The 65155-nt window shown below is 40.0% G+C and overlaps 2 protein-coding genes across 2 annotated transcripts in view; both read right to left on the minus strand.

Moving 5' to 3' along the window:
• LOC143723703 (uncharacterized) overlaps positions 1-6925 on the minus strand; it is a 17897-nt gene extending 10972 nt beyond the window's left edge. The window contains exons 1-3 of the mRNA XM_077216428.1: positions 6890-6925; positions 6049-6090; positions 5763-5876 (exon numbers count right to left, since the gene is read on the minus strand). Coding sequence (XP_077072543.1) covers positions 5763-5876; positions 6049-6090; positions 6890-6899 — 166 coding nt within the window. The 5' untranslated portion in view covers positions 6900-6925. The remainder of the gene's footprint in view (positions 1-5762; positions 5877-6048; positions 6091-6889) is intronic.
• Positions 6926-45454: 38529 nt separating this feature from the next.
• On the minus strand, positions 45455-47016 carry LOC143723642 (sterile alpha motif domain-containing protein 3-like). Its single transcript, XM_077216311.1, has 4 exons — positions 46801-47016; positions 46483-46650; positions 46155-46250; positions 45455-45976 (listed from the first exon to the last, which is right to left on the minus strand). Exons 1-4 carry the CDS (start codon positions 47014-47016, stop codon positions 45665-45667), a joined length of 792 nt encoding a protein of 263 aa, XP_077072426.1. The 3' UTR covers positions 45455-45664.
• Between the last annotated feature and the right edge of the window lie 18139 nt (positions 47017-65155).

Consider the following 65155-nt stretch of genomic DNA (forward strand, 5'->3'; position numbering starts at 1 on the left):
CTAATCTTTCCTTCTTTCTTTCTTTCTAACTAATCTTTCTTCTTTCTTTCTAACTAATCTTTCTTCTTTCTTTCTTTCTTTCTTTCTTTCTTTCTTTCTTTTTTACTTTTTCTTTCTTTCTAACTAATCTTTCTTCTTTCTTTCTTTCTTTCTTTCTAACTAATCTTTCTTCTTTCTTTCTTTCTAACTAATCTTTCTTTTCTTTCTTTCTTTCTTTCTTTCTTTCTTTCTTTCTTTCTTTCTAACTAATCTTTCTTCTTTCTTTCTTTCTTTCTTTCTTTCTAACTAATCTTTCTTTCTAACTAATTCTTTCTTTCTTTCTTTCTAACTAATCTTTCTTCTTTCTTTCTTTCTAACTAATATTTCTTCTTTCTTTCTTTCTTTCTAACTAATCTTTCTTTCTAACTAATTCTTTCTTTCTTTCTTTCTAACTAATCTTTCTTCTTTCTTTCTTTCTTTCTAACTAATATTTCTTCTTTCTTTCTTTCTTTCTTTCTTTCTTTCTTTCTTTCTTTCTAACTAATCTTTCTTCTTTCTTTCTTTCTTTCTTTCTTTCTTTCTTTCTTTCTTTCTTTCTTTCTTTCTTTCTTTCTTTCTAACTAATATTTCTTTCTTTCTTTCTTTCTTTCTTTCTTTCTAACTGATATTTCTTCTTTCTTTCTTTCTAACTAATCTTTCTTTCTTTCTTTCTTTCTAACTAATCTTTCTTCTTTCTTTCTAACTAATCTTTCTTCTTTCTTTCTTTCTTTCTTTCTTTCTTTCTTTCTTTTTTACTTTTTCTTTCTTTCTTTCTAACTAATCTTTCTTCTTTCTTTCTTTCTTTCTTTCTAACTAATCTTTCTTCTTTCTTTCTTTCTAACTAATCTTTCTTCTTTCTTTCTTTCTTTCTTTCTTTCTTTCTAACTAATCTTTCTTTCTAACTAATTCTTTCTTTCTTTCTTTCTAACTAATCTTTCTTCTTTCTTTCTTTCTAACTAATATTTCTTCTTTCTTTCTTTGTTTCTAACTAATCTTTCTTTCTAACTAATTCTTTCTTTCTTTCTTTCTAACTAATCTTTCTTCTTTCTTTCTTTCTTTCTAACTAATATTTCTTCTTTCTTTCTTTCTTTCTTTCTTTCTTTCTTTCTTTCTTTCTTTCTTTCTTTCTTTCTTTCTAACTAATCTTTCTTCTTTCTTTCTTTCTTTCTTTCTTTCTTTCTAACTAATATTTCTTCTTTCTTTATTTCTTTCTTTCTTTCTAACTAATCTTTCTTCTTTCTTTCTTTCTTTCTTTCTAACTAATCTTTCTTCTTTCTTTCTTTCTTTCTTTCTTTCTAACTATTCTTTCTTCTTTCTTTCTTTCTTTCTTTCTTTCTAACTAATCTTTCTTATTTCTTTCTAACTAATCTTTCTTTCTTTCTTTCTAACTTATCTTTCTTCTTTCTTTCTTTCTAACTAATCTTTCTTCTTTCTTTCTTTCTTTCTTTCTTTCTTTCTTTCTAACTAATCTTTCTTCTTTCTTTCTTTCTTTCTAACTAATCTTTCTTCTTTCTTTCTTTCTTTCTAACTAATCTTTATTCTTTCTTTCTTTCTTTCTTTCTTTCTTTCTTTTTCTTTCTTTCTTTTTCTTTCTTTCTAACTAATCTTTCTTCTTTCTTTCTTTCTTTCTTTCTTTCTAACTAATCTTTCTTCTTTCTTTCTTTCTTTCTTTCTTTCTTTCTTTCTAACTAATCTTTCTTCTTTCTTTCTTTCTTTCTTTCTAACTAATCTTTCTTTCTTTCTTTCTAACTAATCTTTCTTCTTTCTTTCTTTCTAACTAATCTTTCTTCTTTCTTTCTTTCTTTTTTTCTTTCTTTCTAACTAATCTTTCTTCTTTCTTTCTAACTAATCTTTCTTCTTTCTTTCTAACTAATCTTTCTTCTTTCTAACTAATCTTTCTTCTTTCTTTCTTTCTTTCTTTCTTTCTTTCTTTCTTTCTTTCTTTCTTTTTCTTTCTTTCTAACTAATCTTTCTTCTTTCTTTCTTTCTTTCTAACTAATCTTTCTTCTTTCTTTCTTTCTTTCTAACTAATCTTTCTTCTTTCTTTCTTTCTAACTATTCTTTCTTCTTTCTTTCTTTCCTTCTTTCTTTTTTTCTTTCTTTCTTTCTTTCTTTCTAACTAATCTTTCTTTCTAACTAATTCTTTCTTTCTTTCTTTCTAACTAATCTTTCTTCTTTCTTTCTTTCTTTCTAACTAATCTTTCTTCTTTCTTTCTTTCTTTCTAACTAATCTTTCTTCTTTCTTTCTTTCTTTCTAACTAATCTTTCTTCTTTCTTTCTTTCTTTCTTTCTTTCTTTCTTTCTTTCTTTCTTTCTTTCTTTCTTTTTCTTTCTTTCTTTTTCTTTCTTTCTTTCTAACTAATCTTTCTTCTTTCTTTCTTTCTTTCTAACTAATCTTTCTTCTTTCTTTCTTTCTTTCTAACTAATCTTTCTTTCTTTCTTTCTAACTAATCTTTCTTCTTTCTTTCTTTCTAACTAATCTTTCTTCTTTCTTTCTTTCTTTCTTTCTTTCTAACTAATCTTTCTTCTTTCTTTCTAACTAATCTTTCTTCTTTCTTTCTAACTAATCTTTCTTCTTTCTTTCTTTCTTTCTTTCTTTCTTTCTTTCTTTCTTTCTTTCTTTCTTTCTTTCTTTCTTTCTTTCTTTCTAACTAATCTTTCTTCTTTCTTTCTTTCTTTCTTTCTTTTTCTTTCTTTCTAACTAATCTTTCTTCTTTCTTTCTTTCTTTCTAACTAATATTTCTTCTTTCTTTCTTTCTTTCTTTCTAACTAATATTTCTTCTTTCTTTCTAACCAATATTTCTTCTTTCTTTCTTTCTAACTAATCTTTCTTCTTTCTTTCTTTCTAACTAATCTTTCTTCTTTCTTTCTTTCTAACTAATCTTTCTTCTTTCTTTCTTTCTTTCTTTCTTTTTTACTTTTTCTTTCTTTCTTTCTAACTAATCTTTCTTCTTTCTTTCTTTCTTTCTTTCTTTCTTTCTTTCTAACTAATCTTTCTTTCTTTCTTTCTTTCTAACTAATCTTTCTTCTTTCTTTCTAACTAATCTTTCTTCTTTCTTTCTTTCTTTCTTTCTTTTTTACTTTTTCTTTCTTTCTTTCTAACTAATCTTTCTTCTTTCTTTCTTTCTTTCTTTCTAACTAATCTTTCTTCTTTCTTTCTTTCTAACTAATCTTTCTTCTTTCTTTCTTTCTTTCTTTCTTTCTTTCTTTCTTTCTAACTAATCTTTCTTCTTTCTTTCTTTCTTTCTTTCTTTCTAACTAATCTTTCTTTCTAACTAATTCTTTCTTTCTTTCTTTCTAACTAATCTTTCTTCTTTCTTTCTTTCTTTCTTTCTAACTAATATTTCTTCTTTCTTTCTTTCTTTCTTTCTTTCTAACTCATCTTTCTTTCTAACTAATTCTTTCTTTCTTTCTTTCTAACTAATCTTTCTTCTTTCTTTCTTTCTTTCTAACTAATATTTCTTCTTTCTTTCTTTCTTTCTTTCTAACTAATCTTTCTTCTTTCTTTCTTTCTTTCTTTCTAACTAATATTTCTTCTTTCTTTCTTTCTAACTAATATTTCTTCTTTCTTTATTTCTTTCTTTCTAACTAATCTTTCTTCTTTCTTTCTTTCTTTCTTTCTTTCTTTCTAACTAATCTTTCTTTCTTTCTTTCTTTCTTTCTTTCTAACTAATCTTTCTTTCTAACTAATTCTTTCTTTCTTTCTAACTAATCTTTCTTCTTTCTTTCTTTCTTTCTTTCTAACTAATCTTTCTTCTTTCTTTCTTTCTAACTAATCTTTCTTTCTAACTAATTCTTTCTTTCTTTCTTTCTAACTAATCTTTCTTCTTTCTTTCTTTCTTTCTTTCTTTCTAACTAATCTTTCTTATTTAATTCTTTCTTTCTTTCTTTCTAACTAATCTTTCTTCTTTCTTTCTTTCTAGCTAATCTTTCTTCTTTCTTTCTAACTAATCTTTCTTCTTTCTTTCTTTCTTTCTAACTAATCTTTCTTCTTTCTTTCTTTCTTTCTTTCTTTCTTTCTAACTCATCTTTCTTTCTTTCTAACTCATCTTTCTTTCTTTCTTTCTTTTTCTTTCTTTCTTTCTAACTAATCTTTTTTCTTTCTTTCTTTCTTTCTTTCTAACTAATCTTTCTTCTTTCTTTCTTTCTTTCTAACTAATCTTTCTTTCCAACTAATCTTTCTTTCTAACTAATTCTTTCTTTCTTTCTAACTAATCTTTCTTCTTTCTTCTTTATTTCTTTCTTTCTTTCTAACTAATCTTTCTTTCTTTCTTTCTAACTAATCTTTCTTATTTCTTTCTTTCTTTCTAGCTAATCTTTCTTCTTTCTTTCTAACTAATCTTTCTTCTTTCTTTCTTCTTTCTTTCTTTCTAACTAATCTTTCTTTCTAACTAATTCTTTCTTTCTTTCTTTCTAACTAATCTTTCTTCTTTCTTTCTTTCTTTCTTTCTAACTAATCTTTCTTTCTTTCTTTCTTTCTAACTAATCTTTCTTCTTTCTTTCTTTCTTTCTAGCTAATCTTTCTTCTTTCTTTCTAACTAATCTTTCTTCTTTCTTTCTTTCTTTCTAACTAATCTTTCTTATTTCTTTCTTTCTTTCTTTCTTTCTAACTAATCTTTCTTCTTTCTTTCTTTCTTTCTTTCTTTCTAACTAATCTTTCTTCTTTCTTTCTTTCTTTCTTTCTTTCTTTCTTTCTTTCTTTCTTTCTTTCTTTCTTTCTTTACAACACCATAGCAACCACCCAGAACACCCAAGCAACCACCCAAAATACCTTAAAACACCCTAGCAACACCATAGCAACCACCCAAAATACCCTAGAACACCCTAGCAACTGCCTAGCAACCACCCAGAACACCCTAACAACCACCCAAAATACCTTAAAACACCCTAGCAACACCATAGCAACCACCCAAAATACCCTAGAACACCCTAGCAACTGCCTAGCAACTCCCAGAACACCCTAGCAACTGCCTAGCAACCACCCAGAACACCCTAACAACCACCCAAAATACCTTAAATCACCCTAGCAACACCATAGCAACCACCCAAAATACCCTAGAACACCCTAGCAACACCCTAGCAATCACCAGAACACCCTAGCAACTGCCTAGCAACCACCCAGAACACCCTAACAACCACCCAAAATACCTTAAATCACCCTAGCAACACCATAGCAACCACCCAAAATACCCTAGAACACCCTAGCAACACCATAGCAACCACCCAGAACACCCTAGCAACCACCCAAAATACCTTAAAATACCCTAGCAACACCATAGCAACCACCCAAAATACCTTAAAACACCCTAGCAACACCATAGCAACCACCCAGAACACCCTAGCAACCACCCAGAACACCCTAGCAACTAATATAAACTTCAAACTACTTTAAAATTCAAACTAAATTTAAACTTTAAACTAATTTAAACTATAAACTAATTTAAACTTCAATCTACTTTAAACTTTAAACTAATTTAAACTTCTAACTACTTTTAACTTTAAATTAGTTTAAACTTTAAATGTTTAAATTAGTTTAAACTATAAACTAATTTAAACTTCAAACTACTTTAAACTTCACACTAATTTACATTTTAAACTAATTTAAACTATAAAGTACTTTAAACTTCTTAAAACTTCCTGGTGCAAACTTTCTCAAGCCAACTTAAAGTTTGTCTACAAACTTTTTAATCTAGTTAAGATTAATGTAGTACATTACATAGACAAAACTGTTTTATTACACTTACAATTTGCCGGTACATTTGATTTGGCAGAAGTCATGTTGATCTCAAAGGAGGAGCCAGTTAAACCAGTTATGATAGGCAAAAACACATGGCCACCATCAGATGAAGAGATTTTGCCTGTTTACATAAAATATCTGTCAGTTCATCTGTCAATTGTTCATTATACACCCAATAGAGTACCTGTCCCCTTTTTCACAGTCGCTGGTTACCGGAAGTGTTTTTACTTCCACAAAACGCCTGTTGCACACTATAAAGTTTCTCATTAAAAATAAATATAAACCACACTAACATGTTACTTGGATGCCCGATTGTTCTGCAGTGTTTGCTGTCTCTAGAGAGAGAGAAAAGGAAAGACCATGTTATTTTAAATGGAAAAAATCATGCAATCATCCTATAGGCAGTAACGCAGTGCATTACAGTACATTGATGAAGTTTACAGTTCTTTTCCATTCAAGGGAGCATAATATCATAAACATTGAACCATCTGAAAGAAGACGCTGGACGGTGCCCAGCGTCAGAATGTACAACTAATTTATGAGAATGTGTATTATGAAAAACGCTAGGCTATATAAATAGCTTTCACTTAACTTTTATATATTTTGGTTATTACATTGTGCCATTCATATTTATAGCTTACATTTTAAACAATTTTATCATGCAAAGTGCTAAAAATCAAAGACAAAGTAAAAGAAGAATTAAAAAGTAGCCTACCGAAATTTAAAAAGTAAGTAACTGAAGAGGAATAAAATACAGATTAAATAATTAAATAGGCCTATGCACATATAACCAGGTCTGACTAAAATAATCTTAATAAGATTTAAAACTGAATAAAAAACCAAAACATTTATTTTAAAGTCCTTCATGGAAATCCCGCAGCGGCCAACTACAGTAAACTGTGATTGGATGGGGGAAATATATATATAATTTTTTTCTGAAACATATATGACGCCAAAAACATTTGATTTAGAACATATAACAATGTGTAAGAGCAACAAAGCATGCTAGAGGGTAAGCTAAACAGCATAGGCACGTTTAAAACACTAATGAATTATACTGTCTTTTCCTTATGTATAAGCAATCTTTTTAAATAAAACACCGTAGCATAAATGAATTATATAGACAATACTCACTTTTAGACATGTCTTTTGATGAGGTGGTAAGAGGAGTGAGGGTGCAAAAGTTTTTTGTCCAGAAATGATTTGTCTTGGCTATTTATACAGAAGAGGCTGGGCAAAATACTCTTGGAAAACATCAGAGCTGTGTGTGCACAATGTTCTTTCAGTATGGAGTCCTCTCACAGCCGTTGCCATGAGGTCCATGTTGACATTTTTTAATCACCTCTTGTTTTTTTCAGGTTACACATGGCAATAAATTACTATATAAATTACTATACGCTTAAGGACTAAGTTGAAGGGTCTTTAACAAAAAAGCCTCCAAAATGGAGGAGGTCAAAGGACATGTTTCCTGCTATATAATATCATCAGCTCTCCCAAAGGCTGTTCATGCAGCCTACAGACAAACTGTCGCATCAACAAATGATAACATTTTAAAATTCTACATATATTTTGAGTAAATAACCGATAGTATACTCTCAGTAAAGGGGTTCACCCTGTGTGTTTCCACAATGAATAAGGATAGTTTGGGAGATACAAGAAAAGTAAAAATTATCTTATACGTACAATAGATCATAGCTACCTGTTACGAATTTGCGTGGAAGCAAAGGCAGTAGGCGGATCTAAATGCAGCAGTAGACTTTAATTACAGATACAGACAAGATACTCGTGGTACGCACATTAAAACATACATTCAATAACTGACCACAAACAAAAGAGCAGACAGGATTTAAATACACAGACAGGATGAGGGAACAAGACACAGCTGGGGCAAATCAGAACACCGAGCGGGACCATACAACCTAACAAGACAACACACCTGAAACAAGGGACCTAATAATGACATGACTAGGATAACAGACTACAATTAACAAGGCACAACCTGAATAAAAGACCAAAGACAGAGAAACCACAAACCAGAAACATGACAAAATGAATAAACACCGTAACATTATCCCCCCCTTCCATAAGGCGCGACCCCGCGCCGAATGAACATCAAATAGGGGCGGGAGGGTGGGCGCCCTGGAGGCTGACGAGGGCGTGGCTTGCCCGGAACAGGAAGCCTCCAGGGCGGAGCAGGACGTGACGGCGGCCAGGGCGGAGCAGGATGAGGCGAAGGCCAGGGCAGAGCAGGACGAGGCGAAGGCCAGGAAGGAGCATGGCGTGGCAAAGGCCAGGGCGGAGCACGATGAGATGGTGGCCAGGTCGGAGCAGACTCAGACGAGGATGAGGACCATGTCGACGTCGTCTCCATGGCCCTCACGGAGTACCTTCTGCCCCCCCCCCAAAAAATACTTGGGGAAATCCTCGGGAGGAACCTCCAGGTGGTAGATGGGTTCCGGGCAGGCCTCCCGGAGCTTGAAGGGCGCAGGCAGGACGAGGCGCAGAGGCGGGGCCGGCAGGGCGAGGCGCAGAGGCGGGGCCGGCAGGGCGAGGCGCAGAGGCGGGGCCGGCAGGGCGAGGCGCAGAGGCGGGGCCGGCAGGGCGAGGCGCAGAGGCGGGGCCGGCAGGGCGAGGCGCAGAGGCGGGGCCGGCAGGGCGAGGCGCAGAGGCGGGGCCGGCAGGGCGAGGCGTCTGGGAACGCCCTCCGTAGCCTGGCGAAGCAAACGAGTCGTCCTCCTCCTTCTGCGACGACGCTTCACTGGGCTTGATTCACTACTGGACGTACTTGACTCGCTTGACTCGGCAGACTCGCTTGACTCGGTAGACTCAACCGACTCGGCACTTGACTCGGCACTTGACTCGGCACTTGACTCGGCACTTGACTCGGCACTTGACTCGGCACTTGACTCGGCACTTGACTCGGCACTTGACTCGGCACTTGACTCGGCACTTGACTCGGCACTTGACTCGGCACTTGACTCGGCACTTGACTCGGCACTTGACTCGGCACTTGACTCGGCACTTGACTCGGCACTTGACTCGGCACTTGACTCGGCACTTGACTCGGCACTTGACTCGGCACTTGACTCGGCACTTGACTCGGCACTTGACTCGGCACTTGACTCGGAACTTGACTCGGCACTTGACTCGGAACTTGACTCGGAACTTGACTCGGAACTTGACTCGGAACTTGACTCGGAACTTGACTCGGAACTTGACTCGGAACTTGACTCGGAACTTGACTCGGAACTTGACTCGGAACTTGACTCGGAACTTGACTCGGAACTTGACTCGGAACTTGACTCGGAACTTGACTCGGAACTTGACTCGGAACTTGACTCGGAACTTGACTCGGAACTTGACTCGGAACTTGACTCGGAACTTGACTCGGAACTTGACTCGGAACTTGACTCACTTGACTCACTTGACTCACTTGACTCACTTGACTCACTTGACTCACTTGACTCGGAACTTGACTCGGAACTTGATTCACTTGACTCGGAACTTGATTCACTTGACTCGGAACTTGATTCACTTGACTCGGAACTTGATTCACTTGACTCGGAACTTGATTCACTTGACTCGGAACTTGATTCACTTGACTCGGAACTTGATTCACTTGACCAGGCGGCGCTTGACTCACTTGACTCGGCGGCGCTTGACTCACTTGACTCGGCGGCGCTTGACTCACTTGACTCGGCGGCGCTTGACTCACTTGACTCGGGTTCGTCGAGGCTGAAGCGACGTGCGGGTTCGGAAGACAGAAGCTCAGCCTCAGGCATGTCGATCTCGGCAGGAAGAAGCTCAGGCATGTCGGTCTCGGCAGGAAGAAGCTCAGGCATGTCGTGGAAAGCGGGCTCGACTCGGTTCACGTGAAGCGCAGGCTCGTGGAGCGTGGTCTCGGCTGAGCAGCTGAAGTGAAGCGCGGGCGCGACCGGGCTGACGTTAAGCGCAGGCTCTCGCAGCTTCTCCTCCACGCCCACAGTAAACGGGGAACCGCTCCACAACAGGGCCAGGTCAACGTACCATTCTAAAGATCCGTGAGGACCAGGTTCGGGCATCAGAGACCGGAGTGGTTCCGATAATCCTCCGCGGAAGAAGATCTTCAAGCCGTGGGTGTTCATTTGCGCGAGATATGCCAGCTCGAGGAATTCTGCGACATAATCCTCGATGGCGCGATTCTCCTGGCGAAGACGGAGGATCTGGACATCAGGACTCCAGGTAGGCATGGCTGCTAGATCCTAGGGGGTCAGTTATTCTGTTACGAATTTGCGTGGAAGCAAAGGCAGTAGGCGGATCTAAATGCAGCAGTAGACTTTAATTACAGATACAGACAAGATACTCGTGGTACGCACATTAAAACATACATTCATTCAATAACTGACCACGAACAAAAGAGCAGACAGGATTTAAATACACAGACAGGATGAGGGAACAAGACACAGCTGGGGCAAATCAGAACACCGAGCTGGACCATACAACCTAACAAGACAACACACCTGAAACAAAGGGACCTAATAATGACATGACTAGGATAACAGACTACAATTAACAAGGCACAACCTGAATAAAAGACCAAAGACAGAGAAACCACAAACCAGAAACATGACAAAATGAATAAACACCGTAACACTACCGTAGAAAAAGTAAGATCATGCTTTGAATTAAGACGAGTAAAATTAAATATTCGCTCAAGACAAACTTTACTTATGCAGCGTCATTGACCACAGAGGCACATCGCGTCTCTGAACATGTGTGGTGATTTTCTAAATGATACAACTTAATCTAAATAAGAGCAATGTAGAGTCCTGGGATTTCTTTTAAAACAACAAAAACATTGTGACAACATGTTTCATGTCGCATGGACAAAAATAATGTTTGAAATAAGATCTAAGACGCCAAAGCACAGTTCTTGATTTAAAAAAAATGTATTTTATTTTTTGAACAAACGTTGTTTAGTAAAAATAATACCTTAGGTTAAATTTATGAAATCATTTATATCATACAGAAGTAGAAGATAAATAGAAGATACGATTTTGATAAAACTTTACAGATTTGATTTAAACGGCCTTTTAATTCGAAAAGATCTCATTTAAAATGTTAAGATTATGCTTTTAAATGAGTTGAATATGAATAAAACAGTGGAAAGCAGACTAACTTTGCATATGCTGGGGCATTGTGACCCCAGAGGCTCATCTGGCCTGTCACTCCTCTCGTCTCTGTGAGGGTGTGAAGCTTCATCTCACCCTGTAGTTTATCCCTGAAGGATCTGGGAGGGTTTTTGTTTATGACATCTTAAACTATTTGTTTTTTTATTGTTAGTTTCTACTACTTCTTCAGTTCTATGAAAATGTAAGGAGTTTTTATATTTTATATTTATATATATATATATATATATATATATATATATATATATATATATATATATATATATATATATATATATATATATTAATTTAGCTAAAACTAAGGTTAAATTGTTTGAATACATTTTGTCATTATACATTGAGTTATATACTTTATTTGATTTTATGGAACCAACTTAGTGTGTGAGAGCGCAAAACAGTATGTAAAAAACAATGTAAAAATACAGTTTTCTGTGATGGTCGTGTTTAGGTGTACGGGGTAGAATATGCTGTTACAGTACAAAAATCATTATGGCTATATTAATAACAATTATACTTTAGGACACCATTAAACAAAAAATCATTACAGGAATCTTCTAAAAGATATGAATGTATTAAAACTGTAAAGATTTAATTTAAACAATCTTTTCATTTTTAAAAGATCATATTTAAACTTTTACGATTATGCTTTGAAATAAATTCAGTACGAACAAAACTTTGGCTCTGGAAAGACGTTAGCAGACTAACATTACATGATGCACAGAGGCTGATCTGCTCTGTCACCCTATATCCTCAAGCTAACATTATTGTAAAGTAACGTATTTCTCTGAAGATGTGCTGGTGATCGGAAGGAGCTTATAAGTCTCATTCTGATCACTGAACACACCCCTCTGACTGTCAAACGCTGGTGTGAGAGAGAGAAAGAGAGAAATACTCTGGGGTTCTTTTCAACTTTAAATGGTCAATATGGAGATTTTATTTTTATCTAAATCTAACATAATTGGTACAGTAAATTTGTAAAATATTTATTTTAAATGAACAGAGTGCTTTTCAACTTCAGTAATTTATTAAGATTTTAAATGAACAACATGCTTTTCAACTTTAGTTAAATTAGTAAACTATTTATTTTATATATGATATATTTTAATTTATACACTTTTAAAGGAACACAATGCTTTTCAACTGTTGTGTAAGATGTTTCTCAATGGGCTCAGGAACGTGTCACAAAAACAGATACCAGGCCAGCCACACGCTGGTGTGACAGAGAGAAAAGACTTCACGGGAAACACTTGTGGGTTTTTTTCAGCCATCGTGAAACAGTAAGATGATTTTATTTTTGTTTAATTTATATACTTTTAATTGAACAGCATGGTTTTTCGACTTGAGTCAGTGTCAAATATTTGTGAATGACTAACTGTAAATTTTATAACTATTTAATTTAAATGAACATAATGCTTTTTCAACTTCTGTGTGAGATAAACTTCCAACGTCCTCAGCAATGTGGAGGGAGGGAAATTCCTGCTTTTACACACACACACACACACACACACACACACACATACATAGACGCGCGCTCCCTATGTTTTGAGTCAGTGTGAGATCATTCATACATTGCATTGTTTTTTTTTTGTTTTTTTCTTCAACTCTCTGATACATTTTTAACTGTTTGCAATTTTTTGTGGCTCCATTTTATTTAAACTTTTTGTGTGAGGTTTTACATAAGCTGTATGTTTTTTTTCTTCAACTCTCTAATACATTTTTAACTGTTTGGAATATTTTTGTGGCTCCATTTTATTTAAACTGAAATTCTTGTTTCAGTGAATAGTTCTACATTTATTTAAACTTTTTGTGTGAGGTTTTATTTTATATTCTTTTTACAGAACAGATAAACTTCCAAAAATTGTTCTTATCACTTTCACAGCTGACCATGATAAGCTCAGGGATATGTAGGGGATGCGGTGACAAAACACCAACTTCAAACGATCAAACTAACTGTCATCATCAAAGCCAATACATCTCAAACTAACTGTCATCATCAAAGCCAATACATCTCAAACTATCTGTCACACATCCTATTCCCATTTTTTCTTGATCAAACTAACTGTCACACATCCTATACCCCCTTTTCCTTAATCAAACTAACTTCAAACGATCAAACTAACTGTCACACATCCTATACGCCCCTTTTTCTTGATCAAACTAACGTCAAACGATCAAACTAACTGTCACCATCCATTTTGACAGAAAGTTTAACAGGAAGGGGTGGAACTAGGTCAAAGGTAACAGGAAGGGGCGGAACTAGGTCAAAGGTAACATGAAGGGGCGGAACCGGAAGGGGCGGGGCAAGGGGCAGGGCCGGAAGGGACAGGGCCAGAAGGGGAGGTACAAGCTCAAAGGATAGGCACGCCCATCTGTCAATCAATCATTTTTGACAGGAGGTTTATGGTATTACTACTCCTGTAGATAAACAAGCATGTAGATAAACAATACATAAAAGCTCTAATCAAAGAATAATTAACACTAATTCCAAGTTCCCTGTTGAGATTTAAAAAAGTTTGTAACGTTAGGTTTGAATGAGTATTTAACAAGCTGGTTTGCAGAGCCAAACAGCGTTGTCATTTGTTTACTTCCTTGCTGCAACGTACAATTAACAATACAAACTATAGCAGGAAAACACATCGACGAAAAATAAATCATACTTACAGGTTGTGGCCCGTAAACAACAGCTTCTGTTCTTAAAGTTGGAACTGCTCCATCTTTCAGGACAAGCCGTTTGAATCCTGCATTGAACTCGCGAAGATTGTGGAAGCTTTCCTCCGTGTGCAGCACAGAGAGCGAGATTTGGGAAATAATCATGAGGGACCTTGTTAAAAATACATTTTAACCATTGATCCCTAACTCCCCCGACCCTAGGAAGGCTGAACAAAGTGAACCTGCAATCCGGATAAAAATAAAAGCGTTTCGACGGTATTGTGGCAACAACAGCCTAACGTATACCACAACAACTCTTCTCCAAAAATGCAAGCAAAAATGGCCTCGCCCTTATTTATTATTCTGGGAGGAGGGGTTTATGTAAATATTGGGGTTACTGACGTCAGCAACTCTGGAGGAATATTGTGTAGTCCCTACCGGCCGTTTGCTGTAGTCCTTAGAAATTGATTTCTTTAAAAGCAAATATCTCCCTTTGTTTTGAACTTTGAGTGCTGTAACTTTGCAGATGTTGTTTATGCTCAAACAGCAACATTACACACTAGCTAAAGTTAGAAAAGTGAAATCGAGTTTTACCACCCCTTTAAATAAGCTACCATTGTTCAGAGTTTATGAAATGAACACCGCCATCCCGCGGTAATTTGTGAGCTATTGTGCAGTGGCGTGCGAACTCGTCTTGAAAACGAATGCCTTTGCCTGCCTTAGACACAGTTAACCAATTTAAACCTCGCTTGCAGGGATATACATTTTATTACATTTTGTAGAACAGACGGAGATCCATCAATCTGCATTTGATCGTTGTTTGTGTTCAGTTGTTCAGTAGCGGTCATGAGCTTGAGCACATGTGAATAGTTTTAACTCTTTCTTCTCTGTGTCAATGTTTCCCTTTACATGCCTTTGAATGCAAAACTCTGCAGATTTACTTTATTTCGACATTGATTAATAATCATATGTAGTTGTATAAGTTACTATTATACAAACAGAAAATAATTTTCAGGCTACAGATGCCAGAAATAATTCTTGTCTCTTTTGTTTTTGTGGTAAAGATAGCCTAAATGATTATAGTCATTTAAATAAAAACAAAATCTAAATAATAATATGTTTTATATATATATATATATATATATATATATACTACAGGGCTGTTGAATGCTTGATTCTGATTTGTTTAGAACGTTCTAAGGTGTGCAATTATTTTCAAGGAAACGCACGGCTAAAGTAGTTCCAGGCAGGTCTTGACCGCACTACTGTTCCATATCACTTCACGTAGTAAACTGTAATAACGGAAAATAGGATACAATTCATTTCAAGAAAAAATAATGACAGACAATTTTGATAGATCATGTCTGTCACAGGGCACAAGTGTGAAACAAGCCTGAGAAGCTACTGGGTACCTTCTGCTAATGAAAGAAAGAAATGGAGCTTGATCCTCTCAGGAAACAAAAGTACAAACGAAAATCAAGCCAAGGATCACCAGGAAAAAAAAAAACTCTGCTAACATGAAGCCCCATTTGCTTGTCTGCCATTTTCGATGTCTAATTTCACAATCAATGGAAATGTGCAGTTTAATTTTAACAAATAAAGTATATAGTCCTATCTTTAATTAATAGATAATTAAACTGAATATACATAAATAGATAGTCCTGCTGCAAGGGTATTTGTTATTAGCCTAAGTAATAGGCCTGTAACAAATAAATAAATAGCCTAATAAATAAATAAAATAATATTGACGCACATGCTGTTCTGTCTCATTTTTGCAACCTCTCTCTGTTTCTCTAATAATTGCACCAATAACTGCATTAATAACTGCATTAGTCTGCTATCAGTAGCGCAAACCTCCGTTACTAACTCTAACTCTGGAATTAGCAACAGAGACATGGGATAAGATGAGTAAGAAATTAGTCCTACATACACAAGCGTTTTAATGAAAAAAACTTGACAAACGTCTTGAAATGCATCATCTGAACAATGTTTTGAGGTGTGGTAACTGTAGTATAAGGGAAATAATTGACTTCAGGGCGTTGTATTATTCGAAAAATAATGCACACCCGAGGTGTAAAAAATAGTTTGAATGCTTCGCTTTCCCTTTTTAAACGCTTCGCTTCGTGACCGCATAACCACCTCGGGTGTGCATTATTTTTCGAATAATTCAACAGCCTGTCGTCAATTATTCCTTACATATAGGCCTATTATGATAAGTAACTAGCTACTTGAGTAGTTTTTTCATTGGATACTTTTTTACTCTTACTCAAGTAACTATTAAGTTTATTACTTTTAATTTTACGTTGAGTAAATATTTATATAAGTACTTGTACTTTTATTTGAGTACAGTTTTTGGATACTCTACCCACCTCTGAGTTTTGTTACTGAATGATTCAGATGCGCTATACTTTAACTATTTAGAAAGTGACAAATATTTTATTATGTAACTGTTAGATTGATTTCTCCTTTCTGAACTGTTGCTCAAGCGCGTTCTCTCAACACCAGTGCTGCGTGAATATGACATTTCACAACACTACGGAGACCGAGGCATGTACTGAGAGTCACCTACCTGATTCTTACTAGGACTGGTTGTTAAAGATCCCTAACTTTCAGCACAACAATTGAATGGGGATGTCATCTTGGGTGGGGTGAACATTGGCACAGAACTCACGGTGCCACCAGTGTGACACATCCTCAGTTGTGTGTCCGACCTCATTGGGTGTTTCGGCCACTTATCACAAGACACCCTCCGCCGGGGTTGGCCCACCACGGGTTGATCAGACCCGGGTGTGTGTCACACGGTGGTGACACCATGCGATCATTTGGCAGCCCATGTTGCGTCCCTACGTTTCAGCCACAGCCAGTGACTGCTCCGTTCCGCTGCAGTGGCAAGTTCTTTGATTGCCCTCCGTTGGGGCTGCCCTCTGATCCCTACTTCCTTTAGGAGCCTTGTGGTAGAGCTGGCTACAAAACCCCTGCATCCCACCTCCACTGGCCACACCTTCACGTTCCAGCCCCGCCCCTCTGCTTCAGCTGCTAAGTTGGCATATCGCAGCCTCTTCCGTTCGAATGCCTTATCAATGGCATCTTCCCATGGGACTGTCATTTCAACAATGAAGACACGCCGGCAGGACTTAGACCTAGAACAGATCAACATGGTGGAGCTCTATCTTCCACCAAATAATTATAAATCCAGTGTTTGGAAACACTTTTTTTGTGTAAACTGCAATTTGTAAAATATGTCGCACCGCTATAAAATATACAGGCAGTAGGCTAGGCCTACTACTAATTTAACAAAACACTTGAAGCGCCGACACAGCGTGAGTGCAGCAGAGCATATTGTTGTCCTACTGTTACTTTCACTGCTTCTATTGTTCTCATAAAAGTTTCTGCTAAATTAATAAATGTAAATGTTTTTTTTTAATATATATATTTTTTTACAGTTCATACAGTATGTCCTTCGGCCCAAATGGACCCGAAACATTTAAATCTTTTTTTTTTTAAATCATAGCTTCATCGGAATGGTCTGAAATTTGGTGACTTTGTTGGTACTTGGTATATGACAACCCAAAAAAATTGGGGACAGGATTTGATTAATCTAAGTGGTTGTAAAAAAAATTGTCACACTCAGGACCTTCGGGTCCAAATGGACCCACATAGGAAATGAATGGCAAATTGGCAAAAATACCGAGTTTTTTTGTGCGTACAATCTACAAATCAGCCACGATCCAGAAAAAAAGCACACAACAGTGAAGGGGTGAATCTATAAAACTATAAATCTATAAAAGAATCTATAAATCAAGAGTGCAAAACAGACATATCCACACACACACACACACACACACACACACACACACACACACACACACACACACACACACACACAAACACACTTTTATACATAAACAAACTAATACATTCAGATTTCATGTGTGTTTTGCATTTTTAAAATGCTCAGTTTGTCCACCAGATGGCATCCATCTCATTTCAAAAATTGCTTTCATGAGGTCTAGGCCTGACTCTAAAATGAAATACAGCTTTAAAAAAAAAAATTAATTTTTTTTTTAAATAATTTTCTATTGTATTCAATGGGGGGAAAATTGGGGGAAAATGGGTCATATTTATTCCATAAATATTAATTATAAATCATAAAATTATCTTTAATTTAATTAAATTAATTAAAACACCAAAAAAGAAAAGAAAAAATATTATAAAAAACAAGTAAAAAAAAAAATGATGATTTTCTTTTAATAAATATGAATCCCACCCTTCCGGCCCATTTGGATCCGAAGGTCCTGAGTGTGATTCTGAAATGAAGGACCCCAGAGGGTTATGAAAGACCTTTTTGTGAAAAGTTTTTTTTTATTTATTTATTATTGTTTATTTTAAAACAGCACCTGCTTTCTGCTCAAGGAGTTAGCCTACCTGCTGAAATCACATTAGCCTGCTGGCAAGTTATGGAACATTTATTCATTGTTTATCAGCATCCTTACATTTTTTCACTGTTAAATGTGTGAGCTGTTAAAAGTGTAACTGCAGACAGGAAAGGAAAAGAATGTCTGTTTTTATTTAATCCTTTGGTTTTGTGAAAACCAAATCTTTTGTTTGTGAAAGAGCCATGCGTTAAAAGTCAGATGGCACTTAAGCTACTTTATGATTTGCTGTATGTCTGAACAAAAGAAATAAAAGTTAACTACCAATACCATATTGAATTGCATAGCATCATATTTTTCTCCATTGCATTGTATGTATTACATTGAATAGCATCGCGTTGAATCGAATTGAAATCGGATCGCACCACATCGTAATAGTAGTGAATCGTATTGCATCGCATCGGTACCTGCTTATATGTATCTTTAATGTATCGTATCGTTGGATATGCATCGAGATGCATATCGCATCGGCCCCAGTTATGGAGATGCACATCCCTACTATATATACTCTTTATTATATACAGAAATGCACCATAATGAACATATTTAGATAGTTTGTGAAGCCTGTTTTGTTTTCAGACATTTTAATTTAACTTTTTTAAAAAGTCAGTACACATGTTACTGTCACTCATCAACGGCAGGCAGAACAGCCCTCCGTAGGCTGGACCGTAGGCTGAAGCATTTAACAATGCTTGGTTGACCTTCACGGACTTTGAAGGATGTAGCCTCTGAAGTCTGAGTCCTACGGAGGATGCAGCCTCTGAATTGGGACACAGCTAATGAGGTTCATTCTCGCGTGTTACGCCAAAATGTTTGAGCTTCTGCAAGGACACATGAGGTTTTTTCTCGCATGTCAAGCAACTACGGTTGAGCTCCTGTTAATGTTCGTTTATCAATTTTGATATTTGAATAAACGCCTACATTTTATCTGTTCATCACATTAAGTGAACATGGGAGAATAGACTTTCAGTGAAGGGACAGAAATCTCTTAGATTTCATTAATAGACCTTATTCAGAGCAGCGCCGTGACGGATATGAAAACGAGGCTCTGAGGGACAGACATAGACTTACCATATTTTCAATGGCATCCTCTGTAAAAAGCTGTATAAAACGTCTCAGGTTACGTATGTAACCCTGGTACCCTGAGAGGGAACGAGACGCTGCGATGAGACGCCTAGGGAACGCTCTGCGTGATTGCGTTGTGTAGCACGTGTATAATCAGTCCAATGGAAGAGTGAGACGTCATAGGCGGGTGATGTCATAGACCAGGAAGCTATAAAGCACGACAGCTTCTGATAAGCCTGAAGCAAGTCGATCAGGGCATGCAGGAAGTATGGCAGGAGTATGCAGCGTCTCGTTCCCTCTCAGGGAACCAGGGTTACATACGTAACCTGAGACGTTCCCTTTCAAGAAAACTCGAGCTGCGTTGAGACGTGGTGGGAACCCCATACCCACTACGCCATAATAAGAAATGCCCATTCTGTGTGAAGTCCTTGTGCACACTAAGAAGCAAGCGACCTAGCCCCGGAAATGGAGAGGTCTAAGTCGTAGAATCAGACAAATGTATGTGGTGAGGACCAGCCTGCCGCATTACAAATATCCTGAAGGGAAACACCTGAAATTAAAGCCTTAGAGGCAGCCATACTCCTTGTAGAATGGGCCCGTACAGCAATAGGTGAAGGCTGTCCGGCCGCTTCATAAGCAAGTGAGATAGCCTCAACTACCCACTTGCTCATTACCTCTCTCGATGCAGAGCAACCTTTCTTGGTTGAACCGAAGCAGACAAATAACTGCTCTGATCTAAGCCACAGGGCAGCTCTGTGAACGTAGGCATCCAAAGCCCTAACGGGACATAACAGATTGAGACTTTCCTGATCTGGGGTATTAAAAGGTGGAGGGCAAAAAGCCTGCAGCACAATAGGGCCCGCCACATTAGTGGGGACCTTAGGAATGTAACCCGGCCTAGGGTGTAAAAATGCTTTCACTATACCAGGTGCAAATTCCAAACATGAAGGAGCCACCGACAGGGCTTGCAGATATCCAATTCTCTTGATAGAAGAAATAGCAAGTAAAAATGTACCACGGAGAAAAGGAATAATAAAAGGATCTCTCCCAAGAGAAGAAGCCCCCAGAGGGGTGCGATAAGCAGATATAGCCGCTACGTACACCTTTAAGGTGGAGGGAGATAATCCAGCAGAGAAACGGTATTGTAGGAAATCGAGAACTGTATCAACCTTGCAGTTAACAGGATTTAAAAAACGTTCTCCACACCATTTAGAGAACAGTTTCCATTTCAATGTATATAGTTTTCTCATGGAAGGAGCTCTGGATTGAAGGATGGTCTCAACGGCCTCAGTCGAGAGACCGGATTCTATGAGCTGGGCCCCCTCAGAGGCCAAGCCCACAGTTTCCACAACTCTTGGTGAGGGTGAAATAGCGTGCCCCCCGCTTGGGATAGCAAGTCCCTTCTGATAGGAATCTCCATAGGAGAGCCGTCCAGAGGGGACACTATGTCCGAGAACCACACTCGGGCCGGCCAGTGCGGGGCTACTGATAATAGATGAGCCCTTTCCTGGCGAACCCTCTCCAGAACTCCCGGAAGCATTGATATCGGGGGGGGATGCGTACAGGTGCAGCCTCGGCCACACCTGCACCATAGCGTCCAGTCCGAGAGGAGCTGGATATGTGAGGAAGGACCATGGCGGACAATGGGTTGTATCGTATGATGCGAAAAGATCGACCTGAGCTTGACCAAAGTTCTCCCATAGGAGCTCCACCACCTCGGGGTGAAGTCTCCATTCCCCGGGTCTCAGCCCCTGCCTCAACAGGATATCTGCTCTGATATACGAGACCATCAATGTATTGTCCGGACCCTCCGCCGAGCGGCCACTCATGATCACCCCTGACTTGTGAGGGAAGCATCCATCGATGGCATTATGCGTCGTCAAGAAGCCCCCAACACTTGGCCTGGGCGAGGAACCAAGGTTCTTCCACATGACCGAGGCACGTAGGCATAGCCGCGTGACCTTGATCATGTGAAAACGGATTTCCCCTCGGAGAAAAACCCTTGGTCCTGAGCTACCACTGCAGGGGTCTGATGTACAGAAGGTAGAAATCTGGGCGGACGAGAACCGAACTGAATTCTGAACCCTTTTCTATAGTGTGCAGGACCCACTGAGAAATATGTGGCAGTAGTTTCCACGCTGCCAGAAATTCTACTAGGGGAAACAGTCTACGTCACTACGGTGCCCTAAAGCGGCAAACCGGCAGGGAACAACCGAACTGGTAGCGCTGCGACCCTCCTCAGAGAGTCGCACCCCAGAGGGCACCGAGGAGAAACGATTTCTCAAAACCGTCCCTGCCCCGGAGGAGCCCTCAGAAGCCTGATAGCCTCGTTTTTTTGCGACAGGACTTCTTGTCTAAGCTTTATTAGAGATGACGACAGTCCTCAGATCTTGCCTACCTCTAACTAGCTTAGTTCCTACTACCCTCCTCGGAGGATCGTAGGAAAAAGCAGGCAACTCGGCACCCTGAAACGGCGAACCGGCAGGGAGAACGAACTGACTGCTCTACGACCCTCCTCGGAGGATCTTTTGGGGACACTGACACGTTGGTGCCCTGAACGGCGAACCGGCAGGAAAATCGAACTGGCAGCGTTGCGACCCTCCTCAGAGAGTCGCAGCCCAGAGGGCGCCGAGGAGAAACGATTTCTCAAAACCGTCCCTACCCCGGAGGGGACCACCCTTAGAAGCCTGATCGCCTCGGCATCAGTTCTTCTTCTTTGCACACCGTGCTGCGAGGAGCTTAGTAGGACGAGACTGCTCCCGCCCAGTAGTCTCAGGAACATTAGATTGGTGAGGAAGAAACCTCTGGAATGCCGCTGAAAGGTTTATTTCTTATTTTTCTTGAAAGCGGAGCGTCCAGAAGAACAGACATTTATTTTTCTTTATTTTTATATCATTTTATATATATATATATATCACTCCGTGGCCACCAGCAGGAAAACAACCAAACTGGCAGCGCTGCGACCCTCATCAGAGAGTCGCCCCCCAGAGGAGAAACGATTTCTCAAAACCGTCCCTCCCCGGTATAGTTTATCTGTCTTTGCACGACACGATTCTCGAATAGCGTCAGTGCTGACATCCTCACATTCATCCATCTCCTTATATACTTTACCCACCAGCACTGCCTAATAAAATTTATTTATTATTAAAGATGGCTGCTGGGTAACGTCGGGGTTAAAAATTATGATGCTGACTCGGGAGAGAGAAAGCTCGCAAGCGTCTCTTTGACCCAAGCCACTTGTCACGGATACACCAGTTTCAGTGCCAGTCTTCTACACTCCGCCCACTCGTTCAGCCTCACCCGAATTCTAATCATCCGCACCTGTCATCACCACCTGTCTGTAATCCACATTCACTTCACCCACTGCTCAAAAGCCACACCAGTTCACCTTCCCAGTTGTCTGGTCTCGTCTATTCACACGACAAACCTGACTCTCTATCAAGTCACTCTTCCAACCTGCTGTTTACCTACCTGCTGTGATACTTACCCGTCAGCTACCTCGATCCAGTACTCCTCTCCAGTCCGGTCCTTCTTCAGCCAGTCCTCCATCAGTCTTCGACCAGATCTTCTACTACCTGCATCAGATAAGAGACTTAATCAACCATATCGCTACCATCTATATATTCATCTGACTTCAAACCTGCTACTCACCTGCCGTATCTGTCCCCGAGTACATTCAAATTAACCTCTTGTTACTTTACCTGTTTGTGTCATTCTGATTTGTGACAGAAGACCAGACCACTATGCACAAACCGGCAGATCACGGTGGATAGGAAGATTAACCCCCGATAACAGTCCCGGATACTTCGCGGGACGTTCATCACAACCCATCACCATCCATCACCAGTTCCTCTTCATCTGCCTCTGTATGTCCTCAGGCGAGGAGGGGGAGTGCAGCGGATTTCTGTTGCAGTGCAAGCTGTTCATGGAAATGAATCCATCTCAATTCCCCACCGAAAGAGCTAAAGTGGCGTTTGTCATTTCCCTCCTCACTGGTCGAGCCCTTCTCTGGGCACATGCTCTGTGGGAGGATCACGGCCCCGTTATGCGATCTTTCTCCACCTTCACAGGACACTTCCGGGTAGTGTTTTCCCAAGCCACCAACGCTCTCTCAGTGCAGGATCAACTGTTCCGGTTAAGACAAGGTAAATCTATTGTTTCATCATATGCCTTACAGTTTCGCACCCTGGCGGCCGCCGGCGGATGGAATGAGTCGGCGCTTATAACAGCTTACCGCCATGGATTAAATCCAGAGATTCGTTTACAGCTGGCCATTTATGACGATGTCATCGGGCTTGAGAGTCTCATCCAGCGCTCCATTCGCATGGATCAACGACGCACTGCCTGCCAGCTCGACAGCACTGCACTGCCTCCTCCTCGTCCTGCGCCTACGCTCAGCCCTTCAGCACCAGAACCCATGGACGTCGGCTCCACCCATCTGTCTGTCGCTGAACGCCAACGTCGCATCACCAGCAGTTTGTGTCTGTACTTTGGATCCTCCGGTCATCAACTCATTTTCTGCCCAGTTTGTCCCCCACGACCGGCGGTGAGTACAGTCCGTCTCCACTGTTCCATTTCACCAATGAAATACACTCCAGTTATACTCACTTACCAACAACGATCTCTTCCAGCGCAAGCGCTAGTTAATTCCGATTCCGCGGCCAACTTTGTTTCCCTATCGACTCTGCAAAGACTTCAGACCTGTAAGAAACCCATTCCTCAGACTCTCCATGTGCAATCCATCCTGGGGAAACCACTCGGTCGTGGGCAGATCGGTCATAGCAGTCCCCTCGTTTCCATGAAGATCGGCTGTCTACATGAGGAGGACATTCAGTTTCTGGTGCTGGAGGGCTCTACTGCAGAGATCATCCTGGGACGCCCGTGTCTGGAACTCCACTCTCCGAACATCCACTGGTCCTCAGGTGAGATATTGCAATGGGGAGATGACTGCTTCAATCGCTGCCTGCACTCTGTCAAGAAGGTTCCTCGTTCATCATCCACTTCGGCTCCTGATATCTCCATTGGCTCCACTTCTATCGAAAGTCCGCCTACCGACAAACTCCCTGAGGTACCAGTCCCTTACTGGGCGTTCCAAGATGTCTTCGACAAGCACCTGGCGACCAAGCTTCCACCTCATCGGCCATGGGACTGTGCGATCGACCTGCTGCCTGGGGCGGTGCTCCCGCGTGGTAAAATTTATCCACTGTCCATCCCGGAGCAGAAGGCCATGGAGGAGTACATCGAGGAGGCACTCCGTCAAGATTACATCCGGCCTTCCACGTCCCCTGCCGCTTCCAGCTTCTTCTTCGTTGGAAAAAGGACGGAGGCTTGCGCCCCTGTATTGATTACCGGACACTCAACAATTCCACTGTCAAATTCCGTTATCCCCTTCCTCTGGTCCCAGCCGCTTTGGAACAACTCTGTCGTGCTCGCGTCTTCACAAAACTTGACCTTCGCAGTGCCTACAATTTAATTTGAATCAGAAAAGGTGATGAATGGAAGACGGCGTTCATTACCCCAGCAGGCCACTATGAATATAGGGTTATGCCCTTCGGACTGTCCAACGCTCCCGCGGTCTTCCAAGGGTTCATGAACGAGATATTCCGTGATTACCTACATCAATTCGTCATCGTCTACATCGATGATATTCTCATATACTCAGCCAACCTATCCAAGCACCACCACCATGCCCAGTCTGTGCTCCAGCGTCTACGAGATCATCAACTCTACCTGAAGTTAGAGAAGTGTGAGTTTCATCAGGAAACCATCCACTTCCTTGGTTATGTGATCACACCACATGGCATCACCATGGACCAGAGGAAGGTGGAAGCTGTCTCCAACTGGCCACAACCCACCAACATTAAAGAGTTACAACGTTTCCTGGGCTTCGCAAACTTTTATCGCCGTTTCATCAAAGGATTCAGTCAAATCAGTGCACCTATCACTTCACTTTTAAAGAAATGGGCCAAGTCTCTGTCCTGGACCACTGAAGCCACCCTCGCCTTCGAGAAGCTCAAAGCCTCCTTCAGTTCCGCTCCTACCCTAGTCCATCCCAATCGTGATCCACCGTTTCTCGTCGAGGTGGACGCCTCCACCACCGGGGTAGGAGCGGTTCTCTCGGAGCGGCAGGGGACACAACTCCGACTCCAACCATGTGCCTTCTTCTCCAAAAAGCTGTCGCCGGCGAGGCAGAACTATGACATCGGCAACCGAGAACTGCTGGCTATTAAACTCGCCCTGGAGGAGTGGAGACACTGGCTGGAGGGAGCAAAACATCCATTTGACGTCATCACCGATCACCGCAATCTAGAATACCTCCGAGATGCAAAGAGACTCAACACCCGTTAAGCCCGCTGGTCACTATTCTTCACCCGATTCAATTTCAAGGTTATCTACCGGCCAGGAGACAAGAACATCAAGGCCGACTCTCTTTCCCACCTATACCAACCTGATACCATCACCTCCAACCCGGAACCCATTCTCCCTCCAGCCTTGGTTGTCAGTCCCATACAGTGGAGCCTTGATGACCACATCGCCGATGCCACACGATCAGAACCTGCTCCGCTGGGAGGTCCTGAGGGACGGACCTACGTTCCCACTCGTCTGCGTCTGGCCCTCATGGACTCAGTCCATACATCTCCGGGCTCTGGACACCCAGGCAGCCAACAAACCCTCTCGCTCATCCAACAACGCTACTGGTGGCCCGATATGACCCAGGATGTCTCCCGGTACGTAAGGGGCTGCTCAGTCTGTGCCATGGCCAAGGTTCCTCGTCGCCTACCGGAGGGAAAACTAGTATCACTTCCAGTGCCCACAAGGCCTTGGTCTCATCTCGGCGTGGACTTCGTAACCGACTTACCTTCTTCAGATTCCCATACATGCATCCTGGTTGTAATTGATCGATTCTCCAAAGCCTGTAAACTCATCCCTCTACCTGGTCTACCCACTGCCTTCGAAACTGCTGAGTCACTCTTCAATCAAATATTCTGTCACTTCGGGATGCCTGAAGACATTGTGTCTGAACGTGGACCTCAGTTCATTTCCCGTGTCTGGAAGGCCTTCTTCAACCTCTTGGGGGTTTCAGTCAGTTTAACCTCTGGTTACCAACCACAGTCCAACGGCCAGACTCAGTGGAAAATACAGGAGATCGGGAGATACCTGTGGTCATATTGTCACGATCATCAGGACTGCTGGAGCCGTTACCTTTCCTGGGCCGAGTATGCACAAAACTCTCTCCAGCAATCCACCACAGGACTCACGCCCGTCCAGTGCATACTCGGCTTCCAGCCGCCCCTGTTTCCCTGGTCAGGAGAGCCTTCCGACGTTCCAGCAGTCCACCACTGGTTCCAGATGAGCGAGAGGGTCTGGGACTCAGCACATGTCCATCTGCAAAGGGCTGTTCGGAGACACAAGAGCCAGGCCGACACAAGACGATCTGCTACGCCCCTATACCAACCGGGACAAATGGTCTGGCTCTCCACCAAGGACATTCGTCTCTGACAGCCCTGTCGTAAGCTGAGTCCCAGGTATATTTGCCGTTTGCCATACAGAGGCAGATCAACGAGGTCACCTACCGGTTGTCACTCCCTGCTCACTACCGTATCTCACCTTCATTTCACGTGTCCCTACTCAAACCCTACACTAATCCTCTCACTCCTTCTTCCCCAGGGTCTGGTGCTGAGAACGTACCTCCTCCTCCTCCCGTGGACCCTGAGAATGAAAACATCTACCGGGTTCACGACATCCTAGACTCCCGACGACGGTGCGGCCACCTGGAATACCTCGTTGATTGGGAGGGATTCGGTCCTGAAGAAAGGTGCTGGGTTCACCGAGAGGATATTCTGGACCCCACTCTCCTACAGGAGTTCCACTCTGAACATCCCAATCGTCCTGCGCCTAGAGGTCGTGGTCGTCCTCATCATCGGACCCTTCCGCCATCAGGAGCTGGCCGTTGAAGGGGGGGGGGGATAGTTACTGTCACGGACACACCAGTTTCAGCGCCAGACTTCTACACTCCGCCCACTCGTTCAGCCTCACCCGAATTCTAATCATCCGCACCTGTCATCACCACCTGTCTGCAATCCAGATTCACTTCACCCACTGCTCAAATGCCACACCAGTTCACCTTCCCAGTTGTCTGGTCTCGTTTATCCACACGACAAACCTGACTCTCTATCAAGAATCCCTTCCAACCTGCTGTTTACCTACCTGCTGTGATACTTACCCGTCTGCTACCTCGATCCAGTACTTCTCTCCAGTCCAGTCCTTCTTCAGCCAGTCCTCCATCAGTCTTCGACCAGATCTTCTACTACCTGCATCAGATAAGAGACTTAATCAACCATATCGCTACCATCCATATATTCATCTGACTTCAAACCTGCTACTCACCTGCCGTATCTGTCCCCGAGTGCATTCAAATTTACCTCTTGTCAACTTTACCTGTTTGTGTCATTCTGATTTGTGACACCACTGTCATACCATGATCCTTAATACCCATAACATTACTATAGTTAGACGTTTGGGCATTAAACACATAAAATAGAAACCGGTTTATTCCACGATCTCGACACCTCAGTGAGGAGATATGGAAAAAACGGCAGCCCCCGACAAGGAGGCTGAGATTCAGAGTTTTCCTTTTTTTTTTGTTTTTTTTAGATATATTTAATCTAATAAACTCTTTTTTATTTTCACTCTCATAATGTTCAGCTGTCCAGTAAATATTTAACTAGCAACAGTACTAGATAAAACCTCCTTTTAAAAGCACCTCTTTATTCAACAGAGTTATGAGCTGACTTATTTATTGTAAACTCAAACATCTGCCTTTTTCTTAATATTTGTATTAGTTTTGTTCACTTTTTCTTAACAAAATACTAACAATACCAATTCCTCGGAACTGGAAATCGCAGCACACTGGATCTCTACGAACTTGACGTACGGTGACATGTATGCGCATGAATCACTGTCACACACACGCTCAGAGCAAATATTGTAAGTTAATGCATAAGAATAATAATGCATCACAATACACATAGTCTCAAGGTTAGTTATGTCTTTTAACTTATATAGTATTTCAAAGGGCAAAAACATTAATTTTAACTATTGGCTTTAAGCCTAACGTTACTTCTTCAAGTCAGCCGTCACTTTAGCGCGAGGCAAGTAGCACAGTATCTCATTTTTGCCTGTTGAGCTAGGCGGGCATAGTTTCAGCATCCAGGTACCTCAACTCCACCCAGGTCCCGCCTTTTTGCCCATTTTCATTTATCCGGGAGTGACACGCTTCCAAGATGGCGACGGCCGACTCCGCCCACTTTAGTCTTCCAAAAAGCTGTTCAGAAACATACAGGCGACGTCACGCATTTTTATCTAATCTAAATGTCTCTTGATTTCTTTTTGTCCCATTATTTTTTCTCATTTTAATGCTCTTATCAACATGGAAAAGTGGATCGGCTTGCTTTGTGCAAATGTTTTTTATTGAAAACAACATTGGCATATATTGTGTTCAATTTCACACTAAAACATTCTTACTTGGAGCAAATAATCTCTCACACAATGTAACACTGTCCATCAATAAAAGGGTGAAAGAAATACTGACGAGGTCCTGATATTGACGAGGGGGCGGAGAATTCGCATCAGCTGTGTGTGTGTGTGTGTGTGTGTGTGTGGGTTTGGCCATCATCAAGTGGTATTTCAGACTGGACGTGCTGCGATGATGATAGCTCAGTTCACAACGACAAAACACACAGATCACTTTGGTCTCGTCAATGGAACCATTTGGCAACTTTTTAAAAGTAAACGTTCCATTCAGAATCTTATTGGCATCCATTTCGGTGTCTCGCGCTCGTCATCCACTCAAAACTGGACGTTTTGAACGTTCCTATAACATTCAGAAATAACGTTTTTATAACTTAATGGGAACGTTATGAAAACGTTCTTATAACCTAAAATTGTTAGCTGGGGAAGAGGAGAGATTCGCGATTGCACTGAACACGTTTTAAGTGCAGGCACATATTGTCTGAGCGAGCCCAGAGAAAATTCTAACAAGAGCAGCGTGTATCTGAGAGCGCGCGACTCGAGCAGAGAGATTCGTGCTCGGCACATTACATTCCACGCGCGAGCAGAGAGATTCGTGCTCGCGCATCCGGATCGCAAGCCCAAACAAGTGTGTGCGGCGTGCCTGTTATTTTGTTTCCGGTCTAGCTAGATCCGCTTGCGCTTTCAAAACGTCCATGCCGCGTCCTATTGCAAAAGCATGTGAAAAAAAACTACAAAGTTTGCTAGGCCAAAAAGACCGTTAATCGCGCGATAAAAAAATTAACGCCGTTAAAATGGGTTTGCGTTAACGCCGTTAATAACGCGTTTAACTGACAGCCCTAATATATATATATTGAACTTGACAGACAACAATAAATATGACAGGAACAGAATACACAGATCGCTTGCTGAAGGCGCAGAAGCTGTCGCGGTCTGTTTTCAGGGGTGCTTTATAGCTTCCTGGTCTATGACGTCACCCGCCTATGACGTCTCGCTGTTTCATTGGACTCATTATACACGTGCTTCACGACGCAATCACGCAGAGCGTTCCCACCGCGTCTCAACGCAGCTCGAGTTCCCTTGAAAGGGAACTCATAGATCACTTATAACTTTCCACAGCTCATATTGTCGGGAGTTTTTTGTCTACTGAAATTTATTGGAAAGATATTTTTGCAGTCTTTCATCACACAATCCAAAAACACATTAAATAATAGTACAACCCACTGAAGTTATGTATGTGTCTATCCCTCAGCCTTGCCTTCATTTCTTTTGAAAACCAAAGATGGCACTGCTGTGAATAAGGTCTATAATATCTTCATTCGTTTTCTAAAGATGAATGAAAGTCTTATAGGTTTGGAATGACTCAATGGTGAGAATTGATATGGAGCAGGGGTGCCCAACCCTGCTCCTGCCGATCGACTGTCCTGCACAGTTTATCTCCAACCCTAATTAAACACACCTGCCTTTAATTTTCAAGTGATCCTGAAGACCTTAATTGGTTGCTTCAGATCCTGAAGACCTTAATTGGTTGCTTCAGGTGTGTTTGATTAGGGTTGGAGATGAATTGTGCAGGACAGTCGATCGGCAGGAGCAGGCTTGGGCACACCTGATATAAAGGATATTCTTTTTATTATTATGTATTCATGAAAGGTCCTAATAATTTGAGATCATGTTCCTGAAACCTGTCGGGTGCTGATGTGCTGCACAGATGGCTGTTATGGCAACAGGTGACAGAGTTGACATCATGAGAGGAATGCTGATGAGCCGTCATGGTAACATCAATTCTATCATGACTGTCGGTATAATAAGTTTAGCTAACTATCAGTACCTTTTACATTTTATGCCTCTTTGCTCTTTTGTAATGTTCTATGTCTTATTTGTGTGGCTTTTAATACAAGATGAAAAGTAACTGACATCCAGAGATCTGACAACCAGATGTAAACAGCCTTACAGGATCAACCAAAATTAAAAGCAGAGATGGAATGAAATTAAAATTCTTTACAATATCAATCGAATCAATGTTATGGCTAATAACAGATGCTAACTGCTAATATTAAAATGCTATTTTATTTGTCTGAATACATTACTAAAATTACATTTGTAATATTAATTTTGGGATTTACATTTAACAGTATTAATACCGTTTAAGAAAAAGATTTAAGATATAAAGGGAACAATCCCTCTAACTGTATGTGAGCATTATGACGACAAAGGTAATCTAAATGTAATGTAAAATAAATAAAAGATAAATGAACATGCACAATTAAATATCAAGTATCGAGTTATACCAATCATTTTTTCAACAATTACTAATATGGGCTATATCATGTATCCCTAATTAAAATCAAGTTAAATTCCAACATAACGGTTTATTGTCTGTAGAAAATTATTCATTTGTTTAGAAAATTATGATGACTTTTTGCTCTCAATACCTGCTAGTAAAAGAATGTCTGTTAATTAAAGATTGAATAATTATATTCCTCTACCTCACCAACTGTGAAAATTAAGAATTTTACTCACTGACACACATCTAATTCAGGGAATACAAAATATGTCAGATCCCACTGTGTAAAACCACAAGAGACAAATATTTACATTTTGCACTCCCTTTTTAAGCTTTTAGAATAAATATCTACATTAAAAGATGTTTAAATAAGTCACATCATTGGCCTCCCTTGTTTGCTTGCAGTTCTGACTCTTTAAATCTAACGCTTTAACACAGTCCTTCTCCTTTTGTCACCCTTTAGAAAGTGTTGAAGCCCTAGTCACTCCATATTTTGTGTTTGGCCATGCATGACAGGTGAGATGACAGGGCTTTGGCTTTCGGAGTAATCAGAGGCTTCACTTTCACCAGGGTGCCCTCAGCACGGAAGCCCTGGGCTTAGAAAGCATTACAGGGTGGTCATTTCACGATAAATGCTTCACTGCTATAACTGTCATTTACATAATAATTGTACTGGATGGAAATGTACAACATGCACTGGTTTAGAGCAGTGTTTCCCAACCCTGTTCCTGGAGGCACACCAACAGTGCACATTTTGGATGTCTGATCTATCCATTTCTGGGCTTGGAGTCTCTACTGAGCTGAGGAGTTGAATTTGATTAGAAAGAGTTCTAAAATGTGTAGTGTTAGGCTGAGTTCAAAAACTTAAGGCAGCTGACTTATTGCCTCGCTGCCTTATCAGGCAACGATGTAGTAAGCAGCGTTTGCGCACAAAGGAACCTCAACAAACTGATTCTGGACAGACTTCTGATGTAGCGTAATGGTTTAATGATTACTACAATAGTAATTTCTCACTAGAAAAGACATCAGAAGTGGAAAACGTTGGTCAAAAATGTACATTTACACACAAACTGATGACCAACACAACTTTAAGACACCATCTTTATTTTTTAGCTCAACTTTCACAGAATGGAAAGCACAGGATACATCTAAGCTGCCTTCAAAAATCTATGAGATGAAGGTATCTCAGGCGACAGGAAGTGAAACTAACATTGGATTCGGATGTGCCTTGATACCTTCCTACCTTGAATGCATCCGAAGGCAGCATTTTTAAGCTTTCGGACGCAGCCTTGGTGTGCCTCCAGGATCAGGGTTAGGAAACACTATGGCCGGTTGCATGAACGGCTTATACTAGTCTTACAAGTTAGTCATCTATTTTTTTTTTCTTTAAGACTGGTCATAACTAATTTTAAGTCAGTTACATAAAAATTTAGATTTGAATCTCAAAAGTAAGACTGATTTGCTCTAACTAATTGCTAATTGGTCCGACTGGTTCTTAAAGGGATATTTCACCGCTGGACAGATTAATGTGTATTGAAATTGGGTCATTTATGTAGAAGAAATGTGAAATTATTTTAGAAGTTGGTGCCTTCTAGACTGAGAAAAAACAGAAAATGTTTTTTTGGCTCATGTGGATGAAAGACAACAACTCCCAGAATGCACTTGCTTCGCTGCCCTACAAGGCCACTCCCAAGCCAAGCCTACCGGTTACAGTAGGCTACTAGTTGACTCGGAACTGATAGATAGATAGATAGATAGATAGATAGATAGATAGATAGATAGATAGATAGATAGATAGATAGATAGATCCACAGAGCAAGAGTCTGTTAGCTTAGCTTAAAAAAAAGATGGCTGACAATATTTGTACATTCTGTGAGTGAGATCCAACCCCCTATGGGCGAGTTGAAAACATGCGGAACTAGCTCCTACTACTGGCTGTAGTCTCTAGCCTCTGGCAAAAAAAGCCTCCGGTGACGCTAAATAACGTTTTTTTTTTTTTTTTCAGACACACAATACAGAAATCTCTCGTCTCAGGGGGACATGAGGGAGGGAAGCACGGTCATTTGAAAATACTTCCGGGTTTCTACTGATATAAAGCTTAATGCTAATCGGTGAAGTATCCCTTTAAGACACAGTCTTAATAGCCTAACTTAGTCTTAACTATGTTTAAGTTTTAAAGTTTAAGTAACTAAGCTTTTCCTTATAAATAAAAAATAAACTAAAATAATAAAATAACATTGTTTAAAAAAAGAAAAAAAAGATAGTAACCTTTTCCTGCACGGTCTAAAACATTCCATGTCCTTTTGCATGGGCCATTAAAGGGTCCCGTTCTTCATGTTTTTTTGAAGCTTTGATTGTGTTTTCAGTGTGCAATATAACATGTGTTCATGTTTCGCGTGTAAAAAAACACAGTATTTTTCACACAATTTACTTATCTGTGTACCGCTGTTTTCACTGTCCAAAAAACGGGCCGATGACTTCCTTGTTCTATGAAGTCCCTCCTTCAGAAATACGTGACGAGTTCTGATTGTACCAGCGGTTCCTGTGTTGTGATTCGAGAGCAGCTTATCGCACGTTGCCCGGAAAGGTCATGACTCTTATCATAAATTGGAGATGCATTCGCTGATTGTTATTGTAAAAATGTCAAACATTTTACCATATCAATTTGAGCCTGAATCAGACCCAGAGAACATATAGATGAAGAGAATCGATTAGAACCTGTTCAAACACGACTTTTGCAGGATGTTTCACAGTGGTAAGCTGTTTATTTAGTAGTTGTCATACTTTTAATTGGTTAAAATGTAATGTTAAATGTTACAAACTGTTATAAAAGCTTGTTGTATATGTTTTTTTTTCCGTCTGTCGAATTAACGATGGTGTTGTTGAATTGTTAAATAAGTCCATTGTTTATTCCTACCTTAGTTACACGTGTGCACGAGTTTTGATTAGTAAAAGGTTTGTTGGATTAGTTTCAATTCCCATCTAGTTAACAAAGCTAAACAGCGTTGCACTTTGTGTAATTAGTTACAGAAACGGTTAAACGCACCAACTTAAATAATAAAATACACTTACCGGTTGTGGTCCATAAACAAAGCCTTTTCCAGACAAAGAAGGAACTGCTCCATCTTTCAAGAACAATCTTTGTGCGAATCCAGCATTAAACTGATAGAGATTGAGGAAGCTGTCCTCTGCAAAATGTGCTGCACATAGTTTTAAATGAGGATTATATTTTTCGGGAACCGAGTTAAACATAAATTGTAACCATTGATCTCTAAGCACAGCGTCCCTGGGAAGGCCAAACAAAGGTGAATTGACTCCGGCATGAAAATAACAGCGTCTCGACGAGATGGCGACAAACACGCTCTACAAACGATACTCTTCCTGTTCTCCGTGGGAGCTCAACAAGACCACGCCCCCTTTTTGGTGTATTCCTGTGGGCGGAGATTAGTCAAAAAACTGTTCTTATTACGTCATTAAATAAGGAAGTAGAGGGATGTAGTCCAAACCGGACGTTCGCTGTAGGCTTTGAAAGGGGATTTCTGTTAAATAAAATATCTCGCTAGGCATTGAACTTTGAGCTTTATAATTTTACAGGTATTATTTATGCTCTAACAGCAACATTACACACTAAGTAAAGTTTGAAAAATGGATTCGCGAAGAACGGGACCTTTAACTTTGAACTGTTATGAATAACAGTATTCATCAGAATATGAATGGAAAGACATGCTAATATGCACTTGCATCAAAACAGGGATCAGTGAGTAAGATACAGCTACAGTTACAATATATATTTCTGTCTGAATCATTATTTCAAAGATCAACACCTGCTCTCGGACTGTGTTCAGCAGGGGGCTGCATGTGTTTTGACTCCTGTCGCTGCATCCTTTCTTTCAGTTCCCACACTCTGCCCAGGTCATTGCACTTCATAGTCAGTCAACAGCCTGCATATACACACACACACACTTTTTTACCATCTTGTAATCCTCCTCCTCCTCAATGTGACATTGAGTAGCCTCTTCTCTCTGCCTGAGACCAGCCCTCTCTGCAGCCATCTTTCTTCACACCATGGAAATTGTGCTCATGCCAATGGAGTTTCAGAGACGCACGTGCGGCCTGGGCTTCACACGAAGTATGTGGCACGAGATGTCTACTGTGGCGTCATTAAGAGCGCTTCATTTGCCATAAATCCTAAAGAAAGACCTGCTAATCCCTGCCGACAAAGAAAAGGGGAGCGTGCGACAGGCTGTGGATCAGCACGCTGTAAAAGTCATCACTTTTCACAGCCTTCGTGGCACAGGAGTTTTCTCACTCCACACCAAGCCATTAACTCCTCTTTATGGGCCACTATGGGGCCACAACTGTGGCCCATAATCCTCACTGCCACCTTCACTTGCCCTTCTTAGCATCCACAGGCAGATCACAGGACCTACTGTGCACTCTAAAAGTGCAATTTTTCTATAAATCAAGTCTATATGTGTTGCATCTTTTTGTTTTTGTTCCTGATGATTATGACCTTACATCCGGTGGAGTGAAGTCACTGAAGGCCTCACCAGGCCTGTTCATCTAAAGTATATAATGCAGAAGGTAAAAATCAAAACATCCTTAAAGGTTTTTTTAAAGCAAATTTGTGTAAGATATTAAGACTTGTTTTAAGATAATATTCTGTATTTTTAATTATACACTTCAAAATGTACAAACTTTCTTAAATTGGCAAAGCTGAAGCCATTACTCCAGTCTTCAGTGTCACATGATCCAGAAATCATTCTTAAATGCTGATTTGCTGCTCAAGAAACATTTCTTACTATCAACACAAACAGTTGTGCTGCTTAATATTTTTGAGGAAAAATGTATTTTTACTGTGGCTTTTGATCAATATAATGAATCTTTACTGTGTTACGGTTCGTGTCTCTTGTTTCCCTCTACTTGTCGATGACGTCATGACTCTGTGTTTCTTTTGTGTGTCTGAGTTTACTGATGGGTCTGCACCTGTGTATCATTATACACCTGAGCCTCGTTGGAGTCGTTTCTGATCCACTATAATAAGGACGCTGAAGCGGACTATGGCAGGAGAGAGGAGAACCAGCAAACAAGCTTTTTCTTTTGTTCATTTCTTTTATTTAAATTACTTGGTTGATCGTCTGGTTAATATTTGTTGCCTTCATTCTATCTGAAGTTTATTATTTTTATGTATTTGTGATACGTGTTTCTTGAGTTTTTGCATGTTTGTGAGTAATAAATGTCAATGCAGCACACTCGAGTTTTCACGTGTCCTTCTTTGTTGTGAAACCTTTACATAGCCACTTTTAACAAAAAGGGTTCGTAACAACTGAATACAAGTATTTCTTTCTTTTTTTTAATCATACTGACTCCAGACTTTTTACAGTATACTCCAAATAAGAGGCATAAAAAAAGAGTAACAACTGTAATCTTGCGCATTTATCTTATACATTTTTGCTTCACATCATAAAATGGCTGACAATGGATTTGTTTGTTGATGACTCGTGACCATGATAAAATAAGTTAAGCCATATTTCAGTCAAAATTAAAAATGTGGAGTTTTTATATTTATAACATATGATACAGTTAAACAAAATCACATGACCAAGAGTGCTGAATACCATCACGATTTTAAATGTGACACTGATTTCATATGACAGTTCAATAAACAAGTAATTAATATAAAGTGAAGTAGTAATATAGTAATAACATGTAGCAATATAGAGATGCAATGTTGACTGTATTTGTTCTATTTCAGCAGCGAAAATAGTTCCAAACAGAGATCACAGCAGAACCATAACGCATCTCACAGGAACACTGTGTTTTCATTACTGAATGATTCAGGTTTTTGAACGAATCGGTTGTTTAAGATTCAATGACACATTCATAACTGACTGCCTCATTGCTGAACAAATCAGCCATTTGACCGAATCGTTTGAATAAATGACTCAATGACTCACTCATTAAGACGGTCACCTGCCGCCACCTACTGGTGGTTTAGTTTTGTGTTTAAAAGTATAATTCAAAACAATCTCATAACATTATTTAATACAGTTGTAATTTTTCAGCGCAAATTATTTAACTTGATTGGTAACAGCCCTATGGTCTTATTATTCTAATTTAATTGATCAAATTTAAGAATTTAAAATGAAAGATGAAGTAATATTTAAAATGATTAGGGGGGAAATGCCCTTTATAAAGGTTAAAATATCATAAATATGCAGATTTTAGTTTATCAAAGTTGACTGAACACTGATGAGAATTTTGTTTCAGAATAAATTATATTTACAACACCAAAAAAAAATCCTATTTTTGTCCAGGACAAGCTATTTTTTTACTCGGACAAGTGAATGGCCGATTTACTTGTCCGAAGCACAAGCTCATGAAAAGGCTTAATTTCGAGCCCTGCATATGTCATGGTATTCAGGAACAAACTTTAGCTACATAGAGGATGAATATCTAGAACAGACTTTGGGATCTGAACCTTACAAAACCTACTTCTAATCTTTCTATATATCCCTCATTATATATCCCTCATTATATCCCTTTCTATATATTCAATTCAATTCAAATTTATTTGTATAGCGCTTTTCACAATACACATTGTCTCAAAGCAGCTTTACAGAAAGTGCATTTCGGAAATGTACATAGAAAAATTGAGTTAGTTAATCAAGTATTAATTTATGGCATAACATATCGCCGGCTTTGAGTCGTCTCTTCAAAGGCGTCGAGTCGTCTCTTCACAGGCGTTGGGGCATCTGAAGTCTCCGTGAGAGGCTGGATACAAACTGGAGCTGACGAACGCTATTTACCTCGGGACAAGCGTCCCGAGATAACAGCAGAAAGGCAGATGGGAAATAATTAGCATAGCTGATGTTCATAATGTTAATGCATTCGAACTGATTCAGCAGTAGTATTAAAGGTTAAGCATTAAGTGAATGCTTGGTTAAAGAGATGCGTCTTTAATCTAGTTTTAAACTGGGACAGCGAGTCTGAGTCTCGAACAATATCAGGAAGGCTATTCCAGAGTTTAGGAGCTAAATGCGAGAACGCCCTCCCTCCTTTAGTGGACTTAGATATCCTAGGAATGACCAGAAGCCTCGAATTTAGTGATCTTAAAGAGCGCGATGGATTGTATGGCGATAGAAGGTCTGTTAAATACACAGGAGCTAAACCATTTAGGGCTTTATAGGTCAGTAGGAATACTTTGTAATTGATACGTAACTTAATAGGTAACCAGTGTAGAGATGATAAAATAGGTGTTATATGATCATATTTTCTTGATCTAGTAAGAACTCTAGCGGCTGCATTTTGCACTAACTGTAGCTTGTTTATTGAGGATGCAGGACAACCAGCTAATAAAGCATTACAGTAATCTAGTCTCGAGGTCATGAATGCATGAACTAACTTTTTTGCATCAGAAACAGATAGCATGTTACGTAGCTTAGCAATGTTTCTAAGGTGGAAAAAGGCTGTTCTTGTAATATATGAAATATGATTTTCGAAAGTCAAGTTGCGGTCTAGTATAACACCCAGGTCTTTTACTGTAGTGGATAAAGTAACAGGACATCCTTCTAAATTAAAGTTGTATTGTAAGGGATTTTGTGGGTAGTTTTTTGGACCAATAAGTAGTACCTCCGTTTTATCTGAATTTAATAGCAGGAAATTACACGTCATCCAGCATTTTATATCATTTAGACACTCTGTCAATTTAGATAAGTTAGTGTTTTCATCTGGTCGTGATGAGATATATAATTGAGTGTCATCAGCATAACAGTGTAAAGTAATTCCATGTTCTCTTATAATATTACCAAGTGGCAGCATGTATATTGAGAATAGCAGAGGGCCTAACACCGATCCTTGCGGCACTCCATAGTCTACTGACGTAATCTTTGATTTTTCCCCATTTAAACAGACAAAATGGTAACGGTCTGATGAGTACGATCTAAACCAGCTTAATGCCTGTCCCTGAACACCAGTGTAGTTTTGTAGTCGATCCAAGAGTATTTTATGATCTATAGTGTCGAACGCAGCGCTAAGATCGAGTAGAACTAGTATTGAGATACAGCCTTGGTCAGAAGCTAAAAGTAAATCATTTGTAATTTTAACTAGAGCAGTTTCTGTGCTATAATGCGGTCTGAATCCCGACTGGAATTTTTCATAGATATCATTTTCTTGCAAGAAAGAGCACAATTGAGCGGACACAACTTTTTCTAGTATTTTAGACATAAATGGAAGATTTGAGATGGGTCTGTAATTTGCTAAGTTATTTGGATCTAATTGCGGTTTCTTAATGAGAGGTTTTATTACTGCCAGCTTGAATATTTTTGGAACATGACCTAAAAATAAAGATGAGTTAATAATATTAAGAAGAGGCTCTTCCACTACAGGTAACACTTCTTTCAGTAGTTTAGTGGGTATTGGATCTAATAAACATGTTGTTGGTTTAGATGCAATGATAAGTTTATTTAGCTCTTCCTGTCCTATAGTTGTAAAGCGGTGTAGTTGTTCTAGAGGGGCCATAATTGAGGCCGAATCATAAGACATCATAGAGGATTGTATATTTAAAATTGTGTGTCGGATGCTTTCTATTTTCTCATTGAAGTAATTCATAAAATCATTACTACTATATTGTAACGGAATATTTTGCTCTGGTGATGTTTGTTTATTTGTTAGTCTAGCCACGGTGTTGAATAAAAACCTTGGATTATTTTGGTTATTTTCTATTAGTTTGCGGAGATGCTCAGCCCTGGCTGCTTTTAGAGCCTTTTTATAACGTGACATACTGTCTTTCCACGCGATTCTAAAGACCTCTAAATTAGTTTGTTTCCATTTACGCTCTAAGTTACGAGTTTCTCTCTTGATTGCATGCGTAGCACTGTTGTACCATGGTGCTTTAGTTTTCTCTCTAACCTTTTTTAATCTAATTGGTGCAACAATATCTAGTGTACTAGAGAACATGGTGCTCAAACTGCTAGTCATTTCCTCTAGTTCATCTGTTTGTTTGGGTGCACTGCGCAACTGAGATAGATCAGGTAAGCTATTTGAGAATCTATCTATAGTGGTTGGAAGGATTGTGGTTGGAAGGATTGTTCTGCCTGGTCGATAACGTGGCGCAACATGACAAATTTCAGCAGTACGTATTACGCAAGATACCATGTAATGATCAGTGAGATCGTCACTTTGCGGTATAATATTTATATCAGTTGGATTGGTTCCATATGATATAATTAAATCTAGTGTATGATTTAGACGATGAGTGGGACCACTGACATTTTGCGTGACCCCAAAGGAGTTTAATAAATCTGTAAACGCAGCCCCTAACGCATCATTTGTATTATCTACGTGTATGTTAAAGTCTCCAACAATTACTGCTTTATCGACATTGACCAATAGATCTGAGAGAAAGTATGCAAACTCTTTTAGGAAGTCAGCATAGGGCCCTGGAGGTCTATATAGGGTAGCCAAGGCTAGAGATAATATGGATTTGTTTCTTACATCTAAGAGCGTAACATTTAGCACAAGTACTTCAAACGAATTAAACCTGTGACCTGTTTTCTGAGTAACATTAAGAATATCTCTATAGATTGTTGCAACTACGCCGCCACGACCGATCAGACGGGTCGATAAGACATGCTTATAACAGTATCCTGGTGGAGTAGACTCATTTAGACCGAAATAATCATTTGGTTTAAGCCAGGTTTCAGTAAGGGAAAGTACATCGAAACTATTATCTGTGACTATTTCATTTACAATGACCGCCTTAGGTGTGAGCGATCTAATGTTTAGAAGACCTAGCTTTAGAAATTGTTTTTGTTCACTGATATTTAGATTTTCTGGTTTAATTGCAATAAGATTTTTGCTAGATCCTACACTAGATTTATTGTTTGGCCTCACTAAGCGAGGAATAGACACAGTTTGTATATAATGTTCTACACTAATTATATCAATTAAGTTGGGACAGCAAAGACTGTGATTTGGACTTTGACTTACTAGTCATATGGTGTGTAACGTCTTGGAGATGTTGTCCGACAGAACAGCCGCTCCGATTCTGCTGGGGTGCAGGCCATCAGCACGGTAGAGCCTAGGTCGCTCCCAGAACAGATTCCAATTATTTACAAAGAGCAGTTTCTTTTCATTACACCATGACATTAACCATTCATTTAGAGCAAATAATCTACTGAACCTTTCTTGTCCTAGTCGGTACGTGGGAAGCGGTCCAGACACGATGATCGTTGCTTCAGGCGATGTGCTGCGAACCGTCTCAATCAGGCTTCTGTAGTCCTTCTTCAGAACCTCCGTCTGCCGCAGCCTGATGTCGTTCGTCCCCGCGTGTAGCACCACAGCTCCGACGCGCTCGTCACCGTTCAGGATCTCGGGAATCTGTGCAGCGACATCAAGAACACGAGCACCAGGAAAGCAGCGAGTGCGCACCTTACGCTTACCTGAGGTAGCACGGACATGACGGACCATGGAAGTGCCGATGATCACGGCGGCGTCACGTTCCGGCTCGCGAGGAGGGGAGAAGCGGTTCCGGGTGGAGATCTCGAAGACCGGGAGGGGCGGGGAAGTCCTTGGTCTGGTCCTGGCTCGTGTCTTCCGCTGTGGGATCACCCAGGGTCCATGGTGTTGCCTCGGTGCCGGAGCGAGTGAAGGCAGAGATGATCGAGTCCTCCTGGGCAGAGAAACGCACGGAGTAGACAAAGTCGGGGTCAAAAAGTTACTAACCACTGACTTGTGAGCATCGGCGCGTGATGTTTCAAGCGCTGATCGCCGATCTCGCAGCTCGGCTTGCTTCACCAGCAGAACACGGAACTGCTTCTCCACCGACTCCAGCTCCAATCGTACCGAAAACAGCTCGAATGTGTCCTCACCTGCACTCAGAGGTAACGTTAGACACACATCCGATATGTTCGCCATTATAACAGATGAACAGTAAATTAGTAGTGCTACTACCAATGTCACTACTAATTTAGGACTGAAATGATGGATATAACCCGTATCCTTTCAGTGAAACGGGTGTAAAATGAGAGGGTCGATAGGCGCGAGGTCACGCGTGAAATGCTAGCGGGCTAAAGGCTAGTAGCCGAGATTCGGAAAGTTGGATCTAAGTAGCGATATCAAAGCAATCCGATTGTTTTTTATAAGGAATAGTGTCGAGGATAAGTTCACATGATATAAAAATAGAAAGTGCTTGTTTATAAATGAGTGGTAAAGAAGAAAATCAGGGATTAATGAATCAATTCGACGGAGCTCCAAACACAAACACAGATCGCATGCGCAGGTCGAGTCACACGATCCCCTCATATATCCCCCCCCCCCCCCCCCAGCCATCTATCTTTCACACACGCGCACATATGGTTCCTCAGATCTCTGCTGGGTTCATGTACCTGCTGCTCTGTGTTGGAGTAGAAGCTGGTGAAGATAATGACAGATGCCCTGCTTGGCACTGCTGCATTCTGATCTTTAATGAGTAATCTAGAGGCTTGACAATAATTTAAGTGCTTGCACTCTGCTTTTTTGCTGAAGATTTTATAAGATTTTATCGCATTAAGATGTTGCTAAAGAGACTTCAAACTCAAAAAGGTGATGCAACGAAAGAAAATGGAATGACAGTCTCTGAAGCTTTTCCACTAATTTTCAGCCTGGAGCCACCATTTAACAGAAAACCTGCTTCAGATGGCAAACATAATCTCACTGTTATCCGCAAAACTGTGTCTTGTACAAAACAATACCCTACTGTGCCTGCTCACAGCCATTTGGTCATCAATGTCAGGGAAAAACAGTGGAAAAGCAGAAAGAGGAAGCGTGCTGTATGAGAGAGTGAGAGTGTGCGATTTTTAAGGTACAACATCGCCCTCTTCAGGCAGGAATACAACAAACACTACAGGGAACAGACTCGTTTTTTAGGTTGGATCATGAAAGGAAATAAATCTGATCAAGATGGAGTATACAATGGTAATAGTATAGTGCTGCTATAATTCTCAACAATGAGAATGGAAATTGTTGGGGCACTATCACGCTACACAGACATGGCAAAGATGCTGGACGCTGTTGTTACAGATTTGCAAGAGTCTTCATACTGTCAAAACGCCAATGGCATTGTTCAGTGCTTTTGTGTGAGGCCAGGCTTTTTCCACAAGGAATGTCACGTGAATGAATTTGCTACCTTTGACATACATGTACGGGAATTGTACAACATAATAATGAACTAAAGAAACAGTTTGTCTTTAAAATAAAATCATGTCACTCATAATGTACCGGAGGCATAGTCCTCCTACAGCTGATAAAATACTAAACTAATATATATTATGTATTAGGCTTAATATATTATAAATCAACAGATGTCATGCAGTTTACAGCACGCACTAATTAGTAAAAAATCTTATGGACAACCAGATTCAATTCACAAACTTGTCCACATAAATCTTTCTTCATTAACTTATTTCACTCAGTCACAACATACACATACTAGCTATATACACAGTACACACACATACACATTTATGTGTGTGTGTGTGTGTGTGTGTGTGTGTGTGTGTGTGTGTGTGTGTGTGTGTGTGTGTGTGTGTGTGTGTGTGTGTGTGTGTGTGTGTGTGTGTGTGTCATGGTTCATGAGTTCGCAGTCTCACCCTCGCTCTGTATGTATATGCGTATATGTGTGTGGGCGTGGCTTGTTATCACTGCTGATGAGCTAATCAGCGCCGGCAGTTGCTCATGTAGCGTCATATTTATTGTCTGTGATTTCGCCCTGTCTTTGTCAGATCATTTCAGGCCATCCTAGGATCTCTTCGGGAGTTTGTTCTGTGCTTCTCTGGTTCTCCGTTTCCTGGTTTGTTCTGCTTCTTGTTTCCCGTGTCTCTGGAGTACCTGACTGGATCTGCCCGGACTTCTTCTGCCCATTGCGTCCCTGTGTTACCAAGTTACCAATTGTAACGCTTGCCGTAAAGCAAGTCAATTTAGTAGTTTTCTTATGTCTCATTAGAACTACAGAAACGCAAACCGATCTGGCAATCTTAAATAGCGTGGATATATCAGATAAAAGACCGCAAAGCTGTGGCATAAGTGCATTTCACCATGTCACGACTTGATGAACCACTGAAACGATTTTGGAAATATTTTTTTTAAGGTAAAAATTCTTATTTAGTGCTGCTTTAAGTTACAGACGCTGACAGAACGATCTGACCAATTAGGGATTCAGCGAGATCATCCGATCTACAGGAGTTTCTTTCTAACAACAGTGTCCGTATGGTTCGTCAGGAGGAACAGATAGTCGCTGGTCGGGCAGTACAGGCTCGGGTAATGCAGGTGTCCGAGCTCACCACCCAGATACAACAACCGAGATCACCCACTGCGCCACCCCCGCTGCCCATTCCCCACAAACATCGTCAACCAGCATGAGCCGCGCATTCCCACGCCAGAGAGGTATTCCGGTGAGCCAAACCTCTGTAGAACATTCTTAACGAAATGTTAAATATTTTTCTCTCTCCAACCATTAACCTTTGCTTCTGAGCAGTCCAATGTGGCATTGGTAATGACCCCGCTGTCCGGCGGCTCTGTGGGGAACGGCGGTGTGGGAGAACCAACATCCCTGCTGTTCCTTGGTTCCATGCACTCGAGGAAGAGATAAGACGGGTGTTCGATCGTGCGGTAGCGGGTCGCGAGTAGGCCCGCAAACTCACTGACCTTCGCGAGGACAACAGACCCTCTGGCAAGGGGGGCGTGGTTTTGCGAAATCTGTAACGAGAGAGGAGCCCGTGTCAGCTGTGCGGTGTGCTGATTCAACCTGGGGCATTGAATAACAGCCGCATGGTTAAGGTACGGTGTGTGCACGGGGTGGTGGTGAGTTATCCTATAATGCCTGTGGAAATCCAATTTAGGGGAGAAAAGCATAGTGTGGAGGTGGCAGTTAACCCGCACCTGGATGATATCATAATCTATAGTAACGACTGGCAGCGTCATATGCAGCATTTGCGTGCTGTCCTGAAGACGCTGAGAAAGGCTGGGCTCAGTAAGGCTGGAAAGGCTGGGCTCAGTAAGGTATCTGGGCTTCCACTTGGGTCATTATATGCGGAGTGATAACCGCAGCACCTGAGACGTGCTGTGGTGAGGAGCAGAGAGCGCGTCTCAGGTGCTGCGGTTATCACTCCGCCCAAGTAGCAGTGCTTCGCCTTCAGAGAATATAGTTCCCAGTATTTATACTGTTAAAATATGTCTGTGTCTCATGTGACTTTGTTTTTTGTACACTCTGTGACTATACAAATCACAACATGTAAATAGGAAAATGTTTGCGTTATTTTGTCACTTATTTGGATTAGTATGCTAGCTGCAACCATTTACATCCAGTCTTTGTGCTAAGCTAGGCTAGCGGTGGGTGCGTCAAACAGACTTATAGCACGCACGGAGATGAAAAAGGTATGTATGAACTTATCTAACTCTGGGGGATAAGGTGAATAGGCTAAAGTCCCAAAAAGTCGGAGTGTTCCTTTAAAAACAATTTCACTTAAAACTCTTAAATTAAATTGTTTTACATTGAACAACAGTATCAAATGCACAGTGAAATGTGGGTCCACTTGTGCAGGCCACAATGGTTGAGGAAAACATTAAAACATACAAAACATTAGCGTTACTTTTGCATTATGAGAACAAAGGCATATTGTGTAGTTTGGGCCTATTGGCTGAACATGCAGTAACTTTTTTAGGCATTATTTAGACAAAAGGAGATAACTTTGAAATAGTCTGTTATAATGCTTTCCCCTGCAGCCTTCCTTCAGATGGGTTTCTACATCATCAAGTCATTCTTGAGGGTCTGCAACCTGGGTGACAGTTTACCACTTTCCAGACAAAGCAAAATCTTTTGAGTGAATTCAAAAGTGTTAGTCAGTGCTTTGGGATAGTTTAGGTGTAGTGCATAGATAAGTCCAAAGATTACCAAGAAGGCATCGCCAATTCTGGGGAGGCTGACCACGGCCTCATTTTCAAGGATGACAGAGATTCTCAAAGGGTTGTAGTGAACTGGACTTGTTGTGTCATGGTCACTGATGACAGTAAGGAGGCCTACTGCAACACCATCAAGCTCTGGCTCAGACTCATCCTGAATGGATGGAAAAGAGACACTAATCACAAACTAACACATGGAAAAGAACAGCTGACATAATATATCTTTCTTTAACCAAGTCCCATTGAAATCCAATACCTCTTTTACAAGGGAGACCTGGGTCTCATTCTTAGAGGTGAAAAACATAAGATGTTAGTGACTTAAGGAGACTCACTGTGCAGGTTCTGAAAAATCCAGAAACGTCCTCGCGCAGATACACAGGAAGGGCGTGGAGAACAGTAGTGCGCATGGTGTGGATGTCATGGATTTCCTATTTAGATAAAAACAGAATTATATACTGAAGAGTTTACTGAACAAAGCTGATTTTAAACAGTCCAATCAGAACAGATGTCCACAAATAACCTGTTCACATATTTAATGCAATCAGGCAAATGGCAAACACAAATTGAACTAATTGCAAAATTCACAAAGCTCGTTTGAATCATTGAACCTGTTCAATGTTCCACTGGTTCAACCTATGAAATGTGTAATAATGTATTTACCTGTTCATCGTGGATTTTAAAAATTTCAGCCAGAGCATCTGATATCTTCCCAGTTTTTGATGCCTTTTGTCTGAATAAGGTCATCAGTCGAGGAAGATGGCGGTCAAGCTCAGCATAGAATGTGTTGGGAAGGTTCTGATTAGTAATCCGCTGGAACTCTGCATACAACTACATTGAAATAACAGCAGGAGGAGAATCATTGCTTAAAAAAAATAGTTCCAATTTGAAGAATGTAGCACATTTATAAAGCAGAAAATAGCAGCCAAATGAGTAAGAATCACAATTTTAACTTTAAAAGAGAGAGCTGAACCATATTACCTCAGACTCTATTTTGAGAGCAGGCCAGAGGTCCATGAGCTCGTTCACTGGTGGGCAGGACATCACTATGGTCTGTCGGCGTAGGGGAAATGTGGTCTCCATCATCTTTCTAATGAGGGGCAGGTTCTTCTCAGTCTTCTTGACTTCCTCAACAATGGTCTGCCTCAACTGCTCAAGGCTTGAAGGATCCTTTCCTTCGGAAAAGTGTATAAGCATTGAAGAGGGCTGATTCTGGAATAGTGGCTGTGCTGCAGCCTGTAGTGTCTAAATAACTGTATTCTGGAGGTGAAAGAAGCTGCGTACAACTTACACGTCCAGGTCATTTTGGAACCAGCAACCTAATAGGTGAAGAAAAAAATGACAAAGTTTAGACCACCAACTAAAATTAAAACAGAATTGCTTCTACTTAATAAATATAACTACAATACTATTATCTTACCAAAACATGATATATGGAATACAGCTAACACTGCTTTAAAATGACAACATGTTTTCAAACAATTTGTTTTATATAATGTCTATAGATGTAAAACAGCATAAGTAAACTTATTAGTTTTTTACATGTTTTTAAGACAAATCTTGAATTAATTTTTGGACTCATTTTTAGACCAATCATTTCTTTTTTGCAAGCAAATTATACAAAGTTAAGTAAAATATGATCTAGACAGGGTCAAAGGTTAAATATCAATTAGGAAGATGGTATTTATGAACAAAACACTTTCATGAATTGTTGACTTAAATACAGCAAAAAGCTTTATTTTGTTCAAACAGGCAAGTCGAATATGTGGGAGTGCGTCTTATTTAAGGTAACCACACTAAAACATTGTCTGAGAAAAAAAATAATTTAAGTTATTGGTTTTTAGAGGGGTAAGGGGGGAGGAGGGTGAGAGGGGTGATTGATAGAATAATTCACATTCATTGGATTACCTGGTATCTTTATCACGTCTCCAGTTTTCTTAACTCTGTATTAACTTCCTGAAACTGGAACAGAGATGCATGAACTGATCTGAAACTGGACAATTAAAAGCATTCAAAGAGTATCACATTATAAATACTTCAATTTTTATATTTTCCCTGTTAATGATCTTTTCATTTGATCACCAAAGTGTCTAGCTACTAAAGGCATCAAGCTAAATTAACATTAAAGTAGCAGCACTGGAAATGTACTGCATGGATAATTAACAATAATGCAATTTCTACAAACTAAAGCCTTACTGGTAAGAGTTTTTAGTTTATTAATATTTGTTATGAAAAGCAGCTTGTCTCCTGCAAGGTCATTTGTTTTAAAGTCCCCATGAATTCAAAATTGACCATACTTACTTTGTTTGCCTAAATTGATCGTTTTGTGGTGAACAATTAATCCATGCAAGTCAATCCACACAAAAAAATTTTTTGTCTTTAATCAAAATCTGAAATTTCCCCTCCCCTCTGCATTGGAGGACCTTCCCTGATGACGTAGGTTTGACGGTTTGGGTGTCTGCTTAACATCCGTAACGACGCCCCTCCAACTGACAGTACACAGGCTGCCTGTGTGTTTGAATGAAACACCTACTTTTCTAGATCCAATCAGGTGCTAGTTGGAAAAAAAGCCACGCACACTATTTTGCCTCATTTAGTATTCCGTTTCTCTCGGAAATACGTCACAACACTGGAGAAAAGTCGTTTGCAACTTCCGGTTCACGGGGACTTTAAAACCGACGCAGCACAAGATGGCGGCCCTGGGCAGTTGACTGGTGTTCTGTTAACGTCCCTAGAAGCTACAGAGAACTCGGACTTGCTGAGTCAGTGTAGTAACTGTAGTTTGAGCTTAAATACGCCCTATAATGCACGTTCATGCTCTTTTATTATGATAATGGACCTTAGCGGTGAACTATTGAAAGTTTCCATCAACAAAAAAAATCTAAATATCGCATACGAGGTGTCTGCAGTGGTTCAACTAACGTCTAATTCTCACACCGAACGCGAATTTAATTATTTGCGCGAGTAAATTAAATACAAAGTCAATGCAAAGACTCGAATAGACGCATCATTCGCGCCCAATTCGCTCGAGTTCAAATTTTTCAACTTGCGCGGGTGAAAGTCTTCCGCGCAAGTTGAAAAATTTGAACTCGAGCGAATGTTCAAGCGTCTAACTAGACGCGTATTTGACGCTCTATTCGCGTTCGGTGATGCCGCATTCCTAGATCTATCCGTCTAGATAAGACTACCGTGATGAGCCAGTGAATACGCTCTCTGAGACAAACACATCAACAAATGCATAAAAAAGTCAAACTGAATAAATATTAACACTAAAAACTTACAGTAAGTCCAATGATGCTGCCGCGTAGGTAGTAACTTTCTGCAGGCCTTCTGTCGTTGGTTGCTTCCCGCCACCCGCGTGCAAAATGTTCTTCTGTTTTTTTTGGGGGGTGGGGGGTTTGCACAGAGCGGTTAGGATAGCAATCAGCGTAGTATGTGCAATGCATTAGCGCCGCCTTCTGCTTCGGATGTTGAATCAGATTAACTCGGAATGAAAAATGATCCCTGGAGCTGCTCAACACTTAAATAAAAAATATATAGGCTACATTAAACTGATGACAATAAAAATACAATAAATAAATACATTTTGTCTTCCACTAATATCTAATGCATTTCAGTTTGCCCCAATCAAATTGTTTTAATAGTATATGGTTGTTATATATTTGTTATGATCGATTTTACTTATTTGGTTAAGCACTTTGAGATTTTATTGTATTTTATATAAATATTGTATTTTATTATTGTATTTTATATAAATTAAGTTTATTTTTAAAACCTCCCTATCTAAAACAATAAAAATAACAGGACTTTATCATTTGTAGCATGTAATTACTTAATTGTGTTAAGTTGTATTTAATTTATGTTTTTAAGTTTTGCTTACTTATTCACAAAAAAGTTCAATTTAATAAAAAAATATTAGTTAAATTTACTCAAAATGGAAGACCGTGTTACACCAACTTAAAATAATTAAGTTAGTAGAGCTTTTTCTAAAACTTTGAGTATACGCTACTTAATCTATTTAATAAATTTGAACGTTCGGGTTTACAGTGATACCATGCAGTGGAAAAGCACCAAAGCGTGCCGTACCGAACCGAACCGTGCCCTACTGTACCATACAGTGGAAAAATTAGTGAGGCCAGAAGGGGATCCTGTGGTCTGTGTGGGTTCTCAGTATAGTGAATGGGACACTATTCTGTCAAAAAGCACTGTCCTTCATATGAGACGTTAAATCGAGGTCCTGACTCTCTGTGGTCATTAAAAAGAGTTCGAAAAAGAGTAGGGATGTACCCCCGGCATCTTGGGCAAATTTGCCCCTTGGCCTCTGTCCATCATGGCCTCCTAATCATCCCCATATACTGATTGGCTTCTCGTCTCCACCAGTAAGCTGGTGTGTGGTGGGCGTTCTGGCACAATATGGCTGCCGTGACGTGCCGTCACATCATCCAGGTGGATGTTGCACATTGGTACTGGTTGAGGAGATTCCCCCTTCCATGTAAAGCACTTTGAGTACCAAGAAAAGGCACTATATAAATGTAACAAATTAATATTATTATTACACACACACATTCACAGAATGAGTTACAACAGATTTCCAGTTCCCAGCATGCTTTGCTTCTGATTGTTAAAGGAGAGCAATTGTTAAAATTAATTGTTATTTTGAGTGTTTTGCTCAATATTAATATAGGGGGGAGATCTTAGTGTTAAATGTTCTATCATTTTGGATTTTAAAAGGTTTTTGGGGTTACCATTGCTCAGAAGAGTAGAGCCTGTGGTTCAATTGACGATTGGCCAGATACATTTAAGGTTAAAATTACCATAATTTGGTATTTTTTTATCATAATACTAAATATGTACCATAAGTAATGACTGTGCTCTCCTCAGCACAATGATATTATTTCTGTTAAATACTTTAGTACATGCATGCAGGTGTGCTTGTGCTTTTATTAGCTAGCTTTATTAAAATATTGAACATGTATAATGCAAATAATTATATAATGCAAGAAATATATTACATTATGTATATCTCTATATGTGTTTATAATGCATGACTAAATATATCTGCACATAGATTTACATACGTTATGATATATTAGTAAATACTGTATATCGTCACATATTTTTCAATATATGAAAAGCGGTAATTCCTTATGTATTATTCAATATATTGTAATATTGTAATAATGCAGCAGACATTGCAATGGCGGATCTGGGTCGTGGAGCGTGGGCGAACCTGGGTCGTGGAGCGTGTGCGGACCTGGACTGCGGAGCGTGGGCGGAGCAGGTTGTGCAGGCGACCATGGTGGAGCAGGCGATCAGGGCGGAGCAGGCCGTGCAAGTGACCAGGGCGGAGCAGGCCGTGCAGGCGACCAGGGAGGAGCAGGCAGTGCAGACAGCCAGGGCGAATCAGGCCGTGCAAACGGGACCAAGGTGGATCAGACAGTTCAGGTGGCCAGGGTGGACTAGACAGTTCAGGGGACCAAGGTGCACCAGACAATTCAGGGGACCAAGGTGGACCAGACAGTTCAGGGGACCAAGGTGGAGGAGACAGTTCAGGGGACCAAGGTGGATCAGACTGTTCAGGTGGCCAAGGTTGGTCAGACAGTCCAGGTGGCCAAGGTTGATCAGACAGTTCAGGTGGCCAAGGTGGATCAGACAGTTCAAGTGGCCAAGGTGGACCAGACAGTTCAGGTGGCCAGGGTTGATCAGACAGTTCAGGTGGCCAAGGTGGCGCGGCCTCCATGGTCCCATCAGGGGACCTACTGTAATGTCCTACTGACCTACAAAATTTTCTCGGGGGCAGCTATGGGGTTATGGGCCGGAACAGACCCTGGCTCAGACACCGGCTCAGGAACAGTCACCGGCACAGGTTATCTTGTCCGGAGAGACTGGCTCGGCAGACGTGACATGAACAGTCACTGGCTCGGCAGACGTGACTTGAACAGTCTCTGGCTCGGCAGACGTGACGTGAACAGTCTCTGGCTCGGCAGACCAAGGTTATTTTCATAAATGAAAACTGAAACTAAGACAAACTATTGGTCAAAAAACATTTTCGTAAACTGAAATAAAATTAAAGATTCATAATAAATGAAAAACTAAAACTAAACGAAACTAACAACAGTTACTGAAAAACTAACTGGAATAAAATAATAATTAGCAAAAATAAATTATAGTTTTCGTTATTAAGCTCTTCACTTTGGCGAAAAAATCTGACCTGTGGCTGTTTCATACGCGTGAAGTTGTTGAGGCGATTAACCGCTATCCTTTTATTTCAGTTTACGAAAATGTTTTTTGACCAATAGTTTGTCTTAGTTTCAGTTTTCATTTATGAAAATAACCTTGGTCTGCCAAGCCAGAGACTGTTCACGTCACATCTGCCGAGCCAGAGACTGGCTCAATGAAGGACTGTAGCGTCAAACACATCGCTAGTGCTAAGAGCTGTTCATAAAGGATGCATCAGTTGCAGTGGAAGGGGAAATAACACAAGGTAATAAGACCAAAGTTGGACTTCTTTTAACATGAGCGCAGCATTATTAGAATGCTGTTTCATGTGCGAGACGCGGGTGCGACAGCAAAACAAGTTTGTCAAGCACAAAAAAACATTTTAACATTTAATTTAATACTACTGTATGTTTGAGATGTCATGTTTTCATGGAGGTTGACAGGCTGAAAGGTGCTGTCATTATCTTTGTTTTTATAAAACATATACTGCTAATAATATTATCCACGTGGAGACATTTCCCTGCAATGTATGGAAAACCAGGACACAACACACACACGCGCGAGTGCGAGCGCATACAAAAACAGACACACACACACACACACACACACACACACACACACACACACACACACACACACACACACACACACACACACACACACACATTCTGTCTTCTTACACTAACCCTACCCCTAAACCTACCCATCACAAAACTTTCTGCATTTTTACATTTCCAAAAAAACACATTTTGTATGATTTAGAAGCTTGTTTACCTCAATTTAGGTCCCCACAGTGACACAAGTCCCCTTGAGTCTGTGTGCTTTCAGGTTTAAGTCCCCACCAGGATAGAACAACATGTACACACTCTCACACACACACTGCATAGATACTTCATTATTTAATCACACTGGCTTCACAGTAGGTTGTGTTGGCTGTAGTCATATGAGTTGAGCTGGGTTTTTTTTTTAAAGTACCAGTGGCCACTCTGCTACATTTACAGCTGAAATAAAGTAAACTAGGCATGTTTAACAAGATTTTATCTTTAATATGAATTAGTAAATGTACATGTTGGTCTGCTGGCGCACATTCCCCTGCCTCGGAAATCCATAAAACACAATCCACAGCCAGAGGCCGCTCTTAAGTTATTGTAGCCAATGGAGAAGAAAGATGATGACATATGGATATCTATCCTCCACATTTACAGGATGTTACAGCAGGATGTTTTTCATTGTAAGGGCACACATGATGGAAGAACCAGAAATTAAAATAATGAAATTAAACAATAAATACAATATTTAGCCAATAACAGTGTGTGGTTTGTCTGTTTCTCAACTGATCTTGTACACATAGGCTATAATTCTTTAATAAGAACGTAGTAGATAAGAGATTGGTTAAAGCAGATGAAAATGCACTACAGCTTCATTAATGGGACTCCACATATTTTACACTTACTGGTGTTTTGAAGCAGTCTTCTGCTTTTAAGCATAAATTGTGTTTACTTATACTAACTACTTGTACTATGTTTACATTAAGGCTACATTCACCTGTTATCTGGTTGTATGATTATATTTTGCTATTCCTTTTGTCAAGAGAATCCACGTAAAATTAGTAAAATGTTAAAGCAGCCTAAAACAGTATAACAGGGTGAGATAATTATTCAACTGAACTATGATTTATGACTTACATTATATTTTATTTTTATTCTAAAATTCTATAACTGCACTGCATGAAGTGACTGGTGATGCGACTAGGCACAACTGCCAGTATGATGGTCTCAGTGATACATGTAGCAGAGCAAGACACTTTATGCAGAGGGGGATTTTGATATTGATGCAATGGTAACACTTTAGAATACGGTTCCTTCGTTAATGAATAACTACACAAGAACCAATGAGTAACACAATATTGACAATCTAGTAACTATTATTAACTAACAAGAAACTCTGATTAACGAACTAGTAAGTAATAGCGCACAGATGAAAGTGGTAGTTCACTATTAACTAATCAATAACTACTATTTTTTTTATGCTTCCCAGAGAACTACTGAAAAGTGTATTAACAATCTAGTAACTAAAATTAACTAAAAAGAAACTCTGATTAACGAATTAGGAAGTAATAGTGCACAGATGAAAGTGGTACTTCAATAACTACTATATTCTTTTATGCTTCCCAGAGAACTACTGAAAATTTTCATAATTCATACAAAACTAATCAATAACCAATGCAGGATAAATGACTAGCACTACATTAACATTTGAACCTACCGTACACGAATACACAAGGTTGTTTAAATTATCAATATGTAAGCTGTTAATAATTGGCCTATGCTGTCTATTTATCAACTGAATAATTTTAAAGAAATGGATTTTTAAATGCAGTTGTCGGGACTCGGGACCTTACTTGTCCTGTGGCCAGTTTTCTGGCATTCCTTTGGACTGGCATTGAATCACTAGAGTCACGGTGACGACTGGAACATATTGAGTCATCAGTCATCCAAGTACCATATAGATTGAATTTATTATTTAACTTACCTCACAAAAAAAATTGTTTTTATGTATGTCTCCTAGCATATATATATATATATATATATATATATATGTGTGTGTGTGTGTGTGTGTGTGTGTGTGTGTGTGTGTGTGTGTGTGTGTGTGTGTGTGTCTTGTGAGTGAGAAGATTCAACACTTTATTGGCTTTTGATTAGTAACTACTGTAAGAATCATGGGAACAAACTAGTAATGACTCAAGTGTTACTACATAGTTCTATGGGAATTACTAATTATTTGGATTCGTATTCTAAAGTGAAGATCATGGTAACTAACTAGTAATGACTCAAGTGTTACTATACTTCTGAAGAATTTTTCTAAAAGTATACTAAAGTTCACCAAAAATCTCAAACGCTTGAAATTACTTCTGTGTTTGGTTGCACAAATCATGACTAGATCATGTAGTAACACTTGAGTCATTACTAGTTAGTTCCAGGGATCTTCTTTAGAATACGGATCCAAATAATTAGTAGTTGCCATAAAAGTATGAAGTATGACTTTCGTCTGTGCACTATTACTTCCTAATTTGTTAATCAGAGTTTCTTTTTAGTTAATAGTAGTTACTAGATTGTTAATAAACTTTTTCAGTAGTTCTCTGGGAAGCATAAAAAAATAGTAGTTATTGATTAGTTAATAGTGAACTACCACTTTCATCTGTGCGCTATTACATACTAGTTCGTTAATCAGAGTTTCTTGTTAGTTAATAATAGTTACTAGATTGTTAATATTGTGTTACTCATTGGTTCTTGTGTAGTTATTCATTAACGAAGGAATCAATACCTCTTTCTGACAAGTGCTCACTGCTGTATCTGAAGTCCATATCCTGCTAAATCTCTCTCTCTCTCTCTCTCTCTCTCTCTCTCTCTCTCTCTCTCTCTCTCTCTCTCTCTCTCTCTCTCTCTCTCTCTCTCTCTCTCTCTCTCTCTCTCTCTGAAGTCGTGGTGTTGTGCAGAATTTCGACCCTCTGCCAAATTATTACCCTCCTCATTAAAGTCAGTACCTGATTGCCTAATCCTAACCCCTCCCCAGTGGCGGTTCTAGACTGGGGGCCAGGGGGCCCGTGCCCCTGTGACAAAAAGCTTGGCCTCCCTAAATGTGGAGTGTTAAATAATTTTTACAAAACTGTTTTTTGCTATCTTTTTTATCGTTGTGTGCATATTATTTTTTATTATTCTATCTTTGTGGATTTGCTTGTTCACGTGACAATTTGCATCACATTCGCGGGAATCGCGGCAGAATAACGTCTGTCTCCTGCACGTGAGAGAGGAGAGGAGAAAGCTGGTCAGTTGCAAGTTCATTCTTTATGTGCGTATGGGGTGTGCAATGTGTATTGTCTATTAAAATATTGCAATTATTGTTTTAACTATGTACGAGGCACTGTGAGCTGGCATCGCATTTGTCTATCATTCTTTCACTGCTGTGTGCGGTTCATAGGTAGGCTATATGCCCCCAAATTAGTTATGTCTTATATTTAGGCTATATCATATTATGTTCATATCGGAATATCAAATCAGCAAGAGTGCTGTTTTCCCGTGCACAATTGCAACTGTGATATTGATGTTCTCCAACAGTTAAATTAACAATAAGTTAACATGAGTTACTTTTCAGACACAATATTTTCCCTTTATTTCGCCGACTACAATTTCAAAACGAAACTGTAGCAGAGTCTTTCAACAGATAGCGATATGATTTATTGAAATCTGCGTTTTGAAGGAATCACTTGCTCCTTTCCGAATGAATCAGCCGTTTGAACAAATCGGTTGAATGAATGAATCCCTCAACTCACTTCTGTGACTTTCCGCCGCCTACTGGCGGTTTTAGTTTCATATTTAAAGTACCCTTTAAATAAAACGTTAAAATTAGAAATCATTTCAAGTTTAAATATCGATTTAAAAAAAAAATCTCATAGCTTTATTTATGCAATTGTAAATGGATTGTAAATATATTAATGACGCTTCTGCGTCACCTCTGCACTGCAAACATGGATTTTGATTGAATTAATTAATTTGACTGGTAACAGTGGTACTCTATAATTATTGTATAATTAAGTATTATTGTATAAATAAGTATAATTACTGAATAATTTGAATGTTAGTATTTGACATAAAAGGTGATTCATAACTCTAAATAAGTTTAGAAAGAATGTCCATATATAGGTGAAAATGCCCCTGGAAATCAATTTAAGGTGGCAAATTAAATTAATTAAAAATTAATTAAAAAATTAATTTCGGTCCCTGCTGTTAACTGACCACTGCATAGAATATTAAAAAATATGAATATCTTTGTGAGTCTGCTGTTAACAACAGGCCTAAACCAGCCATGTCACCAGCACAAAAACACAATCAGTAAAATATCACCTAATTATCAACAAAACATTGAAAATATTGAGATATATTTTTGTCAATATTCCACACCCCTAATGTACGGAATGAGTTTTGATTTCCTCAGGTCTTAAAAAGCCTTAAATTTCACTTTAAAAAGTGTGCAGGAACCCTGTAAACGGTTTACCTAGCAAGTTAGTTATTTTCAGTAAATGAATTATAAGCTTCTTGGTCCCCATTGCTTTTGCTCTATAGTTCTCACCAACATGAAGAGAAAAAAGGACATCATGTCAATTACAGTTACTGTGACTAACACTGAATATGTAATGCAAATGTAAAAATATAAAGGAAATGCAAATACATTGTTGAATGATTATAAACATGGTATTTTGCCTGTTAATGCCTGCAGTGCAGTGCAGAAAATAATATGACAACAATAAGGTCTATATGTAACTGGCCCCTCTAACAGTACAACTGGCCCCAGCTTGGCCCGCCCAGTTGAAATGGTCTAGAACCGCCACTGCCCCTCCCCCACAACTAATCCTAAACCTACCAGTGCTAGAGGGTTTCTACCAATTGGCGAGTTTTGAACTCACTCACGCACGCGGCGTCATGCAGTGAAAGGTGGCGGCTGCCGTGAGTGTAGAGTGTAATATTCAAGTTTGAATATCGATTTGTAATTCCCATATATGTTAGGGAGTTCCTGAATATGTGCTCTAGGGGGCAGTGGGTGAAATATGTGGGGGAAAAGAAGTTGGAGGAGAATAAAAGGAGAATACCGCATGTGAAACTGATCTGAGACTCTAGTCGTTTTTTTACTAAATAATACATGGTGTCAGAGTGAATCGCGAAGATGGATGCTGCCGGAGTGCCTGCACCGCGAATGGATTGAGAGTCACAGAAACTTCCCGATGCATGGAGAAAGTTTAAACAGCACGTTGAACTGATGTTTTCGGGGCCGTTTCGCCGCAAGGAGGAGACGGAGAAATGCTGCTACCTGCTCTTATGGATTGGAGAGAAAGGACGGGATATCTATAACACATGGACTCTCACTGAGGATGAAGCTAAATAGCTCAAAACTTACTACGACAAATTTGAAGCTTACGTAGTACCAAAGGTGAACCCAATTTTTGCCAGATACAAGTTTAATGAGAAAACGCAGTGCGCCACGGAAACATTCGATCAGTTCGTCACTGAACTCAGACTGCTCGTTAAAGATTGTGGCTACACTAATCCAGATGAGATGGTGAGAGACCGTGTCGTTTTCTGCATTTATTCCCCACATGTTCGGGAGAAATTACTCAATCAGGGTGCTGAACTAACATTAGAAAAAGCAATCGACACTGCCAGATCGCATGAGATTGCGCAGGCGCAGATGAAAAGTATGGCCACCGGCAGCATAAATGCAGAGCATCCGCAACAAGTGCACACTATAGGAAAGCATGCAAAAACGCGTCAGAGCTTTCAGAAAAACACAAAACCCAACAATGTGCACATAGAACGCCTCCAAATATGTGGATACTGCGGTAAAGAACACAAAAGGAGAGAGACATGCCCAGCAAAGGGAAAGCAGTGTGCGAAATGTGGAAAGTATAACCATTTTGCAAAGGTTTGCAAGTCAAAACCGAAATCTGTGCACTGTGTAAATGAAAACAAACATTAAGATGCATACCCAGACGTGAGTAGTGAATTCTTTATTGACTGTGTCACAAATGCAAACACATTTACTTCATCAGAGCAAGCTTTTGCGGAGATTGAAATAAGAGAATACGGTTTGCCGTTGAAATTCAAACTGGACACGGGTGCTCAGGTTAATGTAATACCTCAAAGAGACTTCAAAAAATTTGCACTAAAAATAAAGATGCAGCAAACTCACAAAAAGCTCACAGGATACGGTGGACAGCAATTGTCAGTTAAAGGCACCAGCCAACTACATTGCAAATATAAAGAGAATGCCATGCCACTAGACTTCTTCATTGTGGACACCCAGTCACCACCCGTGCTTGGATTAAAAGCATGTTTGGACTTAGACATGATTAAGCTGGTGCTGTCTGTATCCTCCCCAGAAAAAGAGTCTGAGTCGATTGTAGATGAATTTACTGATGTGTTTACAGGCAGTGGTCTATTTCCTGGAGAAAGCAACATTCAGTTGGACCCAACAGCCACGCCCGTCATTCACCCACCGAGGAGAGTTCCTTTCGCCCTGCGAGATCGGCTGAAAGAGGAGCTGGACTCCATGGAGGAGCAAAATATCATTGTGAAAGAGACAGAGCCGACAGATTGGGTGAATGCCCTGTGCGTGGTCGAAAAGCCCAAAACCGGGTAAGCTGAGAGTCTGTCTGGATCCACGTGATCTTAATAAGGCTATAAAGCAACCACACTACCCTATGCCTACGCTAGATGACATCACACCAAAGCTGACAGGAGCCCGTTACTTCAGTGTAATGGATGCTAGATCCGGCTACTGGGCAATCAAGCTTTCTGAAAAAGCCTCGAAACTGACCACTTTCAACACGATATTCGGTAGATATCGATTTCGTCGCCTACCCTTCGGCATTGTCTCAGCCCAGGACATCTTTCAACAGAAAATAGATGAGATTTATGAAGGTCTGCCTGGAGTTGTGGCCATCGTGGATGATATCTTGGTCTACGGAAAAACAAAAGAAGAACATGACCATAATCTCAGGAGGTTGTTGGAAAGGTCCAGAGAAAAAGGGGTATGCCTTAATCCTGAGAAAAGAACTGTGTGTGTCCCGGAAGTCAGCTACTTTGGCCACCGTCTTTCCAAAGATGCAATCAAACCGGACCCTCACAAAGTGGAAGCCGTAAAAGAGATGTCTCCACCTAAGAATCGTGCTGAACTAGAAACAATTCTGGGAATGATCAATTATCTTTCAAAATTTGCACCTGATCTTTCAGACATAAATGCACCTCTGAGACAGCTACTGCGGCAGGATCATGAGTTCGTATGGGACAAGCAACATGACGTAGCGTTCCAAAGGATGAAAGACATCATTACCAGGGAACCAGGACCTGTGTTGTCATTTTTCGACACAAGCAAAGACCTCACACTGCAAGCGGATGCCTCCAAATATGGACTAGGTGCAGTTTTGCTGCAGCAAGGTAAACCACTTGCATATGCCTCAAAGTCACTCACAGACTCAGAGATAAGATACGCTCAGATAGAGAAAGAGCTCCTGGCCATCCTCTGGCGTTGCAAAAGATTTCATCAATATGTCTATGGACGGCACGTAACAGTGGAATCCGATCATAAACCCCTTGAATCGATCATCAGAAAGCCATTAGCTGCAGCACCACCAAGACTGCAAAGGATGATCTGGCAACTGCAAAAGTACAATTTCACCATCGTACACATTCCTGGGAAAAATATTCCAGTGGCCGACAGGCTGTCAAGGAAATCGTTGCCCAGCGCCGATCACAGCCTTAGTGAGGAGATGGATGTGCAAGTGCATACCGTACTCAGCGCTCTCCCTGTCAGTGATGCGAAGCTCAGAAATATTCAAGAAAAAACTGAAAGAGATGTCCAAATGTCCACGCTAAAGAAAGTGATCAAAGAAGGATGGCCTGCTGAAAGAAAGCGATGCCCTACAGCCATTCTAGAATACTGGAATCATAGGGACGAGTTATCTGAGATGGGCGGCATGGTCTTCAAGGGAGAAAAGATTGTAATTCCCATGCAGCTGAGAGAAGAGATGCTTAAACGCATTCATGCAGGCCACATGGGAATCGAGAAATCCAAACAACTCATTTCCTATCCTATACCAAACCGGCCATGGCAGATGGTCGGTACTGATCTACTCACTTGGAATAATGACGACTACATAGTGGTGGTAGATTACTATAGCCGATACTTTGATTTGGAAAAGCTCAGGAGCACCACAGCTGCTGCAGTGATCATGAAACTGAAAAAAGTATTTGCAGCACATGGGATTCCTGAAAAGCTCATCTCAGACAATGGGCCTCAATTCAGCTCAGAAGAGATGAAAACTTTGCTCGAACATGGGACTTTGTGCATGTCACAAGTAGTCCGCATTACCCACAGAGCAATGGGCTCAGTGAGAAGGCAGTGCAGATTTCCAAATCACTAATGGACAAAGCAAAAGCGGACAAGAAAGACCCATATATCAATCTGTTGGAGTACAGGAACACCCCGGTGGATGGTTTCAGATCACCTGCCCAACTACTGATGAGCAGAAGACTACGCTCCATTTTACCAACTACCGGCCAACAGTTGCAACCTGAAACTGTCAGTGGAAATGATGTTCATGCAAGGCGTGAGCAAAAGCAACAACATCAAGCAAAGTACTACAACAGGTCAGCAAAACCACTCACGCCACTAAGGGATGGGGACCACGTCCGAATTCAGGAGTCGGGTAAATGGAAGCCTGCTGTAGTCATTAAACCTGCTGACACCTACAGGTCTTATCATGTGAGTACTGCAGGAGGCCAAATTTTCCGCAGGAATCATCGTCACCTTTTGCCAGATAGAGCACAGCCTGTCACTGCCGAGCCTGGAATGTCTTTGAGCATTCAGCACACAGTGCCCATGGATCAACCTCAGCAGACAGACACAAAGAAAACTGACTCTGTTGCTCCACTTTATGTTACCAGATCCGGACATGAAGTGAAACCAAGAGCCGTCCTTGATCTTTAACTGTGAAGGGTGTAGTCGGATCGCTGCCCTATTTAAAAAATAATAATTTGTCATTATTGTTGATATAATTATGTTGTTTACTTTTCGTTCTTTATGTTGGTTGTTTCACTTATGTTATATATTAAAGAGTTGCACAGTTCTATAAAACAATTGCGCCATTGACCAGAAAAAACCTGGTCTAAAGTCAGTGGCGCGTTGCGCGTACATTCAGATGCTATTTTAAGCGCGCATGCTTGGTCATAATAAAAAGTGTGAACAACGCGCATACACTGTAGATGATTCTCTCATCTACACAGTTGCATTTTACTTTTTGCAAATGATACATTATTATAAGGAAAAATATTAAAACACGAGGGAAATCATTGTTGTGTCCATGACAATGGTAAAAATAGGCATAAAGCTTACACATTTACCCAAATTATTATATGCATGTTTAACCAAAGCTAATTTGGGCGGGTTTGTCCCATCCCCAATGTCACTTCTCTTTCTTTTACGGCCCTGACGAGAACATTGATCTCCTCGGCTGTGAACCGATTCTGAAGCGCGCCTGGTAAATGCGCCGTTATAATAGTATTGCGCCATGGAACAAGCGCACCTCGTTCATCATGCTCTTATAGGGAATGTGATATGAAGCTCTAATTGGTTTGTTTCCCGTTACACCCAAACCACACCTATGAATAATGAAGCTACTTCAGACCAACCCCTTTTAGATTTGCGCCAGGCGCAAGAGGCATTTATCCCGCCGGGAAAATAGCAACAGCCCCGGGATCCGCCCACAAAGTTACTTGCGCTTTGCACTTTCACATTGTGTTTCAGATCGTTAAAATAGGGCCCATAGTTTCATTTAGGTGACACGCCTACATGATTGTGAAAGATGACACAGAATTAGAACTTACGTTTAAATTCCATATAGATGATTTTTAACTATGTTGTATTTGCAACAACAGGGAAATGAAATGTTTCGGTTGCACCAAAGTATGACATTTGATTCGTGATTGCCCTGATAAAAGAGAAACATTAGCAACAGAGTCAAATCAACCCATAGAAACTGACAGTACAGAGACAGAAGCGATCGCGGCAGAAGAGCTGCAAGGGATAAATCAGGTTAATTCTGAGATTATTATAACAAAGGGGTTGTTTAACAAAACGGCAGATGATGCGGAGTCCACTGGGTCTTTTGACTTAACTTGACAAATCGAATAGTCACTTGTTCGGACAGTAACGCCTTAAACAAGGTGTCAGAGATCTCAGTGCGAGGGAGAAAAACAGCCTTTGATAGAGCAAATATGTGAGAATGATGGCATTGACATAGAGCCAGAACATTCACTGTTTAAGGTGCCGTTAAAACAAAGGAAAAGTGATAATACTTGTGACTTGAGACCTGTAAAGAAAACAGATGTAGGTGAATGTGAAGACCAGGGAGACACAGAGAGTGACAGTGAATCAGATTGTAGCCTGTCTCTTTCACAGAGTGAATGCGTGAGTCGCAAATATTCCTGACCTTAAACAGTTTATTGAAAAGACAAGGTGTCTGACGGCTGAAGATTTTTTTACCAACAAAGAAATGTACAGGTTAAAGAAGCTAGTGAGAAAATTTAATACTGAAATAAACAATGATGATTGTGGAAAAAGCTAATTTAATGATAATCAGTGGTTTGTTTTTGCTATTTTGTTTTTTATTCTTTATGGGTGAAGTTAGTGTTGCTTCAGTGAATCTAAATGGAGCAAGAGATGTGAAAAAAGAGTAATGTTACACAGAAATGTCTAAACAGAAAAAAAATAGACGTTATTTTTCTTTAAGAAACTCGGTAACACTTTACAATACGGGTGCACAAATATGCATTAATTCATGTTTAACTAATGCACAGATAATCATGAGTTAATGTATGATTCATGAAGAACTAAACCATTAATTAATTGTCACTGCATCAGCAACTAATAAAAAGTCTATATGATTAATAGATTAAGTAGTACATGAATTGATATTAATTCAATGTGTCATTGTGTATTAATTCCTTAATAACATATTTTATTAACTAATAGTGTAAATTAATGTGTTAATTACCACAATTAGTCAAAGCTATGCACTTCAACTACCAGTTGTCTGCTTTAATTAATCATTAGCTAATGATTTGCAAAGGTATCATTATGTTATGACTTTACTTGTTGAGGCACATCATTATTAACTAGTCATTTAGTAATTGTAGTAATTTACACATGAATTTGCACTAACAATGAAGTAATTAATCATGTATTAATGTGTACCTGTATTATCTGGAAGTTGAAATACAAGGCTTTGGCTCATTCTGGTAATTAACATATTAATTAACACTATTAGTTAAAAAAATGAGTTATTAGGGAATTTATTCATTTAATTACAAACAATTAATGTATGAACTAATACATTAACCATACAGACTCAGATAACAGTACATTTGACTGGGTGAAATATACCTGGTTTAAACTGTAACATTAATTTATCCGCTTACGCTGATGATGTGATTGTAATAGTCAATAGTCAAAAAGATATAGAGATTTTAAAGAAATTACTTAAAGATTTTAGAGCTTTATCTTTGCTAAAATAAACTGGAACAAAAGTGAAGCTTTAATATGTGGAAAGTGGACATAAATGTCTGTTGTGGAAATTTTAATAGTCATTGATCCCAAACAGGTATCATAAGAGAAAGAACCTATTCAATGTATAAAAGTATATGTGTGTACGTGCTTGTGCGTGACTTTTCAGGAACATATGGGACAGGACCTCTGACCTTAGAGACGGTCAGTTTTGGCCAGTTTATTTCAGTACCAGTTTGTGTCTTTAAGTAGAAACTGAACAGCAGTAAGGACCTTATCTGAGTGGGTGAAAGGTACAGCGGGTGAGGAGGAACCTTGAAAACAGTATAAAGGCTGTCTCATATCTTCCTGTTGTGTGTCACTCTCTTGCACAGCGTAACTTCTGTGTACTAGACTGAACCTATTCTTGCAAGAATAAATACTTTCCTTTTTATTAATTTGACTCTGAGTGTCTCTTACGCAGTGATGATGTTTAACAGAATTTTTGCCACAACAATTTTGGTGTCAGAAGTGGGATTCCTTGGAAGTGCCTTCTGGACCTGAGAGCGGACGGTGTTTGGCCACCTGGACTGAGCAGTTCCAGCTCTACCTCGTAAGCTTGAGAGAGAGGGGCCGACCGCTATCGGGTCCGGGAGGGGCTCCACTGGAATCAAAAGAAAGCGAACCCGTGGCAACCAACATATCTCTGGTAAGAGACGTCTAAAATATTTTCTTTTGGGGAAAAGTATTTTGTTTCGGGTATGAAATGTGAGTGAACCATATTGGCTGAAGGCTGTTTCTGTGGTAGGTAATCTGAGATTAATTGAGATCTATATAGATCAAGAAATTTCAAACAGATACGAGGGAAAATGATCTGAGATTAATTGAGGTCTGTAACAGAACAAGAAATTTCAAGCAGATAAATAATCTGGGATTAAGTGAGAACTGTAACAGATCAAGAGATTTCAAACAGATAGGTACCCTGAAAATTAGTTGTTCCACGACGGAGCAAATTGTTTTTAGG

Source organism: Siphateles boraxobius, unplaced genomic scaffold (assembly GCF_051911475.1).
Source record: "Siphateles boraxobius isolate OS27281-9 unplaced genomic scaffold, OSU_SipBor_1 7, whole genome shotgun sequence".
NCBI lineage: Eukaryota > Metazoa > Chordata > Actinopteri > Cypriniformes > Leuciscidae > Siphateles > Siphateles boraxobius.

What these genes read in the sequence shown, in the direction of transcription:
- LOC143723642 (XM_077216311.1), bottom strand. Translation starts at nt 47,016, where the DNA reads ATGCTTATACACTTTTCCGAAGGAAAGGATCCTTCAAGCCTTGAGCAG. An exon ending in CTCTCAAAATAGAGTCTGAG is followed by an intron (nt 46,651 to 46,800) that starts GTAATATGGTTC and finishes ATTTCAATGTAG; the next exon opens with TTGTATGCAGAGTTCCAGCG. An exon ending in TTAAAATCCACGATGAACAG is followed by an intron (nt 46,251 to 46,482) that starts GTAAATACATTA and finishes TTATCTAAATAG; the next exon opens with GAAATCCATGACATCCACAC.